The sequence below is a fragment of the Ailuropoda melanoleuca genome, chromosome 2 (assembly GCF_002007445.2).
Source record: "Ailuropoda melanoleuca isolate Jingjing chromosome 2, ASM200744v2, whole genome shotgun sequence".
NCBI classification, from domain to species: domain Eukaryota; kingdom Metazoa; phylum Chordata; class Mammalia; order Carnivora; family Ursidae; genus Ailuropoda; species Ailuropoda melanoleuca.
Window position 1 is genome coordinate 12,895,992 of NC_048219.1, and position 71,633 is coordinate 12,967,624.

The window sequence follows — 71,633 nt, forward strand, 5'->3', positions numbered from 1 at the left end:
CAGGGACTGGATCTAATCCTTCCCTGGTCCATGGAGCCCAGCACAACTCCCAGCCTTCAACATGCAGAGACTCCGCACCACGTCAGCTCCACACGGGGAGACTTAGATGTTGGTCTGTAGCAAGAGGCCCACTACACTCATTCAGGGCTGCCCTGTTCCTCTGTGCCCATCCCATAGACCTCATGGTCCTGGGAAATCTGGCCCAGTTTCTGGGAAAAGACATAGACCTACAAGGAGCTGTAGCGTGTAGAAGTGTTAAACTCAGACTCGGCCACTTCTCGGCTTTGAGATTTGGGGTAAGTTGTTTAAACTCTCAAAGCCTCCGTTTTCTCACCTGTAAATGATGGTAACGACAATATCGGCTTCAAGGATTGCTCCAAGTATCATCTAGTGCAAACCTTGCCCACGTCCCAGTTTTAGAGATGACAAAACTCAATCTCCAAGAGGTGAAGTGACCCAGCTAAAAGCTCACTAGGCAAGTCCGGGGGAAATAGACAAACTGGCATTTCCAGTGGAAACTTTGGGACGGTCATCCAACCTAAATGTTCTCACACCTGGCTGCCCGTCAAAATCAGCTGCCCGTCAAAATCACCTGGCACACTTGTCAAAAACTCATTTGGGGGCAGAGAGTCTATTCACAGTCTTGGACAGGGCCCAGGAATCTGTGTGGGATCAGCTCCAAGCTGACTCACTCTTGGGAATTTGGATCACGTGGGGTTCCTCTCCACCTTCCAGAGGTCTCACGTAAGTGTGTGTGTACGACCTCTTGCTTTTCAGGTGGTCTCCCACACTGACTTGTAAAATAGCTGTTTTTACCCCTTTCCTGTTCAAAACCCTTCTGTGGCTCCCCACGGTTCCTCAGACCCAGGCCCACCCGCCTCGTGTTGACCCAAAAGCCGAGCATGGTCATGCCTCCGCACTCCCGATGCTCTTTCTCCTCCTGGCCTTTGCACAACTGTTGTCTGATCTTGGAACATTCTTCCCAGCGCTGGCCCTTCTCCAGTGGCTCTTGCCAGCACTCACCCTTATTCTGTAACTGCTTGTTCACTTGTCTGTTTTTCCCATAAGACCATTAGTGCCATAAGAGTAGAAACTACACTTGTTCAGGGCTCTCTCCCAGGTGCCGGCCAGTGCCAACACTGGTTCTTGATAAATGCCTCCTGAATAAATAAATGAGAATTACCTAGTCCAGTGTGGCCCAGAAGGGCAGTCAAAGATTTGGATGGCTCTTCTTCCTGCCTCAGGGTGACACATCAACCCCAAGTACTAAAGGGGGCTGCCAGACCAGGTGGGGACCACCATCAAACCCTTTCTGGGCTCCGAAAGCTGGAGAGCTAAAAGCTCCTGGTATGGCATGAGCCAGGCCTGGGTCCACCACTCCTAGCCCTGCCTGTGACTTCGGACAGGCCACTGCACCTCTCCTGAGCTTCAGCTTTCTCACCTGTCCTAAGGATGAGCTACGTTACCGTTACCGTAAAGCACTCCCCATAAACATTAGCCAGCACTACTAGCTTGGCGTTGCTACTTAGCTTCCCAGGAAAGTTCCGTTCTCCCCCCTGAGACCCCCACCAAAGTGCCCACCCAGAGGACGCATCAGAAAAGGTGACAAGACTAAATCGAATAGCGTTTCTGCGGCTGATCAGGAATGAGGGGAGCAGAGGCAACACCGGACCTTAGGCGAAGGCAAACCAGTATCCATGTGCATCTAAGAAACACAGCACTCCCTGTTTATCGAGCACAGGCCGGTGGGCCAGGCACTGGGGTCTGGGCTGCCCTGTTGGGGAGCAGCCTGAGAGCATTGGAGGACAGAAAGAGAAATGGACTGTACTAGGAGTGGTGAGGAGAAAACCCTCCCCTCCTCACCGTCCCTGGGCCCCCCCAGGAGGGCTCAGGTCCTTCTGTCGATACCAGGGGGCCGAATCCCCTTTGCCCCAGCTGGCCCAGGCTACCATGCTCTCCCCAAACCGAGAGAGTGGCTCCCGCCCTCCCCTCCCTCCACTCCCCCACTCCACTCCCATTTCCCTACCGCCCCCCACACACACACCCGGCAGAGGTGGCTCCTTCTGGAGAGAGCAGCGGGCTCGAATGCAGTTCTGCCGTTTTATTTTTCCTGGGATACTCAAGGGGATGTGGGAACAGCCACAGGTGTGGTGAGGGGAAGCCCCATCTCCCCTCCCCAGCAGCTGGGAAAGGGGAGAGGCCCAGGCGCCCTGGTCCTGGGTTGGTCCAGCCACTGTGGTCCCTGGGCCCGGTGGGCTGAGGGCTGAGGGTGGAGCCCCTGGGAGGGTGGGGCAGGCTCCTAGGTGGGGTTCGGGATTCTTCATAAAAAGCCACGAAGCTTGATCCCCACGAAGCCCAGCCCCGCGGGGTGGGGGGGGTACGCAGAGCCCAGATGGGGGACCCGGCCCGGCCTGGCCCGTGGGTGGGGGGAAGTAATGGCAGAGATGGTGCCCGTAGGGAGGAGGTGGGGACGAAGCGTCGGACCAGGAGAGAAGGGAGTCCAGGTGGGGGCGCAGGGCGGAGAGGCACGGCCCCCAGCCCAGCCCGGGCGCCTTCGCGTGGGGTCAGGAAGGTAAAAAACCCACGAGAGTGTGACGGGCAGGAGGGGCCGGGGCGTGCGGTGCCGGCGGGGCGGGCGCACGGGGCGGCCCGCGTTCACAGTGACCTCGACGCTGGGTGTACAGTACGGGTAGAAAACCGCGGGCCCGTGCCCGGGATGGGCGGGCCGGGCCGGTCACAGCCTGGTCTGGGCCTCGGGGATGTAGATCTCGATGCTGTCGGCGCTCTCGGTGGCCGAGCTGTGGCGGAAGGAGGCGGCGCGCTTGGCCGCCAGGAGCCGCTTGCGCGCTTCCTGCCGCTGCCGGTCCACCGAGTCCAGGGAGCGCTCCTTCACCGGCACGCCCCGGCCCCGCGAGGGCTTCTTTGGTATCGGCGGAGGGACCTTCTTCTCCTCCTGCCGGGAGAGGGGGCGGCGGCTCAGTCTGGGGTCCCCCCATCCCCGGCTCGCGCTCCCCGCCGCCCCAGGGGACTGACGCCGCGCGGCTCCGACGCCGGAGGGTGGCCAGAAGCCCCAGGTGTGCCTGGGACAAGGTCAAAAGGCGCTTTTCATTAAAAATTGCGAATCCGGGCGCCCCCTGGTGGCGCCGTTCGCGACAACTCGCACCCAGGACTCGCTCCTCCAGGGACGTGGGTGGGAAGTGAGCGAGTTCCCTCCGGTTGGGAGGAATGCAGCGGCCCCGACGCACGCAGGGCAATGGGGGTTCGCTACCAGGCATCTGGGCCTCATCACACGCAACGTCTAGTGAGGTGAGTGCTGAGGGGCCCCCCAAGATCTCCGTGCCTAGGTCCAAGCTAAGGGCAGTCTCCTCTTCTGGAAACTAGTTCCGCTCCCTCAGACTACAGCTGGTGGGAGGTGGCTGCAGCCCCTCGGGGTTCTGGCCGCTCAGGCAGTGATGGGCACAGGGCCAAGCAGATGGCAGTGACCAAGAGTGTGGTCATATTGGAAGAAGATGGACACCATCACCTGTCCAGGACTGCCTTTGCTGCCAGTGAAAGCCCTCTGCTTCTCTCCTCTCCCCACACAGGCCTCTCTAGGGAAGGGTATTTTCCAGGGTCTGGCCTCTTGGCTTGAAGGGACTCTCCCCCTACCTTAGGCTCCAGGAGTTTCCAGCTGTTGGCCTTGAGTTGCTGTAACTCCAGGAACTTGAGGGTCACATCCTCGATAGAGAGCTGCAGGAGGTCCCAAAAACCCGCCAGGTCCTGGAAGGTGGGCACGGGGAACGCAGTGGGGTCCTTCAGTGGAGGGAGACAGAGGAGAGGCAGCCAGTCAGGAAGATCCGCACCCCAGCCAGGACCAGAGAGAGCCCCATCCACCCTCGCCATCAGGAAGCTCAACCTGGGAGAGTGGGCTTGGGGGGTAGGAGGCAGGGAGACAAGAAAGAGCCCAGGCCTGTCCGTCGTGGTCACATACACCTGGTCTCACCTCCAGGCATATACATTTCTGGTGGGCTCCAGCCCATGGCACTCACCATGCTTTGCTGACACAGCCGGAAGAACTGCTGAACCTTCTGGGACAGGAGAAGTTGTGTGCTGCCCACGGCACTGCGGATCTTCTCCAGGACTGGGGGACAGGAGGAGATTCAGAAGAGGGACGGTTGCCTCTCCTTTCCCAGCCTCCAGGAGGTCTGCCCTGAATGACTCAACCCCGCCTTCTCTGGCACTCTCTGTAGGTCTGTCTCCTCCAGCCCCCTCCCCATCCCATCCTCAAGTTCCTAACAAGTGGCTCCTATCCCACTTCACCAAGAAGACTGTATCCTCAGACAGCAGTGTTTCTTCAGACAACCTCCATTTCTTAAGCACTTATCCTCTTGTGTCCTTCTTTCCTCTCATGTCATGGAACAGAGGGAAACCAGCCCCCACTTGGCCCTTCAGGCTTACCCAGGCACTAGCTCAATGACCACGCATCGGCAGAACTTTGTCACTCATCAGTATATGACTCCTTGGCCCATCAAGGGTTACTGAAAATTTCATGTGCCTGACTCTTGTCCTCCTAGGCACTATCCCATCAACTTAGGGATTCTGAGGTATGGCTGCGTCTCCCCTCAGATGGACTTGCAGGGAAGGGCCACGGCCTCTCTCCGTCCAGGGCCAGGTCTTCGGGCGGAATCTCCTACAGCTGGGCCTCGGACAGCGATCAGACCTTGTGCGCCGGCCGGCCCTCCACCTCGAAGTGTGGCCCCACTCCCTGGATCAGCCCTGGAATCCCACCCAGCCAGATGGGAACGGAGTGCCCTTGACCTCCATGGACTGGGTGACTTGGGCTGACCCCATGTCCTAAGAGGGCCGGCCCTTCCACCTGGTTACTTGCCCAGTCCCATCCCGGCCTCTGAAGCTGCTCCCCACTTCCTTCCAAGAGCTCCCAGCATGCCCTGCTGCCCCAAGGGGGACCCCCAGGGATCCAGGCCAAAGAAGCAAACCATGAGGAGGCACACTCAAGGCCAAGCGGAGTGCCCTCCCGATCCAGGGCCCACCGCCCAGCCGCAGCTCTGAGCCCTTCGCGCACACAGGGTCCCTCACTCACTCTCCTCGGGCAGCTCGTAGTCCTCCGCCTCGCGCTCCATCTGTTGGCACCAGTGCTCCAGCTTCTCCACCTCCGCCCTCAGCATCTTGATGAACCACTCGCCGTCCCGCGGGCAAGGGGACGTGCGGCCTGAGTCGGGGAGGCTGCGTGAGCCGCGTTCCATCCAGGAGTCCCGGCGGCTGGACCCGGGGCCGGGGGTGGGGGCGGGGGCAGGGCCTGGCGACCCATCGGTGGCCGGCGGCTCATACGGCAGTGGGTAGCCCTCGCGGTAGGCCCACTGGCCCTGCGTGTGGACCGTGCGGAAGACTGAGTAGGTGGGGGCCCGGGGCCCGGGCTGGGGCTCAGAAGCGTGCCTCTGGAAGGAGCGTCCGAACTGCAGGGCCTTGTCTTCTGTGGCCACAGTGGCCAGGCCGGCCAGGCCCTCCAGCTCCAGGTCTGCCTGCACACCCGCCGTCACGCTGTTGGAGCGCTTGAACCTTGCCCGCCTGGTGAGAGAGGTGACTGTCATCGTGGCCCCTGCCCAGTCTTATTCCCGCCCTCACCCCGCCTCTCCAGGCCAAAAGGAAAAGGAATGAGAAAAGAAACGTACAACGTGATGGCCATTAACCCACGACCTTTCAATACACCAGTCCCTGCAGGTGGGTACAGAATTCCTGTTGCACTGCCTCTGGACACGGGTGATATTCAAAATATCTAACAGTCTGTACTCCAGGGGCAGAAGAAATGCTGGCACGCACCCATCGGAACGGACACACCCAGAGGGCTGGAGCACGGCGCTGCAGAAGCTGGACCGTGGGGCAGAGCAGAAGGGCGAGAGAGGGGCCCGGGTGGTGGCTCTTTCCCAGTGAGTACCGAAGTATTTCAGCTATTCAACTATTTTAACAAATAGTATGTCTTTGCTAGTTTACACCAACTGCATGGGTTTGTCTTAGCCCTTCAGAAATGAGTAAACTCAAGCCCAGAGAGGCCGTGGCCACCCGGCTAGAAAGTAGCTAGCCAGGATGCAGGCCCAGGGCTGCCGGCTTGACAGCCCAAGCACTTTCCACACCAGCTGCTAGAACATCAGGAGGGACTGCCTGGGAGCGGCTGGAGGGTAGGAGGAGCCTGCAGCTGAAAGGACTTCTCCTCTAGGGACCCCCCAAAGCCCAGCCCAGAGCCTGGCCAGACACAGTCAGCCAGCGCCAGTGGAGCTGAATTAAGTTGTTGGCAGGAATGATGCAGGGCCTGGAAATTTCTTGTCTTTGAATTAATATGCAAATCCTCTGCAAAACAGAAAGTCAATTGGCCTTGTTCTTTGTCACCCCCCTCAGTTCAGAGCTCTTTCCTATGCAGAAGCCTATGGCCCCTGAAGGGCATGGAGCTGGGGTCAGACAATCCTTAAAGAAGTGGGAGTCAGGAGATGTGGGGGTGGTGGGGAGAGGTGAACAAAAGTTTGACGTCTGGAAATTTCAGAACCATGAAAGAAAGATCCATGTGTCCTAACCCACCTCCAGGCCATTATGGTCTGAAGAGAGAGGGACTTGGGGGGCCAGCTCTTGGGGGACCCCTCCAGCTTCCCCGAAGTCTCCTCCAGCCCCCACAACTTCAGTCTTCCTCTTGCTGCCCAGGCCTTCTCTCCCTGCCTGCCTTGCCTGCCTGCTTCCCTCCAGCTGGCGGGCTGCCTGCTGGGAGCCTGTTGCCATAGAAACCAGGCCCAGAAGGATGCTGCAGGACCCAGGAAAGAGAGATGCACTCATGTGCAGTCTCCAACAAGCCCTGTGTCCCCACCCCCACCCAGAGAGACACACAGAGAGGGAGAGAGAGAGAGAGAGAGAAAGCAAGAACATATCCGCATTGCCTCCCACACGCTCTTCACCCTGGCATCCGCCCTGCCCTGCCTTGGTCAGGATTTGTACCACCTCTGCCTTGACATCAGGTCAGCCTCCTTTCAAGACACCTGCATCTCCACTCAGCACAAAAGCAAAGCACTAGAGGAGGGGTCAGATCTGAGTTCTAATGCTGGTTGTGTCGCTCTGTGCCTTTGGGAAGTCACTCACCCTCCATCTAGTGTGCGCGTGTGTGTGTGTGAAATATATTATATGATACATGATTATATGTAAATACACACGCACACATTTATACTACACAAAATGATAGAAATGGGCCAGTAATCACCAAGGTACTTTCTCTCTCAAAAATTACACCTTGCATATTTTCGGATCAGGGGCCCAACATTTCCTCACCAATCCACTCAGATCTGGAGCAGTCTTCCTAAAGTGGCCCTCTGCCCAACTCGTTCCCCTGCCCAAAATTCTTCCCTGCTGCCAACAAGATAAAGTTCAAGTTTCCTCTGCTGGCGTTCACCCAACGCGAGCATCGACTCTGGAAGGAGTCCTCCTCTCCGACCTCATCCCCCCTGCATTCTCCTTGCTCCCCAAGTAGATGATACTGGCCCTGACTCTAAGCCTTTGCACGTGCCATTCCCCTGTCTAAAATGGACTGCCCCCTCCTCCCTCCCTGCCCATTCCCGACTCAAGTCATCCCTTCCTCTGTGTGCCTCCTGACTGCCCCCAGGACCATCCTCAGCCCTGTCCCTCCCTCAGCAGCCTTCTTGCATATGGAAGCAGCCCCATGTCCCGCTAAATTGTTCTCTGTCTCAGGTGAGAGTCTTGTGTGTCTAACTGAACTGTTTGGATGCACGTTGGCTCCACCTCGAATACTTCTGTGCCTCTGAGCTCCAGTCTGCTTTTGGCCACTTCGGAGCTCCAGCCGTGGCAGACCACACACAGAAAGGTGGGGCTTGCCCCAGTAAAGACATCAGCCTTCCCTGTCTGCTTCCCTGGTCCTCTCACAAAACATGGATCTGTCCTTCAGAACCACTGCATGTGCTGCCTTAAACCCTGGCCTCTGAGGGGTCCCGAGAAGATCACATCTGGTCTGGATGGAAACAGGCCACGTGGTCTGGAACAGAAGCATGCATAAGTGCCCCAGGCTTCCTGGTTCTCAAGTCACGATGTCAGTGAGGTCTCATCACCTTGTCTACCTCAAGGAAGACCAAAAACGTTGAGGAGCTTATGGGATGCCTCGAAGCACAGTCCCCACCAGTACTCCCAGCTGGCCGGGGATCCGTGCAGTTCCAGCAGGAGACGGTCAACCTTGTGCAAGTGGTATTGAAACCCTGCAGTGCGAGGCAAACCATGAGACGCTTAACTAGAGAGAACAAACGGAGGATTGCTGGGAGTAGGGGGGTCGGTGGGGAGATGGGCATTATAGGGAGGGCACTTGACCTAATGAGCACTAGTGTTGCATGTAAAAGATGAATCACTATATTCTACTTCCTGAGGGTACCTGGGTGGCTCAGTCAGTTAAGCGTCTGACTCTTGGTTTCGGCTGAGGTCATGATCTCAGGGCTGTGGGATCGAGCCCCACGTCAGGCTCTGCGTTCAGTGCAGAGTCTGCTCCAGATTCTTTCTCCCTCCCCCTCTGCCCCTCCCTGCTCAAGTGCTCTCTCTCTCTCTCAAATAAATAAAAATCTTTAGGGGCGCCTGGGCGGCACAGCGGTTAAGCGTCTGCCTTCGGCTCAGGGTGTGATCCCAGCGTTATGGGATCGAGCCCCACATCAGGCTCTTCTGCTATGGGCCTGCTTCTTCCTGTCCCACTCCCCCTGCTTGTGTTCCCTCTCTCTCTGGCTGTCTCTATCTCTGTCAAATAAATAAATAAAATCTTTTTAAAAATCTTTAAAAAAATTCTTCTGAAACCAATACTACACTATATGTTAACTAACTTGAATTTAAATACAAATTTGGAAGAAAAAGAAAATAAAAAATAATAATAAAACCAGCAGTGTGGGACATGATCAACCAAGAAATAAGCAATGAAACAAAGAAGCAAAGCACTGGGGAACACAGACGTTTCAGGGGTGGGTGGAGACTGTAAAGCCCCAGAGGCATCTAAGCCAGAGAGGAAGAGGAAGGAAACCAGGGCAAAGTCACCTAAAGGCATACAGGAGACAGAAGGGTCTCAAGAAGGAATGAGTAATCAACATGGAAAATGCTACCAGTTGAGAATTAAAGGTGTCCCTTGATTTGGCACAACGGAAGCCACTGGGGACCCGGGCAAGAGTCAATCTGGTGGAGTATGGGGGCTGACACAAATGGCAGGAGGTTGATAGGAGGTCTAGAAAACTAGGCAAGACAATTCTTTCAAAGAGCTTGGTTAAGAAAGGAGGAAAAGAAAAGACAATGTATCTTTAAGGGAGGGACATTTTAGTTATTTGTCAGTTATATGTCAATAAAGCTGGGTGAGGGAGGGGAAGAGAGGGATATTTTATTTAAGATGGCTCTCGCATGCCATATCTCTAAAGGACAGAAACTTCAGGGTATGCAGAATACTGATCGAAAAGGTCCACGTCCTAGTTCCTGGATGCTCTGAATAGGTTACTTTCCATGGAAAAAGGGACTTTGCAGATACGATTATATGAAAGATCTTGAGATGATAAGAAGAGTCAAGATTATCCAGGTGTGTCCAATTTAATCACAAAGGTCTTTGTAAGTGAAGGAGGGAAACAGGTAAGTCAGAATCGGAGGAGATGGGACAACAGGATGAAGGCTGGAATGATGTAATGTGGGGACTCAACCTGCCACTGGGGCTCTGAAGACATAAGTGGGCTACAAGCCAAGGAATGTGGATAACCTCTATAAACAGGACAAAGTAACAAAATGGATTCTTCCCAGAGATCCAGAGGCATCCGTCCTGCCAACGCCTTGATTTTAACCCAGTGAAATACAGTTCAGACTTCTGACCCCTAGGAATTTAAGACAATACAAATGTATTATTTGATGCTGCTAAATTTGTGATGATTTATTATAGCACCAATAGGAAACGGACACAACCTGTAAAGAGAAATCAATGAAAGATCAAGAAGAAAGAGGCAGTAGTCCAAGGACCAAACAGAAGGAGTATAAATAGTAACTAACATCCTTTGAGCACTTAGTATGCGCTAGACTAAGGGTTTTGCATAAAAACATGCTCAGTCCTCAGCAAGGGCCCCACGGTAAGAATGTTAGTATCATCCCTATTTACAGATGAGAAAACAGAGGCTTAAAGAGGAAAAGTGGACTCTTACGATCAGACAGTTATCAATTTAGTCCAGTCTGGCTATGGAGGCCAGCACTTACGCCACTCCAGTCCACTCCACTGCCTCCCCAGGACTGAGGGAGAGGGGCGGCTGTAATCAGGGAGATGATGCCTCAACCTCGGGCAGGACGGGTGGCAGAGGCAAGAAGGGAGGCAAGGGGATCCAGGCATGGAGAGAGGTCCCACCGGATGATCCCAATCATTACAGTGACGTGAACAGGGAGGTGGTCTGCTGGAGATCTGGGGGGAGGGGGTCAGGGAAGAAATGATAATGAGCAGCTTTACGGGAAGCAGCCCAGCAAAGGGTTCAGGCACATGCACCGTGGAGCCAGACTGCCTACTCAAAATTCAGCTCTCTGGCTTGTGCCTCAGTTTCCTTATCTACCAATGAGAACGATCACAGAATTCGTATGAGATAATGTATGTAAAGAACTTAGACCAGCACCTGGCTTACCCATTGTAAATGTTAGCTATTATATGGAGAGGCAGGGAGGTTTGTGGCTCTCACTGAAAAGAAAGGGAGCTGGACAAATACAATAATGGGAATGTAGCACTGAGAACCCAGCAAGGCCATTGTAGTTATTAATTATTGTGATCACTGCTGATTACTTCCATCTGTTCTCACACAGCATTCAGAATAAAACCCCTTTTGTCCTCCAAAGCACATTGTATTATAGTTAGTAATTTGCATTTGTCTCCCTTATAAATAGAGCCATTCCTTGCATAAATGTTGGCTGAGTGGTTGGTTGGCTGGTTGGTGTGTGGGTGGTTGGGTGGGTGGGTGGGTTGGTGGGTTGGTTGGTTGGAAGGAAGAATGGTAGAGACCACTGTTCATCCCCCAATATCCCTTCAACCTTTCTAGAATCCCACAATTTGAAGCTGGACACATGGCCACTTCGAGTAACGACTCTTTTACCAGTTTCCCTGGTATAGCCATATGGCTAAGTTTTGGCTCACAGGATATAAACAGAAGGGTATGTGCAACTTCCAGGAAATGTTCTTAAAAGGAAAATGTGCCATTTTTGGTTCCTTCCTCCTCCCTGCTGACCAGAATGCAGACGTGATGGCCGGACTCAAGCAGCCATCTGGGAATACGAGATGCAAGCCAAGTGCTAAGGATGGAGAAGCAGTAAGATAGAAGGAGGCTGGGTCCTGACACTGCACAGCACCTACCAGCTCTCAACTGAATCTCTGGGCTTCTTCTAAGCAAGAGAGAAATGCACTTCTGTCATCTTGGGGCTTTTCTGTAACTCACAGCCAAACCTAATCCTAACAATAACAGATGAATTTTCAGGGTAGTGAAGTCCAGAGCTTATGTCCCTATTTAGTTCTGGATCTGGCAGTATTTGCTGTGGTCTTCACAACAGCTGTAAACACAGGATAGAAACCGGCCTCAGTTGTGAATCATCCCTAATTCGTAACAATGCCTGTCACAATATTTTTTCCCCAAGCTTTTTAACAAGGTTGAGGAGGCCTCCCCCCTCGAGCTCTTCGGGGTGACAATGATCACATTCCTGATGTTGCTGGAAGTTGTTATACGGTTATTTCAGGGAGACGTTTCTACTGTGATTCTCTAAGGGATAACACAAAGGGCTCTGGGAAGAAACTGGTTTATCCCAAGAGACACGGTGTCCACGGAATGCTCCACATCCACGAGCTGTCAAGAGGTTTTACCACGAGTACTGGGCAGCAGGCTGGCAGGGGTGGGAGGAGGCGCTGGGCAGGGAGGGGGAAGGGCAGTAGCATTTTAGCAAGGCACAGCCACTGTCCTAGCTCCTTCTCTGAAAAAGCATCTAAGGGCTTAAACATATAATCAATCGGGGGCCCCGAGTCTACCACCCCAGCCCGAGGGCTGTGACTGTGATGCCGAGGTGGGGCCAGGGTGGGAGATTTAGGAAGAGCCACAGGTCAGTCAGAAACCATCCTTCAGTGGAAGACTGAGGGATGGAGGCAGTGTCCACACCCAGGGCTTGTGGTCGATCAGCAGGGCATTGCTTTCACATGACTGTTCTGGGAGTACAAATTCATGAAGGGGCACCTGGATGACTCACTCTGTTAAGTGTCTGCCTGCAGCTCAGGTCATGATCCCAGGATCCTGGGATCGAGTCCCACATCGGGACTTGCATCCTTGCTCAGCAGGGAGCCTGCTTCTCTCTCTGCCTGCTGCTCCCCCTGCTTGTGCTCTCTGACAAATAAATAAATAAATAAAATCTTAAAAAAAATCCATAAGGGTGGAAGCTTCCTTCCTGGGTCTCAAGGGGCTCTATTCTTTCAGTACATGCCATGCCCAAGGTCCCAAAGCCAGAAATTACCATGATGCTAAGGAATGAGAGGTGGGGAGGGGGCGGCCTTCCTACGTAGAGTTCTCCAGCTGGCCCTGTTTGGGCTCAATTGATTATAAGTAAGGCTGTTAGATAAAATACAGGACTTGCTCTTAAATTTGACTTTCAGATAAATAACGTAATTTTTTTAGCATATCTCATGCAATATTTGGGAACTGCATATACTAAAAATTTTTCAACATTCATATCTGATAACCAAATTTAACTGAGCATTCTGGTGTTTTTTTGTTTATTTTGTTGGTTTTTGCTACATCTGGAATTTAAGATAAGGTCTTAGTAGGAAGGATCTAGAGGTAAAAGATACAAGGGGATCCCCATAGTTAGAGTTTGGGGCAAAAATCACATGGCTTCTATGTTCTTAAAGGGCCCTTTAAGAATGCAGAACATTCTTCTAATATTTAGCAAAGATATTTGATGCGTTCTTTTATCCTGGCCCAGAGTATGCTGGGTCTGTGTAGACCTGAGACAGCGCTGGTAACAGTTCCTTAAGTATGCTCCCTCCCACCACAGGGCCTTAGCAGATGCTGTTCCTTTTGCCTGGAACACTCTCATCTCCCACTTCCACCTAGTTAATTTCAGTTCACCTTGTTAAATTGTGTGAGTTGTTCATTGAGGTCTCTGCCCAAATGTCACTTCCTCAGGGAAGTCACACCAAAACCCTCTGACTAGGTCAAAGCCCCCATGACACACTCTCACTGTCACAAACCTCTCCTTTGTGGTGTCACCACATCTATACTTCTATGCCATTTATGAGCCTCTTAGACTAACATGGCCGTATGCCTCACAGGGCAAGGGCTGTCTGGTTCCGCTGACCTTTGCATCCTCAGTGCCCAGCAAAGTACTTGACAAGTAATAGGGATCCAATAAATATCTGTGGACAAATGAATCTTGGGTGGGGGTTGCAGTGGAGATGGAAGTACAGAAGCACCAACACCCATACCTGTGCGTTTCCAAGCCAAGTCAGGCCTGATAGTGAGCAACGGGAAAAACCCACCGAGCAGTAGATCTGAATTCTTCACCCAACAGGTTGGCAGGGAACACACTGAAAGGTGGAAAGGGAGAGACCTTTCCTCCCCGGCAATTTCTAAAACCAATGTGCAGAGAGACGACGACAGATCCTGGGACCAGTGAGACAGGAGTAAGGACAAGAGAGTCCAAGAAAATGGGGCGGCAGCAGGTGGGGGCTCCTGGAAGTTTGCCTAGAGAGGCTGCTGGTAGTCATGGCTCGCTTTTATGTACCATTTGGGGCATGGTGTGTGGTAAGTCAGACTTAAAGTGCCAGGGACATAAGGGACAGAAGAGACAGTGCAGGTGTACAACAAGGACGCCCGCAGCAGACAGGCAAGGGAGCCTGGCCAGAGACATGCGCCAGATTTCTCCTCTCCCCACCTGTCACCCCCTTGGGTACCCAGTGTCATCACATGTCCCAGGCAATTCAGTTCTGCAGACATTGACCCAACACCACCTCCCCGTCCCCAGCCCACCCCACCAGGACCTCACAAATACCTACACAAGAGCGAGGAAGACCTCACCCTCTGCCTGTCCCTGCCCTTCTGCGACTTCGCTCCAAAATCTTCCCGGATCGTCCGCTTCTCTCTGTATCCGCTATCAGCCTGGTCCAGACAACTGATCAATATAGTAGACTGAACTAACTTAAGAAACTCCCACTCACACACCCCCAAACACGTAGAAATGCCAGATAAAATAAAGTCAAAGGTGTTTTTGCTGTAGGGCCACGCTTGAAAATAGGAAGAGGGAAATCTTCCGGTACTAGAGACAAAAATGAAATTTGAAACCTAAGAAGTGAGAGGGAATCTAAGCCAAGTGAGCCGCAGGAATATCGGGCCAGACATATGCTAGAGGCTAGATGGTAGTGCCCAGGGAGGATGAGAGGAGAGTCCCCAAACCCGTGCATCCTGGGGAGCTGGAAGGAGACCCCGTGAATAAAGCCAGCAGACAAGAAGGGTCAATTCCCACTTACAAACGTGGACTGGAAAACTCAGGCCATGCTCCAGGAATGTGGCCAGGAAGCAGGATGCTGAGAATAAGAACATTAAGGCTGTTTTGTGTGTGGGCGCGAGTTCCAGTGAGTACCACCACTGAAATACAGAAACCTCCAGCTGAGACAGGAACTCTAAAACTGGTCCCAAACTCAAGCAGTACTTTAGTATAAAAAACACAGAACCCATCAGGAAGGAGTGGGCAGTGACAAGGAATAGTGAACACATACGTTGTTAAAACATGGTTGTAAATCTAAACTATTAAACCCTAAAAGATATCAAAACAACTGATTTAGCAGAGTTTCTTTGAAAGAGGTATAATCAAAATACTAGACAAATACAGCATGGGAGATGGGCGGAGGGAGTTAAGAAGGAAATTAAAGTGTTCCAAGGTTCTTGGTGTTTGCCTATGAAGGATAGAAATACTCACTAATTTTAGACTTTATTCGAAAAAAATTAAATTAAGTATATTTGCTAAAAATTTGAGGAAAATCACGACTAAGAGGTAAACTTCCAAACCAGAAGAAGGACAACGAGAAATAAAGTAAATTTGATCAGTTCAATAGAAGGCAGAAGAGTAGGGGAAGAAGAAAGCAAAAATAAAGCGCGACAGGGCACTTGGCTGGCTCGGGAGGTGGAGCAGGTGACTCTTGATCTCGGGATTGTGAGTTCAAGCCCCATGCTGGGCGTAGAGATTACTTGAAGGAAAAAAAAAAAAAGGAAGAAAGAGCATATCAAATAGAAAATTTTTAAAGAGATAATAAAAATAAGTCCAAATAAATCAGTAATGAAGATATATATACGTGGGTTAAATATGTCTACTAAACGTTAGCTCCACACGGCTTACAAGCAACAGGTCCACAACATAAGGTACGGGGAGGATGAAAATCAAAGAATGGAGAAAGATCTTTTGGCAAGTTCACCAAAAGAAAGCAGCCATAATAGTAAAATCAAGCATAATAGACTTGGAGGCAAAAACCCATAGTAAGGATGAAAAGCAGCCTATTTACGATAAAAGAACCAACCCACAAAGAAGATAAAACAATCATAAGCCTGAATATGAATGGTACTCTCAAACTAAAGGAAAAATTAATACAATCACCAAGGGAAATGACATACCCACAATCATGGTGAGACTTTTTTTTTTCTTTTTAAGAGAGAGAGCGTGGGGTGGGGGGAAGCCGAGAGGGAGAGACAGAATCTTAAGCAGGCCCCACCATGCCCAGCACAGAGCCCATCGTGGGGCTCCACAGCCCTGAGATCATGACCTGAGCTGAAATCAAGAGTCGGATGCTTAACCAGCTGTGCCACCCCAGCGTCCCACGGTGAGACATTTTTAATACAACTCTCTCAGAACTGGTAGATCAAACATCCAAAAAGAAATCAAACATTTGAAAAATATAATGTATAAGTCTGACCATCTATATGAGAAAAATATATATATATATATATATAACAGAGGAAGCCTCAACAAACTCTAAGGAATAAAAATATCATACAGAATGCATTGTATTACCACATGCAGCAAATTTAGAAATCAGTAGTGAAAAGGTAGCTCCCCAACCTCCCCCAGCCAAAATCTGGAAACAAAAAAAAAAAACAAAAAACAAAAAAAAGAACTTCAAAATCATTCATCAGTGAAAAAGGAAATTATGATAAAAGCTACAAGCTATTTAGAACTGAACAATAGAAATACTGCATCTCAAAACTTATGAGGCACAGCTCTAGCAGTATAGTTAAAAGGGAATTTATAGCCTTAAAAACACGTTAGAAAATAAGAAATAGTGTTCAGAGGCTGTTAAAAAAAAAAAAAAGACAAAGTTGGTAGGAGAAAGAAAATAAAGATAAAAGAGAAAGAAACAACAGAGATGCTAACCAAATCCAAAAGCAAGTTTTTTTAAAGACCAATAAAATATAACTTTAAAAATGTATTAAGGGGAGGGGTTAAGGGATGGGGTAACTAGGTGATGGACATTAAGGAGGGCATGTGATGTAATGAGCACTGGGTATTATATAAGACTGATAGAAAAAAAAAAAAAAGACTGATGAATCACAGACCTGTACCTCTGAAACCAATAATATATTATATGTTAGTTAATTGAATTTAAAATTTAAAAAAAAATATATATATATATATATATAAAGGGGCACTTTAGTGGCTCAGTCAGTTAAGCATCAGACTCTTGATTTCGGTTGGGGTCATGATCTCCAGGTTGCGAGATCAAGCCCCTGCATCGGGCTCCCCGCTCAGTGAGGAGTCTGCTTGAGATTCTCTCCCTCTCCCTCGCTGCCCTTCACCCCACTAATGCTCTTGATCTCTTTCTCTCTAAAATAAATAAATAAATCTTTAAATATGTGTGTGAATATACATATATCTATATACATACACACATATACATACATACAGATGTGTATACATAGACATACATATGTGTGTACGTATGTATATGCATACACGCACACACACTTATATATATATGTACTATTAAAGGGGCACCTGGATGGCTCAGTCAGTTAACCACCTGACTCTTGGTTTCAGCTCAGGTCATGATCTTAGGGTCTTGAGATCAAACCCTTCATTGGGCTCCATGCTGGGCAAGGAGCCTGCTTAATATTCTCTCTCTCCCTCTCCCTCTGCCCCATCCCACCCACTTGCACATGTGCTCTCTCCCTCTCTCTCTCTAAAAAAATAAAATAAAATAATTTTTTGTAAATAAAACAGAATATATTAAAATGATAAAATAGACAAACCTCAGATAAGACTGATCATGAAACAGAGGTAAGACATTCATATATGGTATCAGGAATGAAAAGCTACAGATACAATAAAAACTTAACAAAATCATACTACTAGGACAAAGAATATTCGTGCCAAAAATTTTTTAAAACTCATTTTTGTAAAATGGTCCATTTTTTTAGAAAAATATAAATCACCAAAATTGACTCAAGAAGAAAAAGAAAACCCGAACAGGTCAATAACCATGAAAGAAACTGAAGCTGTGATTCCATAAGTTTCTCCTATCCCCAAAAGGCATCAGGCCTAGATAGTTTTATAGGCAACTTTTACCCAACCTTCAAGGAATAGACAATTCCTACGTTACACAAATTGTTCCAAGGGAGAGAGAGAGAACGCTAGCAAATTCATTTTAGGAGTCCAGCATCACCTAAATACCTGAACTGAATAAGCATAATAAAGCAAACTCGTCAGCTAATATCACTTATGGACACAGATTATAAAAATCTTACAGTAACAGCTATTCAAAATTCCAGTCACGTACGTAAAAATAACACAGCAGGACCGTGACCAACACTGCTGGACTTCCGTATGCCCATTCTTCTCTTTGTCTTTGGCCATAAGCACCCTGATCTTTACGTACGTGCCCTGCTCTTTGCGCACTGCTTCTCAACGGAGACTGTCTGCCACAGCCTCCCTTGCCACTGGATGCCACCACATCATTTGGTTTCGGGCAATGCGATGGAGGTGAGAGTGTTGGGTGTAACTTTCAGGGAATCTTTTTTAAGAGGCAGCACCGCATTCCTCCTCCCCTCCTCCTTGGTACTTCTCAGAGCGCAGGCAGGATGGCTGCAGCTTGGGCTTCCACTCCTGGGATGGAGGTGATACACAGAGCGAAAGAACGGCAAGAGAGATCCTGACACTGCCCTTGGACCTCCATGCTCCTTCTTTTTCTAAGTGAGAGAAATGCACTGAGGAGACTACTGAGGTCCTGTTACAGCCGAACTTCCTCCAAACAGATAATAGTATCGAGCAGGGTTCATCCCAGCAATGAAAGAATGGATCAACACGGAAAATCTATTAATCTAATTCACATTACAGATGAAAGGAGAAAATCTATGATCATCTAAGTAGATTCTGGAAAAGCATTCAATAAAATTCCACTCTCATTTTCTGTTTAAAAAGAAATAAACGTAAAATCTTTTAGCCAGCTACAAACAGAATGGAATTTCCTTAACCTGATAAATAGTACCCAACAAAATCTGTACCAAACATCGTTTTACTTATGAGTAGGATTTGAGAAGATATCCACTAATGTCAGGAATGGGACAAGACTGCTCCACTCAACAGTGAACTAGAAGTCCTATTCAGTACATTATTGCAAGAAAAAGAAGTTAAAAGAATATGGATTTAAAAGAGATATCATCCTAGGGGCACCTGCGTGGCTCAGGCAATTAACTCTTGATTTTGGCTCAGGTCATGATCTCAGGGTTGTGAGATCAGGACCCATGTCACACCCAGGATGGAGCCTGCTTAAGATTCTCTCTCTCCCTCTGCATGCCCCCACCCCCGCTCACACATATACTCTCTTGCTCGCTCACTCTCTCTCAAAATAAAAGAAAGGAAGACATATCCTCATTTGAAAAAATAAAACAGGACAAAATCAGAAAGGGAGACAAATCACAAGAGACTGTTAATCATAGGAAACAAACAGGGTTGCTGGAGGGGTGGGGTGGGGGGGTGCGGTAACTGGGTGATGGACATTAAGGAGGGCACGGGATGTAATGAGCACTGGGTGTTACATAAGACTGATGAATCACTGACTTCTACCTCTGAAACCAATAATACATTATATGTTAATTAATTGAATTTAAATTTAAAAAAAAAAGAAAGAAATACCCTCATTTACAGAGAACATGCCTGACTCAAACCCATCATGATTTTCAGGTAAACTAAAAGTCCCAATAAGAGACAGCAGCGAAGCTGGTGAATACAAAATCACTGTATAAAGCCTTACGTTCTCCCATACACTAGTAGTGCCCAATTATAAAATACAATAGAAAAAAAGGATCCTCCATAATGCAAAAGACCGTCACCTTTCTTCTGAATCAGGAAACATTCCAGCTCACTAGCCTCCCTGCACTCACAATTATTTCCCTCAAATCCATTCTCCACTTAGCAGCTAGTGATCTTTTGTAAACATAAATTAGACCCTGTCATGCTCCTTTCACCTTTTAATGGCTACTCATCAGTCATAATTAAATTCCAGTTCTTTATCATACCCATTCTCTGCATGACCTGGAGCCTGCCTATTCTCTGATCCACTCCCTCACCACTGGCCCATCCCATTCCACAGGAAATTCCCCAGAACCTTCTTTCGGTTCCTGATGCGTGTCAAACTGTCCTGCTGTAGCGCTTTCATACATGCTCTTCCCTCTTCCTGCAACACTTCCACCCCCAATCATCACCTGAGTGTTCCTAGTCAATCCTCGAGTCTCAGCTTAAATGTCACCTGCTTACCCCAAATAAGATCCCTTCTCTCTTAGTTTTTTTCTTTCATAGTCCCGCCATAACATGTAATAATATCCCATGACATATTGTACCATAATGTATAATCATATTTTTAGTTGTGGGTCATTTATTCATTGCCTCAATTCCCTTCGAGACCATAACTTCTATGAGGGCAAGACTCATTTCTTTGATGTTTCCCTGAGATTTTAACGGGAACGGTCATATAACAGATGCTCAATCAGTATTTTTCAGAATGAATGAATGAACAAATGATGGAGTTTGCTGACTTCGCCTGAATCTCAGTAGAATGCCTACTGCACTCTTCCCAGGATTCAGGCTTGTTAGGAAGAATAGGGGGACCCCTAGGGGTCTAACTGAATGAGGGACCAAGAAGCCTTATAAGGGAGTGAGTGGGGGTAATGGGCTTGGTTTATGGTCCCCGGGGCAGTAACAGAGTTGGGGGAAGAGTTCTCATCACAAAGCTACATCTCTCCATGACTCCTACCCCACCTCTCAAGAACCCAGGTCATGGACTTGCAAACTGGGTTTGCCATAAAGTGCTACTTTTCTGGAATCTTTGAGGAATGTTAAGAGTTTGAAGGAGGGGCGCCTGGTTGTCTCAGTCGGTTAAGCATCTGACTCTTGGTTTTGGCTCAGGTCATGATCTCATGGACTGTGGGATTGAGCCCTAAGTCGGGCTCCTGGCTCAGCAAGGAGTCTGCTTGAAGATACTCTCCCTCTGCCCTTCCCCACACTCTCTCTCTCTCTCAAATAAATAAGATCTTTAAAAACTTATTTATTTATTTATTTATTTATTTATTTGAGGGGGGAGAGAGCCAAGCAGACTCCCTGATGAACACGGAGCCCCACGCAGGGCTCAATCCCCCAACCCTGAGATCACGACCTGAGCTGAAACCAAGAGTCAAGACACTTAACCGACTGAACTACCCAGGGGCCCCGATAAATAAATCTTTTTTTAAAAAAGAGAGTTTGGAGGACGGTAGCTTCAGGAATGATGCGGGAAATAAGGCAACTATCTATCACCCTTGATGGAGGCATTATGAAACCACACGGAGCTGGAGTGTGCATGGAGAAAAATGGTGAATCCCACAGGAACCCCAAAAAGCCTTGATCGGGCACACACACGATACTCCCAGGGACTTCCAGAAACAGCTAGGGGAACTTTAGGGGAAGGCAAAAGGCCCGACAATGGTGACTGGGAACAGATCTATGAGGGGCTGCTACTAGGACTCTAGTTTTCTTCCTCCTGGGAAACACAGATGACCTTACAGCCATCCTACTTAGGGCCACTGGCCTGGTGGCACTGCAGCCCAGAGGGCAGATGGGCCACCGAGACACTGCCACATGGTCATTAGAGAAAGCGTCTTCCCACAGGAAGCCAAAGACTGACGGACTCCTCCCAGTAACCCCTCCAGAGCTGGAAATGCTAACTTTTCAGCTGGAAATTAAGGAAACGGTGTTTCTGAGGCCACGTGATGCCAGAAGAGTGGCTGCTGGTAATTCTACCATCTCGGGTACATCGCAGACTCGGGCATACAATAGGTACCCCTGACTGGTTAATGCTTGTGTGAGCCAAGCGAGGAGGAGTGTTACACTCGTCAGGGGCCCCTGAGAGGCAATCTTCATGTTTATTTGTTTCTTTTTGAGCTCACATACTTGTACACCACGGGCAGCAACGAGGGACTGGAAAAATCCCGTTATCCCCCGTAAACAACCATTGTTGAAGGCCTGCTCAGCCTCTCCCTACTGTCCTCTCCCTACTGCCCCCTTCCTCCAACCACTCCTGTCGCCTCGGAGCACCCCGGACAGGCACGGGTACAAGGAGAACTCACTTTAGGTCTGATGACTGCCCTGGTGACATCTCTGAGGAGACGACCTTGCAACTGCTCCCCATCAGAAGGGCTTGGTCTCCCGTCCAGAAAGAGACGGTGTACAGGCAGACGGGACCTAGGAGGGCATCATGCGGTCCTCTCTCCTCTTCTCCCCCAAGGAAGCCGGGGCGGGCCCCACCCAGACCTACCTCTTGTCCTCTTCCACCTGGACGCCGATAGAGTGGAACTCTCTTCGACTCCTGTTCTCAGTGTCCGAGTCTGAGATAGTCTCCACCTGGGGGCAGGATTGGGGGAGTCAGTGGCAGGGGCTAGACCGGGGACAAGACCAGGGACACAAGCCCGCCCTGTGGGAGACAGGTGAGCAGAAGCTAAGGCGCCAAGCCCATGGGCCGATGCTGCAAAGACAGTCTGCCGGAACAAGAAAAGAGACCCAGGAGGTCAGAGGCGTCAAACTGGCCACCCCTCTCCACTCCCCAGGAGAGGTGATGTTTCCGGGACAAGCGACAAGGGCGTGGGGCTGGCACTGCTCGTGCCAGCCCTGTCGATGACCAGCCACAGGGTCTACGTGCAGCTCAGAGCAACCGCACCGACGCCCTCAAGCCGTCCCCAAAGGGCCGGGGCCTGAGCTCGCTTCGGCACCCCCTCCTTCCATACCTGCACCCCTATGGATGGCCGCCACTTCCGCTGCCGCGCCAGGCTCCGCAGCTCCTCCCTGCCGGGAATGGTCTTGATGATGAGTGTAGGGGGCTTGGGGCTGGCCCGGGGTGGCACCGGCGCCAACTCCAGGGTGCGCGCACCCATGGCGGGGCCGTCCAGCCCGTCCGCGGAGCTGCAGCGCCGGGCCGGGCCCTCAGGGGCCGTGAAGCTCTCGTGGGCGGAGTCGGTGCTGCTCTGGGCGGTGATGGAGATGCGGGGCGGGGCCTGGCTCCCCGGCGGGATGGGGGACGGGGCCTTTCGGAAGTTGAAGGCTGGGGCCAGGAACGCAGAAACGCAGCGGGTGAGAAACGCGTCCCGGCGGGTGTCTGTGGCCCTCCACCCCACACCCACCCGGCGCCGGAGGGACCCAGCAGGCACGCGGACACCACGGGCCAAGGTTTGTTCTCCCCATCACCCGGCCCAGAGAGGCAAGCCAGCTGCCCAAGGTCACACAGCACGGGTGTAGCGAGGGCCGGCACCGGAACCCAGGGCGCTCTCCAACCTAGGGCCGGGCCAGGGGCAGACAGGGCACACTCACAGGAGCCGGGCCTCCCTGAGACAGAGGCAGGGGCAGCAAGGAGGGGCAGGCAGTCGTCGTCTTGAGAGCAGCCGGCCTGGATGGCCCGGAGGTAGCTGTGGCTCCGCATACGGAAACAGCCGGGCAGGTCCAGGGCATCCACCGCCTGGGACTCGAGCTCCCCAAACACGGACCCGCACACGGCCTCCAGCTGCTGGTTCAGCTCCTCACTGAGCTGCGGGCAGGGGTCGGGAGAATAGTTACGGGGGTGCTGGGACGGAAGCGGGTATCTCTGAGGCGCTTTGCCTTAGCAATACATCCACATGTGCAAAGCCGGTCTCTGGGTGACTCCTCTGCCTTTGGGCGAAAAGAAACCCCCACTCTGTGCAAAGAGAGACGGAGGCCCCTCTGCCCTGTGCTGCTCTCCAGGCCTGCCTCGGGGGTCTTGGGGTCTAGCCTTTCCTCGAAATACTCCTCCCTCCAGCCCATCTATGCCTCTCCCAGACTCCTGGGACCACCCCATCTTCCTCTCCACTTCGTCCAGCCCCTCACATTTCTCACACCTAACCCTGAGGGAGAAGGCCAGGGACATCCACCCTCCAGCCCAGTCTGGAGGTGGGGAGTTGCAGGGAAGCCCACCTTTTATTTGATGATTTATGATCCCTTCCGTTACAAAACTGACTGACAGCAACCTATAGAGATACATACCATGGGGCTGGGCAGAAATTAATGGGTAAGTGATGGAGCAAAAATTATTAACCTACAAGTGTTCCAAGCCTTCTCCCACCTTCTGCCCACTAACTAGGGTTCTGATTTGGCCTGCTGGTTCCTTCCCTGCCCTCATCCTCTAAGGCAAGTTCAGCCATTGCTGACTGAGGTTCTTGTTTTTGTCTTGATATTTTGTGGTACAGGATCCATGGTGCGTAAAAAAATTAAAGCAACTAAGAAAAAGGCAAAACAAAAACTCCGCTCGTGGAACCGTGTCCCGGAGCGCTGCACGAAGACTAAATATACCGTGGAGAATGCAGCTTCTGTTCATATTATATGAGGAAAGTAGCACAAAGGAAAAGTAAAGGTGGGTGGTCCCAGGGACAAGCTCTACCCCCAGAGCACATGGGTGCACATTTGACCCTGAGCTTCCAAAGCATCAAGGAGTATTGCCTGCAGGTTGCCGGCATAGCCTATGGAGGGAGACCCACCAAGACTTAAGAGTTGGCTCTGCTCCCTCCTAGTACTGTGGCCTGGGAAAAGTACTTGAAGCTTTGGGGCCTCAGCTGAATCACCTGCTTGATGGGAATGATAATGGTACCATCTTCATGGGGCTATTTAGGGGACTCGAAGAAAAACACGGGAGGCACTTGGTACGGGTACTGGTACACACCAAGCCCTCAGTCAGTGGCATGTGAAGGTCTCAGGACCTACCTGGAAATAGGCCAGCACTCATGAGAACCACAACGGTTCCTGTTACTGAGCCCGAGAGAAATCCCTCCCCGCCCCCCGCCCCCGCCGAGTGATTATGTAGAGGCCCGTGGATGAAGTCGAGGGCAAGTCCTCAGTAGCACCCACATGGTAAATGTGGTAGCAGATGTCCCATGGCTGCGTCTCATGACATCTCCCAGGAAGGAGTCATAGCGTCATACTTATGTGCAACCCACAGATAAAGTCGTGGCTTGATCCACGGGTAAAGTGCAGCTCAACGTGTCCATAACTCCGCCTCCAATGCGTAACATGATATCACTAAATTCTACCCCAAATTGAGCAGAAATTTCCATCCAGTTCTACTGAGAGGCAAACTAAGGCTCAGAGGGGGCAGATGAATAGACCAACAATGCCCAGCTTGTAAGTGATTTACTCAAGTCAAATGCCAGGTTTCCTGGCTCTTTTGCTAGGCTGAATCAGAATCTGCTGGGGACCTTTTAAACCTACATTAACTCAAGCTCCACCCCAAGGACCTGAGCCCTGGGCTCTCTAACTATATGCCTCTCTTTGCTTTGGCTGCCTAGAAGCTCAGGGACAAAATTTGCTGGAAATTCAGATCAGTGGTTCCCGTGTGGGCCCGGTAATCAAGAAGGGGTGTCTGGACCTCTTTCTGCAGCTTTTTCTAAAGGAACTTCATTACAAGTGTACAGAAATTGTGGGTCATGGAAAAATCAATTCAAGATCCTGTAGAAGTGAAGTTGTGCCATGTGTGGCACAAGCCACAGTCCTGTGGCAGCTGTGGCTTTCACCACAACCCTCTGCAAGTGCACGTCTCAGTTTCCTATCTCTGGACCCCTGGGGTACGAAGGACCAGCAGTGCCTGGGTATTTCCTGAAGCTCAGAAACTGACCTAACTTCTGCTATTTCTAGGCCAGGCTCAAGATACTCCCCAACTAGAACCAATCCAGCTCAGAGGATCCTTCCTGGGGCACGGAACAGTTGATCTAACCCCAATAGAGAGCATTCTGGTCTCAACTCTAGATACTGCAAATGGAAGGAATCTCATTCTGCAGCTTATCTCTGTATCTCCAAGCCTCTTCCGTGTGTAAAGTATTAGGCACAATATCTGGCATATAGCAGGTGCTCAATAAACATAATGGACTATTACTAGTAGTAAGAGGTTCTTAAATCACAGTGACAATACTTTTCAGAGGCCTCTCCTTCCCAGGGTCTCCAAAGCTCTTGAAATCCCAACTATACGCTATTCTTATGACCAACTCCATCCAAGGCAGACAGAGGGAGGATGAGAAACTCCCTGGGGCCACATGCTTGCCATCTCTACTGGAGAAGAGGAGCTTCTGAAGTTCTCACAAGGGACCAGGACCCAAGGGAAACACGGACTTCTACAGACTCCCAGAGGAATATTGCATCTGTGTTGATCTTTACTGTATTATGATTATAAAACTGTAACATTGTGCTGTGAATTCTCCTATTATCCCTGCACGGCCTTCCAACCTGCTGCCCTCAGACCCACTTTCAGTAGAGTCAAAGTCAAAGGATCCTCTTAGAAAACGGGAACCTTAGCCTCTGTCCAAGCCAGACTCAGGATCAGTAAATAGTTCCAAGGATGTGGGATATTTAGAAGAAAATACTTTGCTTGGGTATAACTGAAAATTGTCTGTGCTAGAGCCAGTGGGTTCGTCTGGGAGCTGGACAACATCCTGTATACTTTACCTGTGTCATTTAGTTTAGCTAACCTTGGAAATCACTCCCATTTCAAAACACTCTAAAACACTGGATAAAATATAAGAAATGTTTTATATGCATAGCTGAGCTCACAAGAAAGCGAAATATGTCCCCAGGGGACAAAAGCAAAGAGGAGACTGGAAAATCAGCATATTAACTGTGTGAGTCAGTGCTGCAAACAGCCCAGTGGTGGTGGGAGATGGAGGCACAGGCTGCTGGTCTGAGGGACCAAAGAGCTTAGAGATTAACACCCACTTGGGTGTAGGAGTAAGTAAGGCGTTGGGTCCACATGAAACACAGCATTAGAAATGAGAACCTCCTGGGGCGCCTGGGTGGCACAGCGGTTAAGCGTCTGCCTTCAGCTCAGGGCGTGATCCCAGCGTTCTGGGATCGAGCCTCGCATCAGGCTCCTCTTNGGGGAAACCTTTCATGAATGGTAGACTAAAAAAAATCAATTATCAGCACAGACTGATGACAAGAAGCTAGTCTGCAGTCTAGGCACTGGAGGGAGGGAAAAGTAGGTAATCTCCTACGATTTTTGTACCCATAAGCTGGTCTTCACATAGACACAGAATTCTGTGGGCCTGTGGGCCTGCATGGCCCAGACACCTCCTTGCAAGTTAAAAATTAACAGAAAACGGTCCCAAACAAAGAATAGTATAACAGAAGCAACTGCAAAATATTTTCTGAGGGATCCACTCCTAACCCAGGCTGTTCAGGATTCTCACAAAGTTCCACTGAAAATGAGTTCACGCCAGACCATTTGGTACACCAGACCTGACGCAGCCCCTGATGATATCCACCTCCTGGCATTAACACCCTTGTGTAGGCCCCTTATCTTGAGTATGGACTAGACTCATCCTAAGGAATAGAACGTGGAATGTCACTTCTGAGATGAGATTACAAAAAGCTTATGGCTTCCATCTTGGACACTCTCTTTCTCTCAGGGTCTTTGCTCTGGGAGAAGCAAGCTATTATGGTATGAGTAGCCCTATGGTGAGTCCCACATGTCAAAAAACTGATGACTCTGGCCAATAGCCAGTGCGGATCTGAGGCCTGACAACAGCCACGCGAGTAAGTGAGGAAGCAAATATTCCTCCAATCAAGCCTTGAGACGACTACAGCCCTGGCCAACACCTTGACTGAAGCCGCGAGTCACCTGATTCAGAAGGCACCCACCTAAGCTGCACTCATATTGCTGACCCACAGAAATGGTGAGATAATAAGGATTTGTTGCTTTAAGACACTACGTTTGAGGATAATAGGCTGTGTAGCAAGAGATAAGCCATGCAAACTGTGATATAAACAAAAGCTAAGCTTTTATTAAGTTAAGCCACTGAGGATGCAAGCTTTACCTGTTAGAGCAGCTAGAGTTACCTTAGCTAAAACAGATTAACTTATAAACTACGTTTAAAACTTCTGGGGCACCTGGGTGGCTCAGTCAGTTAAGCTTCTGCCTTCAGCTCAAGTCATGATCCCAGGGTCCTGGGATTGAGTCCCACATCGGGGCCCCTGCTCCACAGGGAGCCTGCTTCTCCCTCTGCCTCTGCCTCCCTTTCTCTCTCTGTCTCTCATGAATAAATACATAAAATATTTTAAGAAAATAAAATAAACCATGCTTAAAACTTCTAAAACTTAAAAGATAAAACTGAAAACATAAGGAGAGTATATAAACTTTGAAAAGAACACTAGAAAGATTTAAAAGGAACCAAACCAGATTTCTAGAACTGAAAAAAAAGTCAAATTAAAAACACAATTAATGAGTTAAATAGTAGATGACACACAACTGAAGAGAAAATTGGTAAATCAGATGATGCATCTGAGGAACTCACCCAGCATAGAGAGGCAAAGAGATGGAAAATATGAATGAGACGTTAAGATGCATGGAGGAAAGAATAAGAAGGTCCCACATACAACTAATAGGAGCTCCAGGTGAGACACTAGCTAGAATATAGAAGCGGCAATATTTGAAGAGTTAATTAGACTGATGGAGAATTTTCCAGACTCCTGGCTTCAAGCATGACAGCGTGTCAGGCAAGACGGCTATAAAGCTAGACAAAACTGTCAAAAACAACCACGTCATCACTCTGAAAAATCAATCAAAGGTATACAACAAAGAAACGTATACATGAAAATTACTGAACAGCATGAGTCCATGGTGTCCTTGCCTGGGGCTGCTCCCATTACTCAAGTTCCCAGCTCTATCACTTGCAATAGTTCAACCAGGGTGAGGCAGGCTGTGAAAACCAGCTGCTTCGTTGCCACTGCCAACAGGGGCTCACTTAATTTGGAACATTGTCGTATAGTATCAAGAATGGGGGTGGGGCGGCTGGGGGGAGCTGGAGGGAGAACTGGAATAGAGGAATAGCCAGCAGCACTGCTAAGCTGAGATTTCAGCACTGTTTGGGGCAAGCAATGGACTGGAAGACAAGGCAGGGATTTAACAGAGGAGTTCCAGAAGATGAGATAGCCAGAGAAGGTCTGATAAGCTCTCCACATATCCTCCGTTAACTAGAGGTGACCGCATGCACAACAGAGACAAAGAGGCCTCGAGCTGCCCACACCTCTCTGGCCAATGGAGCCTATGCACATGTGGAGCAGTAACATAAGGGAGAGCATGGCAAAAAAGTAAAATCCACGGTAGGCTGAAAAACAGCCTGAAGTTTGTACTCCCTAGTCCACACATAGAACCATAAGCAGAGAGAAGCCTTTCTGGCTCAAGGTTATTGGGCACAATCTCTGGCTGAACACTAAGCTATGCAGACACAAGGACAAACCCCCTTGGAAACCAGGCTTAAAAATAAAAACAAGAAAGAAAAAAAAAATTCATGAATACACATTTAACAGGGAAGACAGATTTTACAGATTTAGTCCAGGGATCAACAAACACATAAACAAAGCAATAATAATCTTCAAGAGGTAAAGTAAGAACCCACAACTATATGGTCAACTGATCTTCGACAAAGCAGGAAACACTATCCAATGGAAAAAAGACAGTCTCTTTAATAAATAGTGTTGGGAAAACTGGACAGCAACATGCAGAAGAATAAAACTGGACCACTTTCTTACACCATACACAAAAATAAATTCAAAACAGATGAAAGACCTAAATGTGTGACAGGAAACCATCAAAATCCTAGAGGAGAACACAGGCAGCAACCTCTTTGGCCTCGGCCATAGCAACTTTTTTTTTTTCCTTAAGATCTATTTATTTATTTATTTATTTATTTATTTGACAGAGAGAGAGAGCACAAGCAGGGGGAGCAGCAGGGAGAGGGAGAAGCAGGCTCCCTGCAACTTGGGGCTCCATCCCAGCACCCCAGGATCATGACCTGAGCTGAAGGCAGATGCTTAAGTGACTGAGCCACCCAGGCACCAGGCCATAGCAACTTCTTACTAGACATGTCGCCAGAGGCAAGGGAAACAAAAGCAAAAATGAACTAATGGGAGTTCATCGAGATAAAAATCTTCTCTGCACAGCAAAGGAAACAATCAACAAAATTAAAAGGCAGCCTACAGAATGGGAGAAGATATTTGCAGATGACATATATGATAAAGGGTTAGTATCCAAAATCTGTAAAGAACTCATCAAACTCAACACCCAAAAAACAAATAATCCAGTTAAGAAATGGGCAGAAGACATGAATAGACACTTTTCCAAAGAAGGATATCCAGATGGCTAACAGACAGATGAAAAGATGCCCAAATCATTCATCGTCAGGGAAATACAAACCAAAACCATGATGAGATACCACCTCACACCTGTCAAAATGGCTAAAATTAACTACACAAGAAACAATAGGTGTTGGCAAGGATATGGAGAAAGGGAAACCCTCTTACGCTGTTGGTGGGAATGCAAACTGGAGCAGCCACTCTGGAGAACAGTGTGGAGTTTCCTCAAAAAGTTAAAAATAGAGCTACCCTATGACCCAGCAACTGCACTACTAGGGATTTGCCCAAAGGATAAAAAAATACAGATTCGAAGGGATACATGCACCCTGGTGTTTATAGCAGCATTATCAACAATAGCCAAACAATGGAGAGAGCCCAAATGTCCACTGACTGACAAAAATGGATAAAGAAGATGTGATATAGATATAGATATAGATATAGATATAGATATAGATACAGATAGATACAGAGAGATACAGATATATACACACACACACACACAATGGAATACTACTTAGCCATCAAAAAGAATGAAATCTTGCCATTTGCAATGATGTGGATGGAGCTAGAGGTTATTATGCTAAGTGAAATAACTCAGTCAGAGAAAGACAAATACCCTATGATTTCCCTCATATGTGGAATTTAAGACACTAAACAGATGAACATATGGGAAGGGGGGAAAGAGAGAGAGAAAGAGAGAGAGGGAAACAAACCATAAGACTCTTAACAATAGAGAAAAAACTGAGGGTTGATGGAGGGAGGGAGGTGGGGGATGGGCTAGATGGGTTATGGGTATTAAGGGGGCACTTATGATGAACACTGGGTGTTGTATATAAGTGATGAACCACTGAGTTCTACTCCTGAAACCAATATTGCACTGTATGTTAACTAACTAGATGGTAAATTTTAAAAATTTTTAAAAAGGTAAGGTAAGAATCCAGAGTCGCTACAATATACCGCTTAAAATGTTCAGTATACAAAAAACAAATTATGAGACATGCAAATAAGCAAGAAAATGTCAATATCCCCAAATGTTTGATTTATCAGACAAAAACTGCGACGCAGCTATTACAAATATATTAAAAGAAACTAAAGGTAATGTTTAAAGATTTAAAAGAAAGCACAGCAATGACTTCATGAATAAAAAAATCACAACAAAAAAACAGAATTTTTTTAAAGAGTTAAATGGAAATTCTGGAACTGGAAAGTACAAGAAATGAAGTGAAAAATTCACTAGAAGGGCTTAGCGTTAGAAATGATCAGTAAAGTTGATCAGTATACATTATCCAATCTGAAAAATGGAGAGAAAAAAAGAATAAAAACAAATAGAACCTCAGAGAGTTATGGGATAATAACACACAAAGCAGTATACATGTAATGGGAACCCTAAAAGAAGAGAGAAAAGGAAAGAAAAAGATACTTGAAGAAATAACAGCTCAAAACTTTCCCAATGTGAGGAAAAACATTAATCTACAGATTAAAGAAGCTCAATAAATTCAAAGTAGGTTAAATACAAAGAGATCCATAGCCAGACACATCACAGTCAACATGTTGAAAGCCACAAAGACAAAATCTTAATAGCAGCAAGGGAAAAACAATTCTCACACACAAGAAAACAATAATATGATTAACAACTGGCTTTTCATCAAAGCATCAAAGACAGTGGAATGGAATATTCAAAATGCTGAAAGAAAGAACTGTCAACCAGGAATTCTATATCCAGCAAAACTATTCTTCAAAAATGAAGTAAAATTAAAGACATTCCCAAATACATATAGACTGAAGAATTCGTTACAGACCTATCTTACAAGAAACATTAATGGAAGTTCTTCAGGCTAAAAGGAAGTGACACTTAATGGTAACTCAAATCCATAGGAAGAGAGAAAGGAGACCAGAAATGACAAATATAAAAGACGCTATAGATACACTCTTCTCACTTTTTCTCTCAACTTCTTTAAAAGGCACAAAATTTTACAAAACTATTATTATAACATCATCATTACTTTGTAATAATGGTTAGATTTATAACATATACACAGAAAATGTACATGACAATAATAGCACAAAGAGGGGAGAGGAAAAAAAAGAGATATGCTGGAGCAGTGCTTCTATATTTTACCAGAATTAATTAGGTTTTAATTAGTTATGATACACATAATTCCTAGAACAACTCTAGTAACTCAAATACATAGTAAAAAGGAATTAATAACAAAGAAATTAAAGTGGGACCCTAAAACATTAATTTGATACAAAAGAAGACAGTAAAGAAAGAACAGAGGAAAAACAATGACATTATACTCCAACCATATCAATAACCATATTAAATGTGAATGAACAAGAAAGCCTCGCTCAAAAGGCAGAAATTGTTAGATTGGGTTTTTTGAAAAAGCACAAGTAGTCAAGTTGAAAGTAAAAGAGTGAAAAAAAGATGTGCCAGCAAACAGTAACCATGAGAGAATTTTCCAGATTTGATGAATAGCATTCATCTTTAGATTCAAGGAGCACACACACATATCATAGTGAAACTGCAGAACACCAAAATCAAAGACAAGGTCTCAACAGCAATCAGAAAGAAATGAAAACCATCCACAAAGACAATTAGATTGATTGCAGACTTCCCAACAGCAACAGAAGACAGATGACAAAAGAATATCTTCAAAACACTGAGAGAAAATAAATGCTGATCTAAGATTCTAAAATAAGCAGATTTATGTTAAATAATGAGGGTAGACTCCATTTTTTGCTAAAGGCAAAGTTTGCTACTAACAGACACTGACTGAAAAAAAAATTACTCAAGTATATTTAAAAGGAAGGAATGGAATGTTAGAAGGTATGGGGGGAGGTACAAATGTGAGTCTACATAACCACGTACTAAAACCATAAAATGTAGCAACAATAACAAAACTAATTTGGAGAGGTTAAAAGAAGATGGAACTAAAATACCGGGCAACATGTACAGGTAAGAAGGGAAGAGGTGGTCAAAACAAAAGTGTCCTTAGAAGAAATCATCAAATTTAGACTTTGCTAAGTCAGATATGCACATGAAAATTACAAGAGTGACCACAAGAATGAAAACAGAATATAGAACTGCCAAGCCAGTGTGGGATTTGGTAGTAAGAAAAATGAGGAAAACTAATCCAAAAGAAAGTAGCAAAGGAGCAGAAAAGCATCGCCCAAAAGGCAGGAGAAATAAAGACACAAAATAAAACAAGAAAATACATCCAGGCATATCAGTAATCACAATAAATATAAATGTACTAAACCCTCAAGCAATTGTCAGAATAGATGTAAGATAAATTCCTTAAACTATTTATAAAAGACATACCTAAAACAAAAGGAGACAATAAGCTGGAGCACACCTGTGGTGTCAGAGGAGTGGCAAGGGGACCAGTGTGGCTGGAATGGGTGGGGGAGGGAGCAGCATTAGGAGAGGAACTCAGGTAGCAAGTGACAGATCATGCAGGGCCTTAGAAGTCATAGTAAAGTCCTCTGTGTAAGACGAGGGTTTTGAGTGAATGCAATTCTATTTTGAAATGATTGCTCTGGGTTGTGCTGAGAATGAATTGGAGGGCACGTGCAGGAGGCCACTTAGGGGGCAGGGGAAGAGCCCGGACAAAAGCCATGGTGACGTAGACTGGAGTGGTGGCAGTGGAGGTGGTGAGAAGTGCTGGGATCCTGGATATGCTTGGAAGGTGGGACCAACAGGATTTGCTGAAGGACTGGATTGGGGGACGTGAGACAGAGAAAGGAGTCAAGACTGACTTCAGACTTTGGATCCGAGCTCCTAGAAGGATAAAGTTGCCATTGTCTGGAATGGAGAAGACAGTGGATGGAGCAGGACATTTTGAAGGGGAAGGAGAAGAGGATACACATACTAGCAGTTCCACTGCGGAAATCTTAAGTTTGAAATGTCTACTAAATACCCAAGTGAGATTTCGATACACTGTTAGACACACATGCCTGGCAATTATGGGAGGATTGGGGCTGGGGATGCACATTTGGAAGTCATCGGGCCCTCAATAATACTCAAAGCCATGAGCCTGAATGAGCTCACCTAAGGAGTGAGTGTCGAGAGAAGTCCAGGAACTAAGTCCTGGAAAAATCCAGTGTTCAGATCCTGGAGAGTTGGAGAGGCGCTGGTGGCAAGACTAAGCATAAACAGCCAGAGAGAGAATCTAGGAGAACCTAAAAGTTATGGTGCCTTCAAAGCCAACTAAGTATGGTGTTTCAAGAAGGAGAGAGTCATCATCTGTGTTAGATGTTGCTGATGGGTCAAGTAAAACGAGGACTGAGCATTAACCACTGGCTTTATCAACATAGGCTAGTCTGATGTGAAAAGACAGCTGTGCCAATCAGATTCCCTGATTCAGGAAATGTAACAAAGGCCGTGGCAGCAAACAATGGGAGCCAATCTGGACACTCTTCTGCTTTGCTTTTTTGCATTCCCTTTTTTTTCCCCAGCAAACAGTAAAAATAGCTAACCTTTCCTGAGTGCTGGCTATGGGCCAAGAACACTATTATGATGCCTATTTTTAAAGAGAAAGTGGGGCTCAAAAAAGTCAACTAACTTGCCCCAGGTCACTCAGCTGGTAAGTAGCTGAGCTGGAATTGCTATCGGTGCCACGCATGTAATCATGCATGCCTCAGCTTGGTTGGGGGCAAAGTCTACACTTAGGGGTGGAACTCACATTTATAAAGTACCGATCTGGGGCCAGGTACCCTGTGTTTCCATACATTTTCTCACTGAACTCTCACAAAAGCCCTGAGATAAATATCACTACTACTGTCATTTTAAAGGTGAGAAGACAGAGGCTCTGCTGGGTCTCACTAACAGTCCCGGGGCGGGGGGGCCAGGGGGAGAAGAACTCAAGTGCAGGCATCTCTCCCACAGCAGCTCTGCCTATCTCCGGTCTGTACCACCATACCTGCCCTTCGCACGGGGTGAACTGGGACTAATCAGGCTGGGACACAGCTGGGGAACCTCAGAGACCTGATGTCGCCCCTACAAACTCATCACTTTGAGGACCCCTGGTGGTTTTGAAGGATGTGACTGAGACCCCCAGTCTGAGTCAGCTTCAGGAATCCCAAGGCAGGCTTCCCAGCTCCCCCAGAACCAGACCTGTGCTCTCTCCATGGGTTGGACCTCTGATTTTAAGGCACAGGCTGAGTATGGGACTTAAATCATGCTGGACTGTCCCTACCTGTCCGGTGGTGAGGGAACGGCTGTAGCCAGGGATGGAGCTCCGGGGATGGATCCGGGGAGGGACACAACAGCTGGGAAAGGACAACATTCCATATTCAGAACAGGCATCTGCTAGAAAGGGGCCCCTGAGCGGGTTCTATCCCTCGGAACCCCCCCCCCACCTCAGCCAGGGTCCTCCCACGAGACTCCTGGGTAAAGGGACTCTCCCAACGAGGCGCTTGGATTGCAGCGATCACCAGGGACCCCTCTTCACGTGGGGCAGGGCGAGACTCCCCAGATGAACCCTACGCAAGGAACCCTCCTGGTACGCACTCCACACACATCCGCAGGGACCCAGTACCAGCTTCCCACCCCAGCCCCTGGCCCTCCCTGTCCGTACTTGATCCGGGCCTGGTCCACACTGGAGGAGCGGCGGGAGGTGAAGCGCCGGGCCACCGCTTTGGGAGATGTCTTGGGGCTGCCGTCTGAGTCTCCGCTCTCCTCATCCCCCATGGCTTTGATGTAGCTGCCGCTCCGCATCCTGCGGCAGGGGATCTCCCCGTCCTTGCCCCCAGTGGGGTAACCCCCCCAGTCATCTTGCGGCACCTGCAGGGATAGGGGCTTCTGTCTCTCAGACACGGCCCTACTGCACGGAGCAGCCAGGACCCTCTGTCCCCACTGCCAGTGGGGGGCGCTCTGCTAGCTGGAGCCCGCCTCGCTCGGGGACATGCAGTAGCAGAGCCAGAGGTCAGGTTTCCGGCGGTCCCCTCCCCTCCGGGAGATGCCTCATCACTCTTCACGCACCTCTTACTACTTGATCGAGGTCCTGTACCAGGAGCCAGGAGGCCGAAGCTCCGAGGCCAAAGTGACCTGTGTTGACCCACCCCGGCAGTGACGTATCACCTTTCACCCCTCCTTCTCCCTTCTCCTTCCTCCTCTTAACCTCCTGACACCCCAAATCCTCCAACTCTTCCCTCCTTCCCTGAGGAGCCACAGAGGGCTCCAAGCAGGCAAGTGCCATCAGATTTGTTTCAGAAAGAGCGCTCTGACAGTCCAAAGGGGGGGGATGCGCTGTGTAGGGCCGGGAGCAGGGCAGGGGATGGAGTGGCAGGAGGGAGGCCAATTAGGAGGCTGATACTGTTAGCCAGGCAAGAGATGATGAGCCTAAATTAAGACCATGACAATGAGGGGGACGAGGAGATGGAAATGAGCTGTTAAGGAGCATCAGTGAGTCTGATTAGACGTAGGGGGCGAGGGGGCGAGGGGGCGGGGAGGAGCCGCGGGTGACTGGGAGGCTGCGGGCTGAGGACCTGGGGGATGGTGCTGTCGCTCCCTGAGCCACAGAATCCCAGAGAAACAGGTCTGGGGGAGAGGTGATAGGTTAGGGTTAAGCATCTTAAGTTCGGCAGTGAAATGCTGAGCAGGTGGTTGTGTTCGGTTCTGGAGCTCAGCGGAGAGATCTGGACTGGAGGCAGACACGTGGGAGTCATGGGCGGCAGCGAATCCACAGGGGTGAATGAAACAGCCCAGGGGAAAGAAAGAGAGCTGGGGAGGGATTCAGTGACATTTAAAAAGGGGACTGCAAGAAAGGAAGAAAAGCCTATGAAGTCACCTGAGAAGGAGTGGGCAGAGGGGTAGGAGGGAAGTCAGGAGAATGCCATGTCATGGAAACAGGAGACATTTCCAGAATAAAAGGAGTTGATAATGTCAAATGCCACAGTGCTTTCAGAGGTTAGTGATTCGGGCTCAGGAGTCAGAGCCATGTTTAAATTCCTGCCCCATCGCTTGCTAGGCGAACTTAAGCAAAAACTGATTACTCTCTCAGTTTCCTCGTCTGTGAATTGGTAATGACAATTATGCTGACGTCCCAGCGTTGGTGGGAAGGATAAATAAGCCAACATAGTGTGCCCAGCACATAGTAAGTCCTCAATAAATGTTAGCTATTATTATTATAAGCATTGAAAGGTGTCTTTCAAGGAGACCTCTCATGAGACCACTGGTGACCACTGACGGAACATTTTAGAGGACAGGGGATGTGGACGTCAGACTGTAGTAAAGGGGAGAATGAAAGGAAGTACAGACGTAGACTCTGTGCTCTAAGAACTTGGGTATGAAGGGAAGACGGGAGATGGCAGGGGGTAAGGAGAGAAGGAAGGATTTTTTAGGATGAGAGACCTGGGCATACTTCCAGGATAAGAGAAGAGCCAGTAAAGATAAAGATGATAAAGATAAAGATAAAGATAAAGATAAAGATAAAGATAAAGATAAAGATAGTCTTTCAATGTGGTGGGGGGCAGTTCAGAGACAGAGGGGAGCCTGGGGCGATGGGCTCAAGCCCTGCTGGAAGGATTAGCCTGGGATGAGTGGTCTTAGCTTTCTCTCTGAGCCAAGAAGGATGGGGACGGGGGTGGCTGGGGATCTAGATGAGTCTGTAGGTGGGCTGACAGGAAGGCGAGGGAGCCTGTGATGGTTGGCCTACACAAGGAAGAATGAGGTATAAGCAGAGGCATGGGCGAGAGCGCTGGGGCAGGTGGGGAAGATTTCAAACACTTGTTGCAAGGAACAGGCTGAACGGGGTGAGGATGGAGACTTTGAGAGGCGTCAAGATTCAGGGAGAACATAGAGTTCAGGGAAGGACAGAGACTCAGGGGGTGAGGCTAGGTGACAGGACAGAAATCAAAATGAGAACAGTGACCCAGGGATGGAATGGGATCCCAAGATGGAAGGAATCCACAGGGAGGGGCAGGGCTCAATGAGGAGAGGCTTGCTCTGAAGATGGGAACACAGGGAGGAGACGGGACTCCATAAAGGAACAAGGGCTCCAGTAGAAAGAGGGGTTCAGGAGAGGGTTGAGGGACAGCTGGCACAGTGGGAGAAACAGGGTCTCAACCAAAGGGTTAAGGATCCAACAAAAACACCTAGTCCGATGGGGCCAGCTTCCCCCGCTTTTGGGCACAGCCCGTTACAGTCTGTTAGTTCTCCCACACAGGGGCTCTGACTTTGCAATCCTAAGATGCCTTGGACCCCCAAGCCCTGAGGGATCCCTTCCCTGTGCTCTGCAGAGAGGCAGGCCAGCAGATGGGACAGCCAGGGCGCTCTCTGCCACACTGCGGGGCTCCCACTGCACAGCCACTGCGGCTCCTCGTTCCTCTGCAGGACACTGTGAGGTGCATGCTAAAAAGGAAGCCCCCAGAGAGGTCAGGACAGCCCTGGAGAAGCAGCAGGGAGCAGCGGTGTGGCAGTGAGGCTCCAGGGATGGCCAGGGCTCAGATGGGGGAGAAGGAGGGGTGGTGTCCCCTCCTCGGCCCTTTCTGCTGGACCCTTCAATTCCCAGCTTAGAGAACCTCTCTCCCCGGGGAGGCGGCCACCCAGAAGTCCTGAATCCTAGAAGTCTCCCCCTTCCCTACTGGCTGCTTCCACATGGCCCTTCCTGCTTCCACGTGTCCCTATGTTTTCCCTTGAGCTCTCTCGTAAGTTCTCCACCCAGGAGAGCCCTAACGTGGGAAGAACTTACCAGCAAGGCTGGGGACACCCAAAAGACACATGCAAGGTCAATTCTCTGTACCTCTGAACATGCCGTAGTCTCTTCCTGGAAGACCCTTAATCCACTTCTGCGCTCGACCAACTCCAGCTCCAGCTCCACTGGGATTCACCTCAGGAGTCCTCCTCCCCCAAAGCTGCAGTGAGCAGCCCCCAGCCGCCACCACCCCCGGTGGGAGAGGTGCCTCCTCTGTGCTCCCATGGCACCCGGGGCTCTCTCCTGTCACAGCCTCACCGCTCTATGCTACCTGCTTCCTTGTCTATCCCACCGACCCCGTGAGCTCTTCACAAGCCACGTCTGTATCATCTTTGCATCCACGGCCCCCAGGAAATGCTCACTGAGTGAATGACTGTGGACTAAATGTGTGGCATGTGGGTTTGGGGCATAACTCCAAGTCTGCTGGACTTCCAGAACTTGTATTGACTTTTCCTCCTAAACCTATGGGAGGCCTCAAGAAAGCAAGCCAGGGGGGCGCCTGGCGGGCTCAGTCAGAAGAGCGTGCAACTCTTGACCTCAGGGTCGTGAGTTTGAGCCCCATGTTGGGAGTAGAGATTACTTAAATAAATAAAACTTAAAAAAAAAAAAAAAGCGAGCCAGGGGGGATAGGAGAGGGGCCTGACGCAGAGAAGAGGAAGGTTGATGGTGAAAAGAGCCCTGACCCCACCTCAATAAGGAGATGGAGAGGGGACAGTGTGGGATGGATAAGGATGCCATTAAGCAGAAGGGGTCAGAGCTCCTGGCCTCACCTGCAGAAACCGTACAAGTGGGGAGACATGCTGGGAACAGCATGCCAGCTATCACCTGTGCCATCCACTCCCAAGAAGCCCTGCCCTGGTGTTGAATCTGGGGCTCGGACTTCAGTGTATCCCCAGCCCAGGCAAACCCACAGGACAGGCTCCCAGGGCTCTTCCTTGGCCTCATGGCATCCTACTGCAGGCACCCCAGCATGACATACCCCAGCAGAGGCACATTCTGGAAATAACTGACCTTCCTACTCAAACAGTATCTGGACCACCCAGATCTGAGCAGAAAAGAGGTCTGGAGAAGGCCTAGGGGCAGGAGAGCTGCTTTCCAACGGCTGACCTCCAATCTCAAGGGAAGCTACAGCCGGAGAGTGCCACGCTGTCCTGTCCACTGCCTACCCTCAACCTCATTCTGCCTCCGAGCTCAGGAGACAGAGGCCGGCACAGCTTGTCCAAACAGCAGGTCAAAGGGAAGTCTTCCTGGCACTGATATGCAATATCAGAATAGAAGGGCTCCCTCGTTGTACAAATGGGGAGAGCGAGATCCCAAAAGGGGCTCAAGGTGACACAGTGAGGCAGGGCGGAACTTCCCTGCCTCCAGGCCTCCACCACAGGGACAACTGACTCCCATCCAACCCTTCTGATAGCTCCCTGGATGACAGACCAGTGAAGGCTGAGGACCCTGTGCCCACCCCCCACCAAAGCCTCACCTGCAGATAGTGATAAGTCCTGGCTTTGGCCTTGGTCTCCGGACCCAGGAGCCCCTTGCCTGGCCCGGCCCCTGGGTATCCATCCCGGCCCTGGCTGACCATCATGGTATGCCAGGCACTTCGCTTGACCGACTGTCCATCCAGTGACATGGACATACCAGTGCAGGCAAGACAGCGGCCTTCCGACCCGCCCGAGCGCCCCTTGAAGCTCAAGTCCCGGTAGGACCCGTCTGGAGCCTCCAGGCAGAAGGGCCCACCAGGCTCCCCAGCAGGCCGCCCACCCGCCAGGAAGCCGCTATCGCTGTCCAGGTTGTCATCGGAGCTCCACCAGCCAGCGGCCTTGGACTGGTGCCGCCCATCCCCCTTGCGGTCCTTGCTCTTGCTCCTCTTGCCGTGCCTGGACTGGTGGTGGTGGTGGTGGTGGTGGTGATGGTGGTGGTGGGAGGTGTGGGGGCCTCCAGAGCCCAGGCCAGGGTAGCTGTCTCCTCCAGAGCCACCTCTTCCCTCAGCCTTGGGCCCATTATAGTCCCGCTTCCCTGGGGCCTCCAAAGAGTGGGACTTGGCAAAGAGCTTCTGCACAGAGTGAACCAGGTGCCGGATGCGACTGGGGCTCTCGCTGCGGGCCTCCGGGGCAGTGCCGGACGCTGGCCCTGGCCCGGGTCCGGCCCCTGCTGGACCTCGCTGGTATGGGAGCGTGTGGAAGCCATCTTGTTGAACTGGCAACTGCTTTTCAAACTGGTCCAGGAGTGTAGAAGGCAGGCGGGGGGCACCCTTGCCCTGAGGGTGGCCCACACAGTCTTCACAGGTGTCGAAGGGGCCCTGGCCGGGGTACATCCTGGGGAAGGTGCTGCTACCCCCCCCAACCCCGGCCCCCCCTGGCCCTCCCTCAGGACCTACTGATGGCCCCTCACTCAGGCTCAGGGGCCCTTCAGGAGAAAGGTGTCCCAGGCCAGCTCTCGGGGCACAGAAGCGGGGCTCAGTGGAGAAGGCCTCCCCGGAGCCCAGCAGGTACGGGGCCCTGGCAGCTGGGCCCACGTCCATATGCTGCTGGTCGGCAAAGCGGGCTGGGCGGGGATGGCTACCGCGGTCGCCATGGTAACCCCTCATGGCCTCAGCAAGGGTTCTTCATAGTGTTGGGGGCCAGGCCCCAGGAACCTCCTGGGAAAATAAGAAGAAAAAGGATTCGGATCGAACAACAGGCCACTTTACCTAAAACTCTATTCTTAGGTATTCTGGTAACCCTTTAGGTAATGCATATCAATTTATTGTGATTAATTGTACTATCTTTCCCCAAATGAGCTTAAAATGCCTTAAAACAGTCATCCTAGACAAAGACACTCACAAGGGCACAAAATAATGCCATCATTCATCAAATGCTGCAAATCTGATAAACACTTATTCACGAGATAAAATCCGCTCAGCCAAATGGGTTTGTAAAAATCCTTAGGTTACCAAAAATAAAAGGATACCCAAACAGACATTAAAAAAATATATCTTCAAAGAAACCAGTCATTAGGTGATCTAGCGTTTAACAAGCCGGCTTTAGGCAAATTGATCCAGAGCCACATCTCTGCCCCAACCCTACCCCATATCCGCTGCTGTGAAGGGCCAGGCCTCAGGGTCACAGCCTCCAGCAGCAGGAACCAAACAGAACACTGGACCCACATCTACGTATCCACCCCCTCCCCTTCCTTCCACACCCTGTTCCTTCCATCTGGCTGCAGGCTCATTCTCCTCCCTCCCACAACCCCCCACCCACCCACTCCAGGGCTGAGACAGGAAGGAATAACCTAAGATGACTGCCTCTTCCTCTTCTGGGTTCCAAGTGTTCCCCAGGGAAATTTCCCCTTTTGCCTTTTACCCCCATCGGCCACCCCCATTCCACTGTATGGGAGTCACCAAGGGAGGAGAAACCATAAAGAGGAGGAACACTGGCTGTCCAAGGCAGCATCTAAACCCTACACTGGGATTGGAACTCAGGAGTTCCTCCTCCCAGGAACAGTGGGCTGGCAGGGCAGGGAGGTGATAGAGAGAAGGCGTCAGAACCAGTGCCTCTGGCCCCCATCCCAGGCTTGCCAAGGCTACAGGACAGAGAGGTCAGCTCTCAGCAAGCACTGCCTCCAGTCAGGGCTCCAGAGCTGCCAGGACAGGAGCTACGGCAGGAGGGGGTGTCAGCAGGAGGGACAGGGACTGAGGAGCTGGCAGACGGTGCCCTCCCTCATCCCAGACCAGGCTCCTGGGCCATCTGCTGACTAGGAGGGGATGACAGCCTCAAAGACTCCACACAGCAGCACCTCCGAGACCCAGCCTCCCTTCCTCCCCACCACCACCTCTCCATACCCACTGTTTCAGGCTGCTTCCAGAATAACCCAAGCTATTCTGATTTCAGAACCTCGATCTACTCCCCATCTCCCAGACTCCTACCACTCACCATCCGGGGTTTCCCATCCTTGGTGTCAGGATCTCCACCACCAGACAGAATCCTAACTTCAGAAGGCTCAGGATCACTGGCTCCTGATGGCAAAGAAAAGGGTAGTGAGCAAAGGAAGAAAGAGATTGTCCCAGAGTCCTCAGAGGACCAGTCTCTGGCCTTGACAGTTTCCCTTCCCAACCCCCCAAACCAGGACTGATAGGATCCCCCATGATGCAGAGCCTTTGGACCCCCAGGGAAATGAAGTTGGCTTCATTATGCAAATACATGCAAATGAGCTTACAGGTTGGACTACCTCCAACTGCAGGTGTCTGTGTGATCTGTCCGTGGTGCTGAGCCACTGAGATTTCCTTTCATTGCCCTCAAATACAATTCCATTCCACAAAATTTGTTGAGCAGCTACCTTAAGCAAGACTGAGTGAGAAGAGTATAGAGGTAATCTAAGTGTGGTCTCTGTCATCGAGAGGCTTATAGTCTAACAAGGGAAAAATCCTACACGACAGGGTTATTTTAGGTCCCTGTATTTTTGCACAAGCTATACCCTCCTCCTAGAATCTCCTTCCATCTACTCCCCTCAACTCTTTCCCTTGGCTAACACTTACTCAGATGAAGCCCCACCTACCCTCAAAGACTTTCTGTACTCTTATTCTGGGTTATGTGTCTCTATTGGGCTTTCATAGCACCCTTGGTTCCCCCATGAAAGAAACCATAATACTGCACTGAAATTGTCTGTTTCAGTTTCTGTCTCCCCAACTAGAATGTGGTCTACTGCAGGCTAGGAACCATATCCTAATTATCTCTGAATCTCCAACACCTAACTCGGGGCTTTGTCCAGAGCAGGTCCTCAATAAATGTTCACCAAGTAGACGAATAAATGACTGGACTAGAAAGAGGTAGCAAAACATTACACTAGTTCAGATGAAAACAAGACCAGACCCAATAGAGGGAAATTGAGGAGGACTTCCCAGAGAAGAATGTGTTTGGGATGGAGAACAAGAAGGCTGTGTGTTCCAAAGACAAAGTGGCGCGGGAGAGAGAGTTCCCAGAGAAGGAAACAGGAGGCACAAAGGCAGAAGAGGTGGGCAAATAAGGAGTTTTTAGGGGTGGGCTGTGAGAGTTCCAGCAGACATTTAGGGTTTGGCAAATACCGGGATGAGGTGGGGGAGAGAGAGAGTCAGGAAGGAAGACAACTCTGAAGTTTGCAGCAGCCGTGACTGGAAGACTAATGATGCCATTATTAGACACAGGGATGTCAGGAAGAAGAGCTAGCTCTGCAGGCATGATTAATAGTAGTGGAAGAGACACAGTCAGACATCAGGAAGAACTTCCTGACCCTGAGGGATGTGAGACAATGAAAAGAATTGTGGAGTCTCCTGGATATCTTCCACAGAGGAGAGGGTGAGATATGGCCCACCCTGTGATCTGGACTGAAGAAGCTGTTGGTTATCTTGCCTGCAAGGAACTGGGGGTGACCTCACAGATATCAACTGCTTGGCTCTAGACAACAAGTCTTCTCCTCCACCTCCCTTCTCTGGGGAAGCAGAGGTGACTTCAGACCCAAATGGCCTCACAAGCAGTTGTTGGAAAAGCTCTTGGAAGCATCTCCCTGCTTTGGAAAGAAATTTTGATAGCCTGGTCCTTCATCCACATCACGGTCCTCCTCTTCTTGACCCAGGTGGAACGAATGTTCGAGACTCGCAGCACGAAAGCCCACTTTGGCAGAAGCCCAGACCATCTCATTTGCTCTGCCTGTGATCACCTCGACCTGGAGTCTCACACGAAGCTTCCCAAATGTGGACGTTCCCAGGCTCCCCCCACTCCTCGGTCCCGCCCCACACAGGTGCTGCCGCCAAGCCTCTGAGCCTCCATCAAGATCTTATCCAACTTCAGCCTCTTTAGCAACAATCCACGTTCTCCCAGCTCCAGTCTCAGGCGAGACTGGCCCCTGTCATTGTCCCTCTCTAGACAAGCTACCCCCGCCTCCCTTACCCATGTCCTACAGGGCAGCACTGTCGAGTGGAAAAAGCACAAGTTCTAAAAGCAGAAGGTGTGTGACGCTAGACAAGTGACCTAATGATGCCTGCTCATTTATCTCCCAGGATCTTCATATCAAATGATAAAATGTATATGAAGCCATTTTATAAACTCTAAAAGGTTACACAATATAATCCCCTCATGTGAAGCCTTTATTTGGGATTTCAAAAATCCCCAATGTCCACATACGAAACTGTAATCAAATACAAATTACTGAGGGAAGGAGATACCCAGTTTATGGATTTCCTAAAGAAAAGATTTCATTGATGTAGACGGACGTATATAGTCTCCCTCCCGTATAGTCTGCTTTACCATCACATTCTCTGGCGGCCACCCTCTTACTTGCTAATCAATAGGGAGGTAAAACAAGCAAGGAGGGGACTCATAATTCCGTCCATCACCAAGTCCTATGGATTTTGCTTCCTAAAAATAGATCTGCCCACTTCTTTCCATATCCACCAAATCATTGTTGCCTGACTAGCTAAAACTCGCTCTCAACCTTCTTTCCCCTTTCCCAGCACCCCATGTAACTGGAGGCCACAGGATTCACTTTTGGTAATGATATATACATAAAAATCTGATGGTCTCTGGGAAATAGTTTGCCTTTGTGATAAAAAGGGTGGAGCCTGCTAGTACCATCCTTCCCCACCTTTCTTCTAGGCTCCAATACAACCACAATGCCTGGAGCTCAAGCAGCTATCTTGCCAACAGGAGAGAAAGGCCTAGAGAATCACAAAAATGCTAGTCCTGGAATCATTGAGCTCTGGAACCAACATAAGCAGTTGCCTTCCTCTGGGCCTAAATGCGGTAAGGAGGAATAAACGCCTCTTCATTTAAACCATTGTTGGCCAGATTTCCTATATTTGTAAGTAGAGAGCACTGCTAACTAATCCAGTTAACCCCGCACACCATCTCCTACCCGAGCATCTGCAAAAGCCCCTAACTGGTCTCCCTGCTTCCTTTCCTACCCTGCTTCCAGTCCAAACGGTCACTTGGAAACAGAAATCCGATCGTGTCACTTCTCTGTTTAAAACTCATCAATGGCTTATTGATGTTCTTAAGATAAAACGCCATAACCTGTCCACCAAGGCCTGCAGGGTCTGGCCCTTTCTACGTTTCCAACAATCCTCTCACGACATGCTCCCCCTTGCTTCCTCTGCTCCAACCAGGCCAGTCTTTTTGCAGTCCCATGATCCCTCCCATCAGGGACCTGCTCCCCCTGTCCAGAAAGCTTTGCCCGCCCACCTCTGCCTTGTTAACTCCTACACACCCTTCAGATCTCAGCCCCGTTCTTGCTTCCTCAGGGCAGCTTTCTCTGGCCTCCCTGACTAGGTCAGATCTCCCTGCTGTTTGCTCTCAAGGCACTAGGTCCCTGTATAGCTCTTAGACAGTTACCATTTTCAACTGGCGTGATTGGGAGACTGTTCACCTCTCCCATGAGAATGGAAGCTCCGTGGAAGTGCAGGAAGCTCTGCGTTACCCCAACCCCTAGAACGATGCTTGGCACATGGCAGGTGTTTGTTGGGTGAAGGTAAGCCTTTCACTTACAGCATCTTATGTAACTCCCACAACTATTCCAAGGGATAGATACTATCCCCCACTTCCATTTTACAGAAAAAGAAACTGAGGCTGACAGAGGCCCAGGTCACAGGGCTGGCGGCAAAGCCCGAAGTCAAACCCAGTGCTGCCTCACCCCAATGCTTTAGCTTTCCTCCGACCTGTGCTGCTAGCCCAGAGAAGCCAACCTTACTAAACGCCACTCTGAAGTAAACACAGTAATGAAAGTGAATCTGTTCAAAGAAGAAAAGAAAAACAAACAAATAAAACCTCGCACAGACCCGCACACTTCCGGAGCTAACCAGGGTGCGGTTTAGCCTTTTCCCCTGTGCAGTGATGCTGAGTCTGATCCAAGTCCAAGGTCAGATAAGTACCGAATAAAGGAAGCTCCTCGAGGCCCTAGGACAACTCGGGGTGCTGGTGCTATTTTCCCCCATTTTACTGCACCGAGGCATCTACCTACCACCCCAGGACACAGGAGCTGCCCAGATGGTGAACCTCTGGGCCCAGAGAGCAGCCGCTTTTGCAACTGCCTGAGCCAGCTGGGAGGTGGGCAGCGGAGGGGTCTGGGAGGGTGCCGTGTATGACAAATTCTCTGATGCAGCTCGAACCTATCTGAGACTGCAAGAACTGGCACGCATGCCGTCACCAAGAAATTACCCAATTTAGCACCAACTACACAATCCAGCAATTAGTTTCTTAACCCGGAACTTGCTGGGGGCTGCCAGGCTGGCGGGGTTGTTGTTACAAATCTCACTGGGAAACCAGCTGTGTAATTCGCCAGGAGGTTGTCACTGCCCCAAGCAATTACCTTCCAGAAAAAGAATGGAACATGGAGGAAGGAAAAGGGCTGCAGAGGATAGAGTCAGAGTGTTTTCCTCTTCTCTCCCCCAGGGCCCTGCCCAGCCAACTCAGGTGCTTTGCCTTTCTCAAGACCCAGGCAACTCACAGCCTCCCTGGATCAAAGCGGTTATCTGTGCAGACTCTGTGGTCAGACTCTCTGGGTTCAAATCCCTTTGCACTCACTCACTAGCTCTGTGTACTTGGGCAGGCGATTCGCCTCTCTTAGCCTATTTTCTCATCTGTAAAATGGCCTTGATTTTAGAGCTGTCAGAAGGAATTAACAAGAATGTGATGGTTAAAAAGGTAAAGCATATAAAGCCCTTGGAACTGAACCTGGCACAAGATGAATGCTTAATAAAAGGAGTTCTCGTTATCTGTACTTTTTTTTTTTTTTAACTTCCTCCATTGGTTTACAGTGTGACTCTTGGGTGGGTCACTTAATCTCTCCTGGACAACCATATAAGACCAAAGGTATTCTGTTAGGGAAAAAAACAGGTCTTAGTCAAGACTGTCCACACCTAGGCACCAGGGAACCCAGAGTGTTTGGCAAAGGCCAACGTCTCAGAGGCTGACACAAAGTGATGCCCTGGGCAAAGCAAAGATAAAGATTTCAAAAATCAAATATTAACCAATTCATGCCTTGCCCACGAAGCTGTCCGGGAAAGCTACAAGCTGGACACAATGGTCCAGAGGACACCCAAGGGGTACAGTTGCTCTCTTCCTGGGGATCAGCCTTATCTAGTCCCCTCACACTGGAACCTGTGAGATCATCCCCATACCAGTTCCAACACAGCAGAACTTGCAGAAAGTGAGGCCTGGAACTCATTTTGCTGCTATAGGCCTGGGCTCCTACATGCCCGTGGGTGAGCCACGTGTGCTCTTGGGACCCCAAAGTTTCAGGCTTTGCCTACCCATTCCCTTTCGCTGTGTCAACCAGAATGGCGAGGACTCTGCCTCAGTTTCCCTGTCCAGTCCTCCACCACCCCCTGCCCTGACAGCAGCATATGTGGTGGGGGCTGTATGTCCACTATAAAAGGGCTAGCTCCTGGGGAGCCTTCACATAAAACCGAGGACCTATAGCCCACACTCCTCTGCACATGGGTGGGCATTCCTCCCCCCGCCCCGCCCCGCTGCCTGCCTCCTCCTGCATCCAGTCCCGCCCGAGCCCCCTTGAACCATTCCAGCACTGGCCTGGCCCAGCTGCCTTTGGCAGGATCTCTTGTAGCTGGGCTGGAGCCCTTGCCCCTGGCCTCTCTCAACCCCACCATCAGCCCCGTTGCTGAAGACTCAACATGTCTTGTGCCCAGCCCCCAGCCCTGAGGACCCCAGAGAAAAACCTCCTCCCACCCTTACTGCCCCAGAAAAATGGAGAAGAAGTCAGGAGGGACAGAACAGAAGGAGGGAAGCTCGGGGTCTTTTTGTTCACCTTTATTACTTTATTTAATCAACTCTTCCTGGGGGGTTAGGGTAGGAATTTTACAGCAAATGGGCTTACCGCTCCAAAACACTCGAGACATTTAGGCAGAGCCAAGTCTAAATCCATCTCCTGACCCATTGGACAGTGCTCAGTCTGTGAATAACGCACACTACCTATAATCTCTTTGAAAATCCCACCTCAGGGGGCTTTGCACTTGATGTTCTCTCTGCTGGAACACTCTGCCCCAGATATTCCCATGGCTTCCTCTGCCTCATCTTTCAGGCCTCAGCTCAGAGAGGCCTTCCCTGACCACTCACTAACTAAGGTTGAACCCCATCCCCCAGGTATGCACTGCGTCACCCTGTTTCATTGTCTTCATAGCACTTATTGCTCTTTGAAATTATTTTCTTTAGCTATGACATGTTTACAGTCTGTCTCCTAATAGTAGAACATCAGCCCCAGCAAGACATGGACTACATCTGTCTCATGTGCTGCAGTATTCTGTCTCAAACGACGCCTGGCATTAATAGGTGCTCAAAAAATATCTATGTGGGGGCGCCAGGGTGGCTTAGTCAGTTAAGTGGCCGACTCTTGATTTTGGCTCAGGTCCTGATCTCAGGGTCCTGGGATCAAGCCCTGTGTCAGGCTTCTCAGCGGGAAGTCTGCCTGGGATGCGCTCTCTCTCTCCCTTTGCCCCTCCCCTCACTCATGCACACACTCTCTTTCTCTAAAGTAAATAAATCTCTTTAAAAAATACATGTCTATTTGTATCAATGGAAATGATTGCCACCCTCATCCACTCTTCTCCTGTGCCCAACAGCCCACAGAAAGGACCTCTACTCCTTTCCCTCTAAATGCTTTAGAGAGCCCTGGAAGGATCTGGTATTAGAAATCCAGCCTCCAAACCCAGTGCTGCTCATCAGACTTCTTTAGCCCCTCTCAACTGGGCAGACACAGACAGCTCTTTTCCAGCTGCATCTGGGTCTCTCCAGACTCCCTTTGCCTAGAGAAGGCGTTTGGGGGAAAGAGGAAGAAAGAGTGGGGGAAATGACTCTCCCCACACAGCAGAGCAGAATGAAACTCTGCAGAGGAAATCTCAGGGTCTGGGTAGGTCTCTTCATTCAGACTCTCCGGGCCGCAGCTCCTCTCCCAGTTGGGGCCATAGAGCCAAGAGACCCCAGAAGCAAAGTTCAGGCTTCCTCCTCCCTCCCCAGGGCTGCCAAAGGCGCTGTGAGGCACGATTCCGCCTGACCCCCAGCCCTGCCTCACGCTCCCTAATCACGGGGCCAACTGCTTTCGGCCTGTCCCTCCCTTCCTGCCAAGTGAACCCAGTCTCAGGTTCTTCGGCCTTGTCATGTCCATGTTCTCCCTCCTGAAGGTCCCCAGAAGCCTTCCTGGGGAAGTCATCCCTGCCCACGGCTGAAAGACAGGACTCCCAGGACCAGACTCCTAGAGGACCCTGGTCAGGGGCAGCTAGTGAGAGAGACTACGGGTCTTCAGTGAAACTATTTGGGTTCACGTCCCGGGTCTACCACTTGCTAGACATGGGGCTTAAGGAAAGGCCCTTCGTCTCTCTTGAGTTCAATTTCCTCAACTTCCACATGGAAGCAAGAATAGTTCCTTTTGCATCGTGATGTCACAAGGATTAAGATAATACAGGTAAAATGTCCACCAATGCTATTAACAATGGAGAGGGGACCACGAAAATGTGTGAGGTCTGGAAGCAGGGTCTCTAAGACGGTTTCTCAAATGGCCTTGGGCAGAGGCTGTAGCCATGCCTGACTTGGGTTTGGATCAAAAATGCGTGCTCTGAAAACTCATTTGTTTCATGATTCACCCAGGACTTTGTTGGCCTGAGCTCCTTTTGAAGACCCCCGCACCTTGAGCATACTGAAGATAGCAGAGCAGCCCTGATGGCCAAAGACAGTGGCCAAAGATGGCAGCCAAAGATGGTGGCAACCAGAAGCCCTTGATTTGCAGCCCCACCAATCCCTGCAGCCAGGGATGCTGGTGTCTTCTCCAGCTGGGATCTGGAAGGAAAAGCCCAGTGACCTTATTCCTGGGTATTGGAAAGACCGTCATCTACCTCCAACTATTACATTGTGACCTATCTGCATGATCCTGAAAACTTGTTTATCTGAGTCTCAATTTGCTCCTCTGTCAAACAGGGATACCACCTACCTCCTAATGCCATGGCAATGAGAAAATAAGCTGATCCAGCCAAGGCAATGGACACACGTTTCCATATGCTGGCTTCTCCCAACTTAAGCACCCTAGCACCTTCTGTACTTTGTATGTGTTTGATGAAATTTGGGCTGGCCCCCAGACTTCATCCTGCCCGAGCCATCAGAGAACAACAGGTAGGATCCCAGCCCATGGCAAGGGTCCACTGGGCAGCAGCTTCTCAGCCAGGCCAGGCCCATGGCCTTTCCTACCCTCTGGCCCAGCTGTCTGATGAAGTCCGCAGTTTAAGTCTGCCTCCCGGGTTAGCACACTGTCCCATAAGCAAACTGTGAGCTTAGACAGGGGCTGCCTGAATCAGGGCCTGGCTCCTCATCTGGGTCTCTCCGGCAGGGGAGTCGCACACAGGGCCCCATGGAGGCTGGTTGGTTGGCAGACTCTGAGGTTCAAGGGGTAACACCTCAACACGCCTCAGCTCTGCCTGATCCTGTCCCAGCCTCCAGGTTATCCTAGCCTCTGCTCTCTTCTCTGGATTTCTGGGCTTAGCAGGAGCTAGGGCCACAGGGGGAGCCAGCATGGGAAGAGCAGAGCCTTCCATGTGGATGGCCTGTCCTCCCAGCTTTGACCTCTGAGGTGTTCTTCCAAGAAAACTTACCTATGAGTGCCCCCCCCATCAATCCCAGGACACAGCACTTGCTACCTCCTCTTGGGTCCCATACTTCAACAGAGTAGGGTAAATATTTGTTTGCAGACTGTGAGTTCCTTGAAAACCGGATCCATCTGATCTGTCTGAGCATGGACAAGACCTGGCATACAGTAGGTGCTCAATAAGTTCAGGATCCGTGATCGAGCCATCAAGAAGGAGTACCCCCGGCTGGGGCACAGGGAGCAGAGGAGAAACAGAAGAAGGCAGGGAGGAAATGAGTGTGCGGCTGGAGCAGAACTCCCCGGCAGGCAGAGCTGCTCCAGGGCGGTGGGCTTCCAGAAGAACTGGGTGTGTCCTGCCTAGCGAGGCCTGCGAGTAAGGGTTGGAGGGCTGCTTTGGAGGATGCTATAGAATGTTCTCAAGCACCGAACACATTTCAGACAGGCAACCCCTGGTGCCTTTCAGTTCTGGAATCCGAGGTACAGCTCTTTGAATGCCTACAACTAAAAAGCCATGGCGTCAAGTGCTTTCGCTGCCCTTTCTCACGTCGCCCTCGCAAACTCCCCTTCACAGGAGCTCCCATTTTTACTTCCATCTTACAGATGAGGAATTGAGGCTTAAACAAGTAAAGAGAATTGCCCAAGGTCACAGAGGTGGTGGAAGAGGGACTGGAATCTGGTCCGAGTCCAGGCCCAACCTTCTCATCCACGGAGAGACCAAGCCCCAGCAGGTCCAAAGTAGCATGTCTCTCTGACCAGAGGGGTTTGATGAGGCCACCAAGTGGACCTGCAGTGTGCCCTGACTCATCACTCAGCCTCAGAAAACCTCCATCCCTCCCTCGCACACGGGCACATGTTGCCAGGGCTGCTTATTCACAGTTTAACATATGTGCTCCTCCGAAGTCAGCTTACAAAGCCATGCGCATCATCCAACACAACTCACGTGGCATTTGTCATATACAGTCATCGTCACATAGTGTGCAGATACACCCGAACTTGTTCCCACAAGGGTTCACACACATCTGCATTTTAATCCAATGGACGCCGCCGCCTGTGCGCACAGAAGCCGCAGGTACAGCCCTCCCATACGTGTCCATGCACGTGTTCGTCCCCGTACAACAAATATACATGTTCACTCCGCATCGCTCAGGCACCCACATGCGCTCAGTGTCATACACCAAACCCTCCCCCACCAAGAACTTTATCCATCGCTCCCAGACCTAGCACTAGGCCCAGGTGAGCCATGATGCTCCCTCCCTCTGGGGTTGGCCAGGCAGCCCTGAAAGGGGGAGAAGACTCAGCCTGCCTGTGATAGATGGAATTAATCTATTGAGCTGGAGAAACTAAATAATTAAATCCCTAATCACCCCCCAAGCCAGCCCAGGCCAATATAGCTGAGGGAGGGAGGGGGCTCTGAGGCCCAAACCAATATCCTAGAGAGGGGGAGGGGCTTGGGAAGAAAGGCAGAGACAGAACCCTCTAGGAGTGTTCTCGGGAAGGAGCTCTAGCAGGCAGGCAGACAGACAGAAAGACAGACATGGTTCTCAAGGGCCATAGGCTCTCCCTGTTCACGCTTGAGAAGACAGCATACCACCATCCACTAATACAGAGTGGTCCTCCTCCAGCCCTCCCCAGAACCTTCCTGCCCTTCCATGAATGCACCCCGGGAGAGTACAGAGATGGCAGACGGGACATTCAAACTGCCCGGGACTGTGGCTGCCAATGGGGTCCGCCCAAAGTGGAGCCCACGCAGGATCAGTAGGGCCCTAGCACACCCCTGCCTCACTCAGAGCAGGCCCCTCCCCAGCCTGGTGCAGATGGCGGGGAAGCAGCCCTCCACACAGGTGCACCTGCTTCCCTCAGCAAGTGGGTCCAGCACGTGGCTAATAGGCTGACGATGGGACAGAGGCCTGGGCAGGGGGGCTCGGGGAATCAGCCTGGGAGCAGGCCCCAGTCCCATTGGCTGAAAAGTGGGTCATTTTCCTTTTGAAAAATAGTGAGAAAATGGAGAAGTAGGTCGGGCTCTCATCCCCTCAGCCCCAGGCACCATCCCCGACTTGCAGGGTGGGGAGAGGAGAGATCTGCACATGCCACAGCCCCATCTTCCCCAAGACGCTGCCCGGGGAGGCCCCCAGCACAGGAGGCCAAGGTCATCAGCATTACTCAGGACACCCAAGGACATGCGCGCTCTGAGACCAGGACTGGCGCTCAAGCCCCACCCCGCCCTGGGGGCCCTGGGGTGAGAGCAGCTAGGACCGGACCACCGGCAGGGTGGTGGCTCCAGTACGCAGGACCCTGAGGAGTCTCCTCCCATCCTCACGTCTGTCGTGATACCTCCTCTCCTCTCTTCTCCCTTTCCTCTTCGTCCACGTGGGCAGAGTCGTTGCCATGACACCGCGGGCAGGTGGGCGGCTCTGGCTGCAGCTTCGGCCCAACCCCCAAGCTCCGAGCCCAGGTGGGAGGGGAGCGGCGGCAGCGCCCCCGCCCCTAGTCCAGATGGAGAGGAGATTGGCAGAAGGCCCCCAGACAGACACCTCGAACCTGCAAGGGGCTCTCGCCCTGGCCTCTGGGGGATGAGGCAACGCGGGCGCAAGCTTGGAGGTCTGGAGGAGGAATTCTCAAAGAGGATTTCAGGCCTCAACCGCCCCTTCCCCAGGTCGGGGAGCGGTACGGGGCGGGGCTGACCCACCACTCCCACTTCTTCCTTTCTCCGCCGGCCCTCCCTCCCAGCTTTCCCCGCGCCTCAAGTCTCTGTCCCTTCCCGCTAGCCGCCGATTGGCCCTGCCTGAGGTCTAACCTCAGTCCCTCACTGTGCTACGCGAGCGCGAGCCCCCAAGTCTCATGGGAGAGAGGAAAACGGCCAAAGTTGAGACTCTCAGAGAGATTCCTCCCTCACCCCCAAACCCCCGGCCTGTCCTCTGGAAATCGAGTCCCTTTTCCCTAGGTGCCCCCACATACCTGAATTCACATCACAGCCTGGGGGGACCACTCACTCCTGAGCCCATACTTGGCCAAGGCACCACCCCACCAGGAGGGAGGACCCAGAACGGAGCAGGGAGAGGAAGGGAGGAGGGAAAATGCTGTCTGAGGAGGCTTCCCTGCCTCCCGCCACATCGGGCCTCGGCAAGTCTGGACCAGGCCTGAGCTCAAAAGCTCTGAGCACTCCTCTCGGGGTCCGCATGCCTCTGTCCCAGGGCCTCTAATGCTCCGAGGCTCTGACTTCCTAACACCCCTCCCACTGTTCAGGATGCTGTTACCTAAGGCAGGGGCCCTGTATCACTGACCAAATGGAACCAGAGGGACCCGTACACCACAGCCCACTGCAACCTGGCCGGCAGGGGTGGGCGTATGGGTGGTGGTGGTGGTGGTGCCACGATCCAAAAGGAAGGAAGAATGGTCAGCCAAGGTTAGCTGGAGGGTGTCCAGCTTGCCATGGGGTGTTCATGACATACACACTGCATTCACACATGAAGACATTTTTACTTTCTTCCTTAGCCTTCTCCAGCTAAGACAGTAGACCTGACTGGCTAAAATCACACGTGTGCACACGTGTGCATGAGAGTGCACACATTCTATCGCCTTCTCGCCATCTCCACTGCCAATGTTCGACATCAAAGGAGCCCTCATCCTACGTTCTCACCAAAGCTATTTTGGCGGGTTCCTAACTGGTCTCCCTGCTCGCATCTGGGTCCAACCCGGTCTATTCTCCTCACTGGCTGCCAGTGTGATCTACCTAGAACGTGTTTATTCAACAAATGTGTACTGAGTGCCCACTGGAGCTGTGCACGCCTCTGGACACAGCAGGGGTAGCAGTGAACACAACGGACAAAGCTCCCAGTCTGAAGAAGTTCGTTTTCTAGAATAGAATGTATACGAGACTGTAGAGGATGGATATTCCCTCCATACACCCCTGAGCACCACAGCAGCTGATCAGCCTTGGGCTTGGCTCGAATGTATTTAATAATGGAGTGGCGTGAGGGGACAGAAGGACGAGGGGATATCGAAGATAGACTGTAGGTGAGACCTCTCAAAAAAAAAGTGCCTTTTGAGCAAAGACAAAGTGAGAGAGCAAATCACATGGATATCTGGGGGAAGAACATTTCAAGCTGAGGGAAAATGAGTACAATGGCCTTGAGGTGGGACTGTGCTTTACCATCTTTGTGGAACGAAACGGAAGCCCTTGGGGTGGCACCTGAGATCAGGGAGGTCACTGGAGGCTATTTTACACACAGCACTTAGGTCACTCAGGCCCCACTAAGCATTTTGGAGTCCACTCTGAGATGAAAAGCCATTGGAAAGGCATGACCTCATCTTACTCAGGCTGCTTTTCTGCAAGGGAGACTCTGTGGAGGAGGGGCTGGAAATGGTGGGAGTAGGGAGACCAGCTGGGACATTTCTTGTCACTGAAACACCTTTTCTTACAGTTGTCCACCTGGGGAACACCTGTTCCAACTTCAAGCTGTGGCTCAAAGAACTCCTCTCCTATGGCTCCTTTACCAAACCCCTCCCTTCCCCCACTCCAGAACTGACCAACCTCTCCAGAGGTCTCCACCCCCCCCATGACCACTTATGTCCTCCCACCTTCCTCAACACTCTCCTTACTTGGTTTCAGGTCTTTTACCTTCTCTGGATTATAAGTTACCTGAAGTCAAGGACCATCCCCAGTGTCCAGCACAGAATGTAGCAGATCATAGGCATAAAAGAAACATTGGCTGAATGAATGCATGCATTGGGTGAGGCACAGGTGGTGGAAAGGGACGACTTGCAGGCTGTCATTAACATGTGGGTGGGTGAGCGAGGTGCATGTGTGTGTGCTCGCCAGTTGCCATCAGGCCAGTGTTCACATATGCCCGCGTATTTCTGCACACTCTATTCATATGTATGTGTTTGTTAGCATGTATGCACATGTTGACAAATCCTGTGTTATATACATTCCTGTAGATTCGTGCATGTGTGTACACGTTAGAAAGAGCATTTATGTCAAGATAGGCATAGTAAAGCCTAGACAGGTAATACACACACACGTATACACGTATTGCCACATGCCCCACAAGTGTGAGGCTCATACACACACTTGGGCCTCTAATACCCAGTCCCCTTCACCCACTAAGCCCCCCTTGTCCTGCTTGATTCTTAAAATGTCTGCCGTCATGTTCATGTTTAAGCTCCCATACCCTCTCCCCACATACACTCCCGAGCCCCATAGCATTCGATCGGCCTTGGGTTGGGCTCCCTCATTCAGCTGTCTCGGAGGCCTGTATAGGTTTCCCATCTGCAAATCCCCATCATGTGGATGGGAGTGAGGAACAGTTGGGTCCCTGTGACATGAGAATTTGAGACACCTCAGGAGGCTGCCTTCTGGAGACGAGCCACTGGCATCAGGGTGGATCAAATTCAAGTGTGTGGGAAAACAACTTTTGGACAGCCCCAGTGCTCAGTCAGAATCAATCTCTCTCCCTCTCCCTCTCTCATCCTTTCTCTCTGCCACATTTGTTCACATGACCCAGCTTATGTAGATATATTTACATGCTATTACTTCATGTGTGCACATATGTGTCCCTACATACATGCTCACAGGCAGACTTACACTCATGTATATGCACTGTTGGGTGAGTGCCCCAACACACACACACACACAGGTTTAATCAAGTCTTTGCCTTCAAAGTCACAAACAGACATGGGCGCACACATAAAGTTATACGTACATCCACCTAGGTATACATGTGTCTACACTTCACACAAAATCATAAATGTGTTTGAACACATTCATGCAGCACACTCACGCATATGTGTGTACATATGCACAGTCACAGACCCACTCGCAGGCAGCAATACACACGCATGTGCACCAGAACAGCAGAGCTATCCAGCCCCTCCCCTGGTTTCTATCCTGTGCACAAAGCCAGGAGTCCATATTCTCTCCAAGGGACATTGCAAGTTTGCACTTGCTCTCTTTCTTGCCAGTCTCCCACTTCTCCATTTGGAAAGTTGTGCCTACTATCAATAGGATATGCCCCACTCCTGGATACACCCCATTCCCACCCACTCTCAGAAAAAAAAAAAAGTCATTCTAAAAATGGGCTGTTAGCCCCTTGTCCCATGCCTGTAGTAACCAATATTTCCTCAGACAACCTGAGGGATCAGTAGCAACGAAGCTGGTGCACCTTGGAGTAGGTGTACTTTTTCCCCACCCAAGAAGAAGCCCCCACCCCCATCTCCACGCCCACATACATATACAAGTCTTTAATTCAAAAAGGAGAAATAAAAAGACAGTAACAAGACCAGAGTTTTTCCTCCCAGTACCTCTGGGTATAGTCCACTGCTCCCAGATTCCAAAACAGTTATTGGGGCACAGGAGGGAACAGTCAGAAAATTATCTCTGGGCCCTAAAACCTCCTGGGATGACTCTCTCCTTTCTTAGAGGGCAACTTCATGATGTCCAGTGAACCCCTTCCATCCCAGCCCAAAGACCCTGCCAAAGAGAGGCCAGACCTTAAGGCTTAAAAATGTAAAGGTGGTGACCTTGGCTCAAGATAACAAAAGAAGCAAGTATTTAAAAAACAGGAGCTGGGTAGGGAGCAGGGAGGGGAACTGAAGATGACTCCCAGCAGGAAAGTGGCTGCTGGAACATTGGATCATGAATAGCAGGACTCTCCAAGGGGCCAGGGAGAGGGGGGTGGACATCCAGTATTCCATGTGGGGGTGGAGGGGTGACTGCTTCAGGCAGTAGCAGCAGCTCCAAAGTAAAGTCTTATCAAAGCTGTTATGTAACCAAGGGAGCTGAGTGGAGCACAAACACCTCCCCTCCCCAAACAGGCACCCACACCCACACCCACCACCTCCCAGCACCCACAGCACAGGAGAACTCGGCTCCTCCCAAGCAGCTAGAGAAGAATCATCTTGATGAGCTACATCAAAAACATGATGGGTGATGGGCTCCTTATTAACCCGAAGTCACATCTGGGAAAGAATGAACTGGCTCAGTTTGGGGTCCCTAGATACTTCCCCCTTTTCTTGAACTCCCTGCCACACCCAGTTTTTGCCCAGCATCATCTGGAAACCCTCTCTGCTCTCCCCTCAAGAAGGATCCCATTTGAATATTTGATTGTGCTCTTGGGGATGGGAGGTGAAGCTGCCATCAACCCTTCCTGCCTGTTGTTCCCCACAGTCTCATCTGCATGTCCTGACATTTGGCTCTCATCCCCCTGGGATGACAAGGGAAGGGACCTGGAGAAATAACTCCTTGCTCTATTCCCTTCAGAGTTACAAAGACAAAGCACACGGATCCAGAAAATTGAGAAGACGCTGGGTTAGTGGGGAAAAGATTTCCAAGGAAGCTGAAGATTGAAACCTAAGACCCTATCCCCTAATTTGAAGGGTTTTTTTCTTCCCCAGATCTTCCTCTGTTCCCATTGCCCTGTCTCCAGTAGCCTCCTCCTCCTCTGCTCCATGGCATTGAACAACCCCACCCACTCCTTGAATCTTTTGCTTGGAAATCTTCCTCCCCAACAAAAGTCTCTCCCAAATGCTGCTCTGAGCTGTGGTTGGGGTGGGCAGAGTATAAGACAGGTTTGCAGAATATTTCACTATCCCCTGTCCTTAATTCCAAAGTATACTGGGCAGAGGGGTGCCACATAGTCAACCAAATTGTCCTGAACTCCTAAGCCCTATCTACCCCAGGCCTAACTAGCAAAACCTAAGCTCTCCTAAACCAGAACTGCCTTGAGCCTGAACTTGTGGGACCCAGTAGGAGAAAAGCTGGTGTCCATACCCCAAAGCTTGCTGCACTAAAAACTATCCAGGAGAAGAGAGCTTACAGCCACAATATCAACCTCCATTCCTACCCCCATATTAACAGAAAGGTGATTTTGGAAAGGGGAGGGGGAACTGAAACAGGAAAAGAGTTCTTTTTTTCAAATACCACTAACAATTATCTGTGAGGCCTAAAGCCAGAAGGAGGACCCCAAAATCTATCTTTCCAACTAGGGACTCCATCCTTGGAAAATGGGTCATCTGGGAGAATTTTTCCAGTGAGCCCTCAGCACTGCCTAGTCACCTTTCCATCATCAGGTTCCAACGCAGCCCCATTCAAGACCCAAGACAGTGCCGAAGATGCAAATCCCCGCCGAGTCCCGTTCAGCACTCGGGACAGCTCCCAGCGACTCTCCGGGCACGACTGCCAGAAACCCAGGATGCCAGAAAGATTTACCCCACCACACACCGGTGCTCTTTAGAACAGAAGCCCCTCTCGCCTGCCCATCCCACGCTCGCTCCCATCCACCGGGAGCACCTGGTGTTGCTCCCTTCCCTCTGTGTCCAAAGAGAGGAAAGAAACCCAGACACGAGGCTTCCCTGAGGGAGCCTAGAGAGAGGACCCCACCCACCTCCTTTCAGCCCAGAGCCTCTCAACGCCACTCACAGCTGGTTCTAAAAACCACTTTTCCTTCTTAACCACCACCCCAAAGATAAGAGAAATACTCACGTGGGGGCTCCCAGCCCTGTAGGCAGTTGTGGTGGGGGGAGGCAGAGAGAGGTAGCTCCCCACACCCTGATCTGAGCCCCCTTTCTGAAGGAGCCAGCTCCCATCTGGACTGGGGGGAGGAGAGACATGTGGAAGCACTGATTGAGGGGAGGGGAGAAGGGAAATGGGAGGAGGCAGGAGCAGGGGGAATGGAGGGTGGGGGTGTCGGGATGGGGGCAAGGGAATCCTTTTTAATTTCATTCTCTCCCCATGTCTACATCAGCCCTGCAGGCTCAGCTCTTTAATATTTACACATAGGAAGAGGAGAGGATGAGAAAGAACAGAGAGTGAAGGGGGCAGGGGATACCTGAGCTCAAAGACATAGAGGCAGGGGCCTTCAGGAGCTAGGAGCTTGAGCCCCCCACATCATTCCCAGCCCATTCCCATTCTGAGCTCTTGACTGGAAGGAAGAAGGAACCCTGGTACCATTCTGTCCCTTTGTTAACAAGACACTTTGAAGCTGCCTCAGAAAAAGATCAGATCCCCACCCACATACCTGGACACCCCCACAAACCCAGATTTCTTGGGTGCCTTATGTGCAGATGGTAGAGGCAGTATTCATGCACAAGCATGCTCTGGTGCTTGGAAGCATGTTTACATGTGGGTTGCTGTGTAAAAGCACATGAACATGTCAGCTAGCATGTACAGGTCTATACAAGTATGTTCTGAGTGTATTCACATGTAACAGCCCATGCAATCATACACAAACTTATGTAATCAAATGTGCAAATCAGCCCCCAAGGGACCTATCCCCAGTTCTCTAGCTGCAACCCAAGGACAAGGCCATCCACTTCCCCAGACACGCTTATTCGTCAGCCCCTCCCTCACAACCTCACTTTTTCTTTCTGTGACATGGGGAGAAGGGCTGGTGGGAAAGCATGCTACATCTGAGCCCAGGGACTTGACAAGTTATTAGCAACAATGAGCTGGCAGCTTGTTACCATAACGATGGTGCCACTGCCTCACCCCAGCTCAAACCCAGACTCCCCAGACAGCGGGAGGCCCGCTGAGCCAGCAGTCTTCAGACTGGAGGGGCGGGGAAGGGCAGGTGGGTAAAGAAGGAATTGAGACATAATGCTTGTATAGTGGAGGGTACACAGCTGTTCTTCCAACTCCCACTGAGACAACACATTGAATCCACCAAGTGGGAATAAAATCAGACTCTGGAAAGGTTTTCTGACCATGGATGGTAAGACACTAGAAGGGGTCTATAGAAGTCCCTCTAGACAAAAGGTTCTGTTGTCATTTGCCTCCTTCATCCCCTCACTCCAAGAACCTCTTCTACTGATTTTAATAGATTAAGAGAAAAAACAACCAAATAGAAGGTCCCTCTCTGAATTTCAGTCTTCCCATCTGTAAAATGGGGACAATTATCTTATCTTTACCCCAGGCTTCTGGAAGTTTAATTAGAAAGGGTTTAAGGGTAACTACAGGCCCTTCCAAAACCAGAAAATCCCCAGAAGTTTCTCTACCCAACAGGAACCCATGAAATAAGGAATTGTCAGGCCAGCTAGAGGCAAAATGCATCAGAAACTGGGTGGGATGAAGGAAAATGGAGCTTTAGCCAGCTCAAGCCCCAACATCAGCTAGAGAGAGATGATGTGAGGTGCCAGGCAGCAGCTGAAAGCAGGCACTGCCACAGAAGAAAGTCTGGGAGTCTGGCCTTCAGCAGCTCCAGCCCCTCACCAGCAGGAATCAAGACAAGCCCACGGCCTACTCAGTGGTGGGTATGGTTATGAATCCCTGTCCCCAATAACATCTAGCTCTCTCTTTATAAAGGGTCCCAGGTTAAAGGATCTACAGCCTTAGGCTTATTGGGTCTTTGATTCTTCTCCTCAAATCTCGCCTCAGTTCTGATGGGCATGGATTGGGGTGGGGGCGGGGGAGTTCCAGGAATTGAGAGTAACATGGAGGATTGGAAAGTTCCTGGGCTAAGACTAGCTGGGAACACACAAGTTTGCTACGTGACCTTGGGCAAGTCCCCTCCCTTCTCTGGGCTTCAGTATCCTCACTTTATAATTAAGAGCTTAGATCAAGTCAATTCTAAGGTTCCTCTCCTATATACAAGCTCACTCCTTGGATGTGAGCCCCCTGGCATAAAATGCAGTGGGCATTGCCTGCTAGATCAGTGGGGCAGTGAGGGTGGGGGCTGCAGGGTTTGTATCTGAGGCTGTTCATCCTATGTTCATGTTCCTTTTAGAAACACCTGCCACCCTAGCCCTCCCAGCTCCCTTTTTAGACCCTGATTCACTGCCAACTCACGAAGCCTCTCTCCCTTCCCTCCCTCCGCTCTTCTCCCCCTCTCTCCCTTTTAGGCCTTGGCAGCTGGGTGCAGAAGTAGCCCCAGCACTCAGGAAATACTGGGTGGAGATGGAGATCAGTGCCCCCAGGGTCAGAGAGAACCCACCAGGGGGTACCGCTTGTTAACCTTGGCCCCAGCCCAACTCTTTGAATCACCCCAAGACCTGGGTTGGAGTCTTTCTGTCCCACTGATTAGCAGGGTAAAATCATGAGAAATGCAATTCACCTCCCAAGCCTCAACACCTTCATCTGTAAACTGGTAGTATATTAAGTTGAACTACATGAAATTGCTGTTTTTGTGGTTAAAAAACAAAAACAGTTGAATACTGGCAATTTCATATGGCTTAACCTGGCCTGCTTGCTTCCTGAGGCTACTGGGAAGATAAGAAGGCGTTGAGGGTGAAATATTTTTCAAAAGCCCTGGACTGATACAAGGGCATTGTTTTCTTACTATTATTACTTCAAAGAGTTTTGCACAGACCCACCTGGAGCCAAGGGACTGAACAAATGACCCAGAACTTGGAAATTTAGGACTTGGAAGTCTGGGAGACAGCCACCTGCTCTGATGACTAACAACAGGACAGAAGCTGCCACCTGGCCTCCTCAGCTCCTGGCACTAAAGGGCCCTCGGTGAACAGTACTGGGATGACACAAATTCCTAGGCCCCGAGAAGCAGCGCACACACTCCAGCTCACCCCTGGCCCTACTACCACCAGGGGCCCCAGCGGGCAGGGAGGACACCAGGAGCATCACAGAGGGTACCCCTGAGGTAGGTGAGGTGAAGATCAAGGCGGGGAGTACAATGCAGCTCTTGCCTGAGTTGGGGGTGAGGAGTCACAGGGGAGGAGGGATGATCTGACCTCAGAGAAGTCTGATCCCCCGGGACCACCACCAGGAATCCCCTGGGGGAAGGAGGGACAAAGCCTGGACCTCAGTGATTCAGAGTGAACCCTGCTCAGATACATTCTCGCACAGCCGACACACACACACACACACACACAGAGGCCACAGACACCTGGACCCACTCACAGACACAGTCACACTGACACACATCCTATTCACACACACACAGAGACACACACGGGCACACACGGTGACAACACACACACTCGTTCACACACATGTCTACAGATACATACACAGTAACACTCCCCACTCACACTGCATACACCCACTGACACACACGCTCACCCACAATGACACACGCACACACTGCATACACTCACTGGCATGCACAATCACCCACAGACCCACACGGTGACACACTCACACACTCATCACAGGCACAGTGACACGCACTCACACTCACACACCTGCAAAGGAAACTTCTCTCCGGATCTCCCCAGCATCACTTCCCCCCACAGCCCGGCTGGCTACTCCCTCCCAACACCGAGCCTCCAGCCCCGGCCAGCACTGGGCCGGGGCTGGCCGGCCCCCGCGGCTCTACGCCGGAGAGCCGGTCCTCGCTCCGCGTGGTGCCCCCGCTCGTGCTCCGGGTCAGGCCCGCGGCCGCCAGGCCGGGGCGGGGGCNGCCGAGCGGCAGCGGGCGCGGGAGCGGGAGGCGGCCAAGCCGCGGAGGCTGGATTTCCCGGGGACCAGGAAGGGGAGGCGGGGGGATCCCGCCCGCGCGCTCCGCCCCCGCCCCCGCCCCCGCGCAGGGCTGCCGAGCCCGGAGCCCGGGAGAGGGAGGGGGACCGAGCTCCCTGCCCCCGCACCGGACCCAGGAGGGCCGAGGTCGCAGCCGGCGGACGGCCGCCGTGGTCTCCGAGGAGCGCCCTCGAGAGCGACAGCGCTGGGGAGGCCCAGCTCCCGGGTGCGAACCTGCTCCCTTCCCCGGGGACCACCAGGTCCGCGTCCGCCGGACCCAGGAACAGGCACACGGTGTCACGACCACGCACTGACGGACCTGGGCACAGGGACCCAAGCCCAGCGGCGGCGGCTGGGGAGACAGTCGCACAGCCTCACAGGCACGGTCTCGCGCCCACCGAGGCAGTCACACCCTGAATGTCACACACAGCCCCCCACACATCCTCTTAGAAGACTCTTCGGGTTTTCCGGGCAGCTACCCGACGTCGGCTCCTGGCCTGGGTTCAAGGAGCCCCCTTTCTCTGCCCCAGCCCGTGCCAGGGTGGGGCGCTGTGCCCGGCCTCAGAGCCACAGACAGGAGTCCCCCACCCACAGTCCGCACAGCCCCGGCATTCCCAGTGTGGAGGGAGAACCCCGCTATACCTGCCGACTTTGCTGGGGCCCCCACCCGTACCCATTGTGCCCGCCCACCTCTAGGCCCTGAGCCAGGGGTTGTGCCATGACGGGGGCGGGGTGGGGAAGGGAAAGGGGACTGGCCGAAGCACAGCCGGAGCTGCAGAGCCAGGACACAGGCTGCAGGAGCCAGGGGAGGCGGAGGAGAGCTGACTGCAGCAGTTCCTGGCTGGAATCCGTCTTGGCGCCCAAAGCGATGCTGTAATGGGGGGGGGGGCCGCACTGGGGAAGCCGCAGGGGGAGGGGCTGAAAATGTGGGGGGAGGGGGTGGTCCTGGATTCTGGTTTTCCAGGATGGATGTGAAGGAACACTGCCTCAGGCGCTGAAAGTTGGGGTGGAGAGGAGTGTGCATCCTTAAAGCCCTCTTCCTTCCTCCACCTTTTCTGGTCTTGAAAGCTTTGGGATGGTGAAGTGAGGGCTTGGGAGCCTTGGGAGACCAACTGTCCTCCTCTCTGGGAACACACGTTTGAAATGGTTATGATTCAACATTCACCCAACAAATCCCTTTTCCCTGTACCCCTTTGGGGTTGCTGGCTCGCTTCCTTGTATAAAGGGGGAAACTGAGGCAGGGAAAGTAGAAGTCACAGGCCCAAAAGAATTAAAGCTGCGAGCTAAGCCCTTTCCCCCTTTTCCAGACCAATGTTTAAAGATGCCACATGACATAAATGACATAAAGGAGTTTGGGAAGCCCTTCCCCAAGGAAACCGAGAAGTCTAGAAGTCTGGGGGTGAGGGGCTGGCAGAATGGTTACCTATCCTGCCTCCCACAAGACTGGTTCCATCAAGAGTTTTCAATCATGAGCAAGGTTACAGATCATTTCCAGCCCAGGGACCGGCCAAGAACAGTTACCACAGAAAATCAAGTAGAAACTTGGTCCCAAGAACCCGCTTTAGAAGTGAAAGAACAATTGTGCTTTCCGTGAAGTGTAAGAACAGTCATCACGTAGGACACCAAAGACACCACCACGTTTTCTGAGTTCCAAGATGTACCTTTTGTTAACTATTCTAAAATTGGAACACATCTTACAATGGATAGGGACATTTAATACAGTTTTCTACTTTTCTCTTAAAGCTGTTATCCAAGGGTTGATGTGTTTTAGAACTGAGAACGTGGTGTAGTTTTCAACTGTTAATTCAACAACCATTTACTGATTAAAATTGATCAGGCAGGCTTACCCTGGGCAGTGTTCGGTCACAGCCATCCAGTGATGTATAAGGGAGATGGAGATATAAACCAGTAATTACTCTCAGGGCCAGCTTCCTAGGAGTGTGAGCTGTGCAGTCACACAGAGCCCCACACTTAAAAAGGCCCCACTCTTGGTTTAATGCTCTGCTGTCACTGTCTTGAAATTCTTAATAATTTCTTAACAAGGGGCCCTGCACTTCACAAATTATGATTGCGGTGTTAGGAATTCCAGGCCTTAATAGAGATGGGCATAAAATACTTGGAGTCTAGAGGCAATGGTCAGCTCTGCCTCAGTGAAGGGGGGCAGTCAAAGAAGTAAAGAAGCATAAAGGAGGTATTGGAGACTTCCAAGCTGGGAGAGAGAATTAGGGTAGAGAACCACCCAGGTGCAGAGACAAGAACTCATCAAACTGTCATTCAAGCAGTACGGCAGACTAGCTGCTGAGGTGATTCTCCCACCGAAAACGTGATAGGTGTTAAAAAATGATAGATAAAAACATATTTTTAATCTTCTTAAATGCATCAATGAGCTGACAAGAAAATAAAAAAACACCCCAGCCGAAATCTGAGTGAAGGCAGAATCAGAGAAGTATGCAGAACACTGAAGCCAACGCTAGTCTTGGGGGCTGTGATACACTGGTTATAAAAATAGCACCAATTCGTATTCCCTGAATCCATGTCCTTTGCCGTATGACTCTGAAACTCCCTGCATCCAGAGATGGACTCTATTTTCCCACACCTCGAATCTGACTTGTGATTTGCTTTGGCCAATAGAATGGGGAGGAAGTCATAGTGTGTCAGTTCCAAGCCTAAGCTTTAGAGCTTGCATACTTCTACGCTTTCTCTTGAACTCTGACCTCCACTATGAGTATAAGCCTGGAGAAGTCTGCTGGAGACAAGAGACAAGGTGCAAGAGAGCCATGCTTTCCCAGCCAAGACCATCAGAACAGCCATCTCTTGATCAGGTATAGCCAGCTGACCCCTAAACATGAGAGGGCCCAGGCAAGGGCAACAGTGGTATATACTTGACCGTAGCTGACTGCAGACATGTAAGTGACCCAGCTGAATGAGAAGAACCATCCCATGAATTTGAGGACTCTTGCACAATTATACATGCTTATTAATTTAAGCCACTAAATTTTTCTTATTTATTTTTAAAGATTTTACTTATTTATTTGACAGAGAGAGACAGCAAGACAGGGAACACAAGCAAGGGGAGTGTGAGAGAGAGAAACAGGCTTCCCACTGAGCAGGGAGCCCAATGTGGGCTCGATCCCAGGACCCTGGGATCATGACCTGAGCCGAAGGCAGACGCTTAACAGCTGAGCCACCCAGGCGCCCCAAGCCACTAAATTTTTTAATGGTATATTATACCATAATATTGTGGGAATAAATAACTGATACAAGGGTACTTGGTAGCGGATGAAATTGAACTTCAGTTTTCATGATCTCTCAGGGCATATGGGAAAGAAGATAAAGCACAGGGTCTTCCCTAGCTGAGCAAACATTCCCCTGCATTAACTTAGAATCCCAAAGGGCTCTCTCTCCTCTAAGGTACAGGTGAACTATAAAAAACTTGCCCCATCCCCACACCCAAGAAATAGCAAGAAAATTACTACTGGTTTTTTTTCCTCCAGATTTTATTTATTCATTTATTTATTTGAGAGAGAAAGAGCAGGGAGAGGGGCAGAGGGTGAGTATCTTTCAAGCAGACTCCCCACTGAGCAGGGAACCAGATGCAGGGCTATCTCAGGACCCTGAGATCACGACCTGAGCTGAAATCAAGAGCCCTACGTTTAAACAACTGAGCTACCCAGGCACCCCAGAAAATTACTGTTTTAAACCTTGGCAATAGCAATGAATATAGGAAAGAAGAATCACCTCTTAAGACTCCGTAACTGCAACTTTAACTTCACATCATATGCAATCAGATCTAGAAGATCTGAAAAACCTCAAACCAAGAATTTAGTATATAATGGTCCCAAACTGGTAATGCCCCAGGTGCCTGAAAGAAAATATATAAATCTCAGGCTTCAAATAAATTCTGCAGGTAAAGTTCCAAAGGAAATGAATGAACACAATCAAATATCACCAAACACACAAGGAAATATGACATTAAGGACAAGAACCAGCTAAAACAACAAACAGCAAAAAGACATCTGCAAATAACTCAAATTGAAACTATGAGACACGGAATATAAAATAATTATATTTACTATATTTAGAGAAATAAAATAATCCTATTGCCTTTGGTTTATTTTCCTTTTCTTATTGTGCTCTCCAGGTCCTAAAGTACAATGTTAGAAAGACGTGATGGTGAGTATATTTGTCTTGTTTGTAATTTTAGTGCTCTGACATTTCTTCTTTAAGATGATATTTTTTGTAGAGTTTTTGGAGACCTCTCTTGATCAAGTAAAGAAAGTTCAATTTTAGTTCTAATTTACTAAATTTTTAATTAAATGTACATTGAATTTTATCAAGAGCTTTTTCTGCATCTTTTGACATGACCATATGGTTTTTCTCCTATAATCTCTTGTGATCAATTACATTTAGAGATCTTCCTAATATTTAAATTTATTTTCCTGAAGTAAACTCAGCTTACTCAAGGAATTTTATGATTTATTGTACATATATCATTGGATTTGATCAGCTAATATTTGCTTTGAATTGTTGCATCTATGTTAATGAATAAAACGAGCCTGATATTTTCATTTTTTGTTATTAGGATTTGGTATCTAAGTTATTTGGTATCTAAGCTTTATAGAATGAGTTGGAAGAGTATTATCTTATTTTCTTTTCTCTGAAAAAGTTTATGTAAGTTTGGAATGATCTGATATTTCTAAGTTTGGTGAAACACATCTTTGAAACCATCTGGAACTGGTGTTTTTTGTTTTGTTTTGTTTTGTTTTGTTTTGTTTTGTTTTGTTTTACTATTGCTTCTGTTTCTTTAACAGGACTATTTAAGGACTATTTCAGGTTTTCTGTTTCTTTTTGAGTCAATTCTAATAAGTTATATTTTTCTAATACTATGTCTATTTTGTCTAAGTTTTCAAATGTATTCCCATAAAGTTGTTGACAAAATTCTCTCATTATCATCTGAATCTCTGCTTCTCCTGTAATTGTGCCCACCTTATAATATTTATTTGTGTCTTCTCTATTTTTGTGGATCTCATTTACAGAGATTTGTCCATATTTTAATCATTGTAAAGAGTTAGTTTGTTAGTTTTGCTGATCTTTTCTGACTTCTTGATTTCTGCTCTTATTTTTATTACTTACTTCTACTTTCTTTGGGTCTACTCATTCTTTAACTTACCACTTAAATTGGAAACTTAGTTTCTTAATTTTCAGCTTTTCTTCTTTTTTAATGTAAATGTGTAAGGCTATAAGTTATCCTTGAAGAACTATTTTCACTGTATTGCACATGTCTTATTATCATTCAGTTGTGACTATTTTAAAATTTCCATTATAATTTCTTCTTTGACATATGAGTTATTTGAAAGTGTGTTTTTCATTTCCAAAGAGCAGTATTTCGTGTATATTTTTGTTACTAACTTCTAATTTAATTGCATTGTGATCAAAGAACTTGCCTGTATGATACTTATTCTTTGAAATTTGTTGAAACTTGTTCTGTGACTAATATATAATCAGTGTTTCTAAATCTAACACGTGTGCTTATGGTTATCAGTTTTCAAGGTGGCCCTCAATTAATTTCATCTCAAGGCATTAATGGTCTTGGGTAGTCCCCTCCCACGCTGAATAATAATAACATTGATATGTACAAGCAATAGGACATAGCAGAAATGATAGCATGTGACTTCTGAGGCTAAGGCATAAAACATCTTGCAGCTTCGACCTTGCTGTCTGAGTTTGCTCACCCTAAGGGAAAACAGCTGCTATGTCATGAAGATATTCCAGTAGGTTTGTGAAAAGACCTACATGAGGAGGGACTGAGGCTTCTTTCCACTAGGAACAACTTACTTATTATGTGGCTGAATCAGTTTGAAAGTAGCTACTCCTGTTTCAGTCAAACCATCAGAAAACCGCAGTCACTAACAACAACTCTGTGAATATCATGAGAAACATTGAGCCAAAACCACCCAGTCTTCTCCTAAATTCCCAACCCACAAACACTGAGATGTTTTTTTAAATACTTTTTTTTTTTTTTACAATACTGATTTTGCACAGCAATAGATAACTAAGACGGTTCTGGAGAATATTTTGTCCTAATTGTACTTCTAATTGGAAGCAGAATTATGTATATGTCAAGTCTCTGCTGTTCGATTTTGTTGTTTATGTCTTCAACATAGTTAGTGGCTCTTTATCTGCTTGACTTAGGAACAATTTAAGGAAATGTATTGAAATCTCCCACTGTGATGGTGGATTTATTTACTTCATATCTATTGTAGCCCTCTCAAACTTTCTTTATGTGTTTTAAGGCACTTTGTTAGGCACATGCATGTTAGGATTCAAGAGGGGAAATAAAACTAACATTATTCTCAGATGACATAACTGTTTACCTAGAAAATACAAAAGAATCTAAAGACAAATTGTTAGATGCAACTGTATTTAGCAAGATGCCTGGAGAGAAGATCAATATACAAGAGTCACTTGGCATGTTTTTACATCAGCACAATAGTAAAACATGTAATTTGCAAAAATACATCATCTACAATGTCTACAATGATGTTAGATATTTAATAATAAATCTAAGATACAGAAAAGTATAAATATTTACTGAAAATCATTTAAAAAGACCTAATCAATGGAAAGATAGTTCACATTCATGAATTTAAAAATTATAACTTTATAATGATGTCAGTTCTTTTCATATTAATCCCTAGATTCCATGCAACTTCAATAACAAACCATGTAATTTGATAAGCTGGTTCTAAAATCAATATGAAAAAGTAAACAACCAAGAATGACTAAGGCACAGTTTTTAAACTTTTTATCATGATAAATTTCAAACACACACACACAACAGAGATTTAGAAGAGAGAGTAATACCCCTCATTTATCTATTCAGTTATCCAATTCGATTATTATAAATTCCTGGCCAATCTTGTTTAATTTATATCTTCCACTCCCCCTCTCTTTGTATGATTTTGAAGCAAGTCCTAGACATATCTTTTTAACAAACATTTTTAGTATGTATCTCTAAAATACAAGCATTTTTTGTTAAATATAATTACAATATGATGATCATATCTAAAAATTTAACAATAATCCCTTAGTATCATCAAATATAATCAAATATCTAGTAAGAAATGCAGTCAGATTTCTCTGATTTTTCTCATACATTGTAATTGATTGATGTCACTGAAGTCTTTTTAATCTATAGATTCCCTGTCTCCATTTTTTTTCAGCAAATGTATTTGTTGCAGAAAGAAGATTGTTTATCTTGAGAATTTCCTAAAGTTTGTGGGTTTTGCTTGCAAAGTTGTTTATCACATTTCTCTATCCCCCATATTTTATAGAAATTGGTAAGTCAATCTAGAGGTTTGATCAGATGCAAGTTCAATTTGGGGGCAACAATTCTTTATAGGTAGTGGTGTATATTTCCATCAAGTAGATGTATTGTATCTGGTAATCTCTCCTTTTATGTTGTCTCTCTTTTATGTATTACAGGTTGCAAAATGGTGGTATACCAATTATTTAATTCCCTCCTCAATTATTAGCTGCAAAACTTCTATGAAGAGAAACTTCTCTCCTCAGTTATTTTATTACTTTAATGTGTAGTATATAGAGGGAAAGCAAGAAAACACTTTGTTTCCTTTAGTTTTAAGTTTGAAAAACAATGAATTGGTTAAAAATGAACCTTGACCTCAAAAAAATATGACCAACAAAAAACAAAAAAACCCAAAAACTTTGACTACAAAAAAAGCAATTCAAAATGGATTGCAGACCTAAATATGAATGGTAAAATATTAAAGCCTCTGGATGAAAATATAAGCAAATATCTTTATGGACTTGCAGTGGGCAAATCTTTCTTAAGCAGGATGCCAAAAGTGATAACCATATAATAAAATATTGACAGGAGGATCCTAGAAAGATGATGTACCAAGAACCTGTCTTCTCAGGCACCTGAGTGGCTCAGTTAGTTAAGCGTCTGCCTTCAGCTCAGGTCATGATCCCAGGATCCTGGGATCAAGCCCTGCATTAGGCTCCCTGGGGGGAGCGTGCTTCTCTGTCTGCCCCATCTCTCTCAATCTCTTTCTCTCTCTCTTAAATAAATAAATAAAATCTTTAAAAAAGAATCTGTCTCCTCAACTAGGCAACAATTGCATTGGTGAATCTGTCTGATGTAACTGTTTTTGGAACTCTGGAGTTTATTGAAAGGCTTGCAACTTCCAGGAAAAACTTACACAGTAAAGTGCTATTAATTTGGGTTAAATTCA

At 49.2% G+C, this 71,633-nt stretch overlaps 1 protein-coding gene across 2 annotated transcripts; it reads right to left on the bottom strand.

The window, feature by feature from the left end:
- Positions 1-2,067: 2,067 nt before the first annotated feature.
- DLGAP3 (DLG associated protein 3) lies at positions 2,068-59,597 on the bottom strand. Of its 2 annotated transcripts, XM_034648904.1 has the most exons (12): positions 59,452-59,597; positions 42,293-42,375; positions 39,862-41,019; positions 35,268-35,473; positions 34,887-34,959; positions 22,870-23,083; positions 22,290-22,603; positions 21,824-21,909; positions 5,081-5,565; positions 4,029-4,120; positions 3,649-3,792; positions 2,735-2,953 (listed from the first exon to the last, which is right to left on the bottom strand). In XM_034648904.1, exons 3-12 carry the CDS (start codon positions 40,966-40,968, stop codon positions 2,735-2,737), a joined length of 2,940 nt encoding a protein of 979 aa, XP_034504795.1. In that variant the 5' UTR covers positions 40,969-41,019; positions 42,293-42,375; positions 59,452-59,597. The 2 variants fall into 2 exon arrangements, with proteins under 2 accessions (XP_034504799.1, XP_034504795.1); XM_034648908.1 differs by lacking the exons at positions 42,293-42,375; positions 59,452-59,597 and having other exon boundaries at positions 2,068-2,953; positions 39,862-40,968.
- Between the last annotated feature and the right edge of the window lie 12,036 nt (positions 59,598-71,633).

Excerpts from the sequence above, each read along its gene's own strand:
- DLGAP3 (XM_034648908.1), bottom strand. The coding sequence starts at position 40,968 with ATGAGGGGTTACCATGGCGACCGCGGTAGCCATCCCCGCCCAGCCCGC. Across the intron at positions 34,960-35,267 it reads GTGGACCAGGCCCGGATCAA|CTGTTGTGTCCCTCCCCGGA; the intron begins GTACGGACAGGG and ends GTCCTTTCCCAG. Across the intron at positions 3,793-4,028 it reads GGCTGTGTCAGCAAAGCATG|GACCCCACTGCGTTCCCCGT; the intron begins GTGAGTGCCATG and ends CCTCCACTGAAG.